At 40.3% G+C, this 72,089-nt stretch overlaps 1 protein-coding gene across 4 annotated transcripts; it reads left to right on the top strand.

Annotated features, from left to right (window-relative positions):
- The first annotated feature begins 29,405 nt into the window (after positions 1-29,405).
- On the top strand, positions 29,406-59,652 carry SNX16 (sorting nexin 16). 4 transcript variants are annotated; one of them, XM_068396535.1, is made up of 10 exons: positions 29,457-29,492; positions 31,640-31,774; positions 32,413-32,498; positions 34,377-34,840; positions 38,632-38,718; positions 44,221-44,369; positions 50,022-50,091; positions 55,375-55,511; positions 57,722-57,838; positions 58,127-59,652. In XM_068396535.1, exons 4-10 carry the CDS (start codon positions 34,469-34,471, stop codon positions 58,233-58,235), a joined length of 1,041 nt encoding a protein of 346 aa, XP_068252636.1. In that variant the 5' UTR covers positions 29,457-29,492; positions 31,640-31,774; positions 32,413-32,498; positions 34,377-34,468; the 3' UTR covers positions 58,236-59,652. The 4 variants fall into 4 exon arrangements, with proteins under 4 accessions (XP_068252637.1, XP_068252636.1, XP_068252635.1 ...); XM_068396534.1 differs by lacking the exon at positions 29,457-29,492 and adding an exon at positions 30,115-30,284; XM_068396536.1 differs by lacking the exon at positions 31,640-31,774 and having other exon boundaries at positions 29,406-29,492.
- Positions 59,653-72,089: the final 12,437 nt, after the last annotated feature.

Below are 72,089 nucleotides of genomic sequence, written 5' to 3'. Positions count from 1 at the left end.
AGCATCAATTTAAAATCAATTGCACAGCACCACAGTCAGACAGTTATCTAAATATACCTCAGATAGGTAAGGCTCAATTACACTGGAGGAGTGAAGAATACATAGAAGAAATTCACCACCAACTCAGATGGGTATCAATAAAAGAGGTAATCAGCAAGGGACTGCATGAAATATAAGAATGTGGATACATTTTGTGGGTTAATTCTCTTATATTTCATTGAAACAACTTTTAATCTTTTCTTCACTTTTTTTCATATTGATGAATTGGATGGAGTGAACAAGACAAGACTTTTTAAGCAGTATAAGCCTGTGCCCAGAGCCCGTGATCTAGCCCATAATAATCAGTGAATGTTTTTGCCTTGCTCTTGGCAGAGTTATTCCAATGACTCTAGGCAACACCCAGAGCACTGGAAAATTTTCTCTTGGCCAGGTGTGCATTTCATTGGTGAACTTCTCTGCATGGATTTCTCTTACCATCCCCCTGGCCCATCAGAGCAGCCACAGCAGCACTGCAGGTCCCAGGCACAGGTCAGCAGATTGCATGGCTGTCACGGCAGACCCAGACCTGGCATACAGCGTCCTGCGGAGCAGACCTCGGCCAAACCACCCAGCAGGTCACCAAGAACAGATTGAGGAGCACCGGACTAAGGAGAGTTGAGTGTGACTGAACAAATGAGGTGGAAAGTCTGATTTTTTTCCCAAGCAAAGTGCTCTGAGAGTTCACTTAGAGATGTTGTGCAACAGACCAGGAATCTTGACTGACTCTTGACAACTCACTAGTTACTAATAGCAGCTCAAGAGCAATGAGAGAAATGTGCTGAAGGAATATTCCTTGTGATGAAGAACAAGCCAATGGAAACAAAAGGAAGACGAATGGGAGAGCCAGGCACAGGAATGGGTAAGGTACCATTATATCCCTTTTCTCTTATTTCAACTTCCTCCCAGGAGAATTTCCTTGGGTTTTAGAAGTGTTCGACATATTTCTTCTCCCTATTTGACAGATGCAAAGACAGCTGGAGTTACAAATTCTTCTTATACTGGAATTTCAGCTTTGTGCCACACACAAATGTAGAAAAGCAAGTAAAAATAAAAGAGGTTTGGGTTATCTATTGTCAGTTAAAGCCTCAAATCTGCTGCATTTGTACAGTGGCTCAGTTTTGGTTTTTTTTTTAATTTAAGAGCAATAAAAAGCTTTTCTTCTAGATTCAATAATATGGAAAGCTTTGCAGCTCTACATCCAAACAAGTTTTTAGCAGTGTAAGCATACATTTATCTTTTATTATTACTATTATTACTACCACTATTACTCTTATGTGCTTTTTTTCCAAAGCTTTGTTACCTGTGTGAGTTCTATCCTTATCTATCACAAAATAATTTATAAGTCCCTTACCCATAGGAAAAGGAGAGGTTTCCTTTTCTTCTTTGTTGAATGCTATCTGCTCCAAGACAAAATATAACACCTGCTGTTTTCTATCAACTACTTATGAACAGAAAAAAATAACACTATATTTGATATTGTATCTCTTTGTGAATAAGTCAGCTAGTTACATTTTTCCATGGAATATACAATTAATACATACACAATAGAATCGAAACAAAATAAGGACCGAGCTAAATCTGCTTTTGTAAGCAAAAGGAGTAGCAACTGTGAAAACAGGCCACTTTACAGAGTCTCCTGGCCCTAGAGATCTGCAGACAGGCTTCGGACAGGTGCTGGAAGCTCTGCTGGGGGTGACAGGCAGAGGCAGGGACCACTGGTGTGACATAGCGCCCAGCCCACCCCATGCTGGGGACCTCAGCCCTGCAGCACCCGCACATGAGCCAGCCTTTGGGCTAACACACCCTCAAGACTGCTCACTGCTTGGGATGCTCCCCCCTTCTATATGGGGATTACATACTGTCCAGCACCCTATGTACCAGGAAGAAGGAGAAACAATTTAACAAACATTTACACGCAAACTGCAGGAAGACCAGAGTCATTCATGGGCTACAAAAGAATTTTGACACGTTCCGCGTCCCATTTTGTCAGAGGAAACGTGCTGTGCCCAGTTGGAGATGTAAGCCTGTGCCTCTGCGTGCATCCCACTTTCTTCAACATGCACAAACACACTCTGGTGTTCTAAAAACAATTGCTGGCACTGAGAGTCCTTGTGACTGACTGAAGTCCTTGCACAGATGCATTTATTCCAGAAAAACTGCACTTTTACAGAGAGAGCTGAAAGCATCCCATAATTTTCCTCTTACAAACTGTACCCTCAGCAAGAGCACTTTGATAGCAGAAATCATCACAACCATACCAGCATATCCATACCAGTGCTATGTCTAGCCTAAGGTCCTGCTGCTTGACCCCTCTTTCCTCTTCAGCTTTTGCCTGTCTGGATCCCAACCTTTCACTGACTCTTACAGCTTTCTACTTCAACCTTGATCATCAATTCCACTGCTGCAAAAAGGATGCTGAGGCAGGGTAACATGCACAAGGATTTATTAGCAGGATCCACTGCTGATGATACGCATTGACTCTAACAGACAAAGTACTTGTGGGGGGAAACAAAAACAAAAGCAGAAGAGAAGCACAGAGAAAGGAGGACAGGAGAGGGGAAAATGTAAAGAAGAGGAGGAAAAACTCCCCAGAGGCCAGTCAGTGAGGGCAGCCATGGGGTCCCAGGTGAGCGTCATCCTCTGGACAGTGTCTCCAGTGGTGATGGAGGAAGGTGGTGATGGTGAAGAGGAAGAGAAGGACTTTTCCCCCTCTTCCTAAACGTTTCACTGAGACCCACTCAAATTCTCTATGGATGGCTCCTGCTTATGATGCTGTTAGCACTGACCAGAGTACATTTAATCAGATGCAAACACTGTACATTGGCTGATTGTTAAGCTTTTGTCCACATATATTATTGGATAATGTTTACTGAGCATTTGGATGACCACTGTCTACTTTGTTGTGCAGTGTTTGGTTTCTCTAATATAGATTAAAATCTACAAAACAGAAGGGTAAGAAAGAGGGGAAAGAGGGGTGATTCTCAAACCCGTTGTAGCTACTTCCATGAAAGCTCACCTTTACAACACTCTCAGGATTTGCAGGTGCAAGTCCATGCGAATGACACAAGAATAACAGCATGAAAACAATAATGAAAAAATGCTGGCACAGAGGCTCCAGCTAACAGCTCAACAGCCTCAGGGTGAGGTTACAGAGCTGCAAGGAGCAGGCTCTTGCTAATGCCAAGGCACTTTGATACCCACAGCACCATGCAACACCCTTGCAGCACAGCACATCTTGAAATCCGTTCCTCCCCCCAAATATTCTTTCTCATGTGGAGTCAAGCCAGACCTATTTCCAGTGTAATCAATATGATAATTTATTCATATTTTAGTGATTATAATTATCTCACAGTCTTTCCTAACGTAGCTCTCAACTCGTACAGAAGTAGTAATGTCAGAACTAGGTGTGGATCTGCAGATTGAAACAGAAATGAGTTTTCTGAATTCCAAAGATTGCAAACAGAATTTGTACCATCCTACCCTTGAATTAAACTAGAAGGCTCACTGCATTTCTGGTTATTAGAGGTAGGGCAGGTTTATGTCAGAAAACAGAATCCAAACCAGCAGGCTAATCTCAGCAAGGAGGGCAAGGACTGATTGCACGTGGTGAGTAAATTATCCTCTCATCTTCCAAACTGCTCCCTCTGGATTGCATTAATGACATGCATTAGTCGTGTGCACCAGCACAGAAAAAAACTGAGCCATGTTTCTGAACGGTAAATGATCTCTTTATCAAGAAGGGATAGGTGGACTATACAGACGGCAGCAGCTAGACCAATAAACTAAGTTGTCAAATAAACAATTTGTGAACTTCATCTTACTTCCAAGGATTAACTCTAAGCTCTCCATTTGGATTCTGTCCTCAGCTTCTGTTACAGGCAAGGCAAAATTACAAGTGTCTGTGATACGTGCAGCCTTGCTGGGCCACTGCCCATGTTTCTCAGAATAAAAACGGGATTTCAATTATTAGCATTCCTGGGTTAACAGGAGAAGAAAGAGGACAGGAAAATATTTGGAAAACTCCAAAAAACCCACTGAATGTCCAAGACAGCAATTCAAGCAGTTACTTTCTAGCATAATCTATGATTAAGTGACTAAGTACATCTATCAACATTGTAGGCTGCTAAATACACTGGGAACCCACCACTGAACCTGAAAGTGAAGAACCGGGGCAAGACAAGATGAGGTGGACAAGCATGAGGACTCCACTTCAGTCCTGAAAAAGTTATGAGTAATTTACTACCATTGGCAGGGAAGACAGGCCCGCTGCTCTGCGTCAGGGGTGGGCCAGCCCGTAGGGCACTATCCCAGGAAGGGTGAGCTGTGGTGCCAGGCAGCGGGATTTCCTAGATGCCCACTCATCACACAGAAGAAGGGAACAGGGGTCAGTGAAGTCCATTCACTGGGAATCACGTCTGTGCTTATCTGGCAATCCAGCCATGCAAAGCACATGTAACTCCCCAGGAGCAGGGGCTTTAATGTCAGTTATCCCCCAGGATGCTCCTTGACTCTTGTGTAGAAGGCAGGTGGCAATGCCCAACACCAGACTGGTGACTAGGACCATCCTGTGTGTCCTATGGGTTTCCTATATTCCCAGCTGAAGGGTCCCAGTGTAACTGAAATCCAGCACACGCTGGAGGTGCTACATTCCCTATGCTGCCAGTGGAGAGAGGAAGACACTCACATTAGGAAGAGTAGATCCTCATGGAAGGCTGGTGGGTTTTCTTTTGCCAGTTTCAAGACATTTCCAGACTGACTTGGAATACTCAATGTTCATTTCCAAAATGGTGATACTTGTAAATACTGGTCTCCTGGGTTTCTTCTAAATAACCCTAATTAAACTTCCTAAAACAGTATTTTAGCAGATGAAAATGTTTACCAGTTGATATATTTTTTTCATGAACAATCCATTAATTTCATTTGGAAAAGGAATGAAAACAAGACAAAAAAACAGGGCAGAAGAGTAATTTCAGAAAGCTGGTAACAAAAAGCAAGTCTTTCAGCTCCCACAAAACCCCATACATACAGAAGCATTAGATAACACACTGTGGCAACTCAATAATTTGCCCTCTCAATATTTACCACTGGTCAATAACTATTTCAGATACTTCTAAAAACTCAGTTTCAACAATTTTAAAAATATAAGACGTTGTTAACTCAGAAGATGACTTGTGTGACATCTTTCATTAAAAAAAGGCATTAATTAGAACAGTAATGTAGAGAATGGGACAACAGATTTATATTCTACGAGTCTGTAGTTGCAGTTACAGACAGGATGACCATCCTGTACGCTGAATTTCACCATTACAAAAGTTTAGTATAAACTAGAAAGTGTCACCCATTTAGAAACTTTTATAAAGGAAGTCTTGAAAAAGAATAAACATAAAACCATTTGCAGCAAGCCTCCAGGTCTTACTTAGATGTGCACTCAACTTTGAAGAATCAATCTACACACAGTCCTTGGCCAAACTGTGCTAGTGCTTAAAACAGACCCTTGCTAAAACTGCGTGATTTAAATTGTCCTGGGTTATCTTAAACTTTTCAGACTATCTCCCACTGCACAGCACCACAGGAGTGAATTCGTTTAAAGCACATGACATCCTCCAAGTACAAAGTTACTACCAGAGCCTTGTTTCTGACCCAGAAAGGAAGAGACTGCCTTTTTGTTACAGAACAGATGGTAGCAGGAAATCAGCCTTAAACTATGCATCTTACAATTGGCATTTAGCACTCTTTCCAGTTTTTAAAAGTGGTTTTCCTCTAAAAAATGCAATCAAAGCATTGTGAGAATTGCATTTTTGTCTTCTCTTATGGATTTGCAGGTTAAATATCCCAATATACCAGTAAAAGGTATATTCCTTTTTCTTCTAAATCTCGGGCCTAGAAATTCACTCTGGGGAACTGGAAGTCAAGCTGGGTTGTTTCCATCTTAAACATTAGTACCAGAAATAAAGGCTTCACAAGCCAAATCTAACTCTCAGTTGTGCTTCTGTAAATTCCCTACTTTTAAATCAAGCTTTTAGTTTTGAACACCACATCAGGTTAATTGTTTTAAAGGTTCTCATGGCAGATATTTAAAGTTGTTGGAGCTCAGATTGGAGGGCTAGAGGTTTAGCTGAGCACAGCTGAGCTGTGCTGATGCACAGACTTGGGACCCTGATGAATATTGTCCTACCAAGGGTCTCTGCCACTGGTTATCCCCCTTCTGCACACTCTTGCTTGAGTCTGAGCAGGAATCGCTGCAATGTTTGCTTAATAGCCTCCAAACTCCTTCGTCTCTCAGACTTCTGACTCAGATACCTCTTCTTCCTCTTCTTTACCTTTTTGCCTGAGGAATAATGCAGATGATAGCTTTAATAAATCAGATTTCCCCTGAAGACAGGTTGCAATTAAGTGGGGAACTGACCTATCTTTTCTGTCCAGAGATGAGTATCTGCTTCTGTCCCTCGTATATCAGTACATACTGGTGGTAAGGCAGCGTAGCAAAGCCCTGCAGCCATGCCTGCCTTGCTAAGTGCCCGCTGAACCAAAGGGTGGGCTAAAGCACAGCGCGTTCCCCGAGCCACGCTCTGCACACTCATACCACTGAGGCCACTTGTGCCATAGTGACCTATTTTCCATAAGGGTATGCTGACCATAATATCGGTCTTTCTGATCCACATGTGGCCATATTACATGACTGCAAGTCATTGTGGCACTTACGGCAGGAGACGGAGGCTAAGCAAAAGCAGGCACTGGCAACACAGTCTAACCGCTGCAGACAGCTGCATAAAGAATGGATTTGTTTCACGGGTAAGCAAGGGAAACTATTGCCACACTTGCCAATCAGCAACACTTCATTAAAACTAATTTCGCCTTTAAGTCCTGTCACTGAGTCTTTTGTAAGCCCAGTATTTTCAGACCAGCTCTAAAACACTGCAGCAGAAATTCCAGATGCCCAGAAATTTCTGCAACATAGCATTTTTACCTGTTTGTGAAACGCTTCCTAGTAAAGCAGACAATGCCTTGACCAAAGGAAGCCCCGGATAAATCTGGTAGAACTCTCTGTTTATTTGGATGCACAAAGCTCCACAGCAATACTGGTACATTTCTGAAACGGCTGATGGCAAGCCCTGATTATTTATTTGTTCAGGTCTACAGGTTCAAATTGCCTCAGCTAACTTACTTGGAACTAATGCCATTATAAATGTTTGTAAATGTCAGAGATTATCCTCTTGGTTGATTTTATATTACTTACTCTTCAGGGCTTTAAAATGATACAGTGCTGTCCTATTTAAAAGTAGACTTTTTCTAAGTACATGTAAATGCACCAAATCCAGGACTCTCCTATTGTTTTGAAGTTTCTCGAATGGCAGAAAAAATCACCATCCCACTTCCAGAAAGGAAGCTTCATTGTACTTCCATTGCATTTACTTAGGAAAAAAAATCTGCCACAAATAATAACTTTAGATTGCAGACCTAGGAATGTTAAAGTTCTTACCTATCTATCAGGGAACTGAAGCCACTGTACAGCAGGAAGGTTATGACGTGGTTGCCATCACAGAAACGTGGTGGGATGACTCTCATGACTGGAGTGCAACTATGGATGGCTATAAGCTCTTTAAGAGGGACAGGCGAAGCAGGAGAGGCGGTGGGGTAGCGCTGTATGTTAGGGAGTGCTTGGGCTGTGTTGAAATTGAGGAAGATGGTGAGGATGACAAGGTTGAATGTTTATGGGTGAAGATCAGGGGGAAGGTCGGCAGGGCGGACATTACGGTGGGAGTCTGTTATAGACCACCCAACCAGGATGAGCAGGCGGACGAGGCGTTTTACAAGCGGCTGTCAGAAGCCGCCCGGTCGCCGGCCCTTGTACTCGTGGGCGACTTCAACTTGCCAGATGTCTGCTGGAAATACAACATGGCAGAGAGGAAGCAATCTAGGAGGTTCCTAGAATGTGTGGAGGACAACTTCCTCATGCAAGTGGTAAATGAGCCCACTAGAGGAGGGGCCCTGCTTGACCTGTTGTTTGTGAACAGAGAAGGACTAGTGGGAGATGTGAGGGTCGGTGGCCGTCTTGGGAGTAGCGACCACAAAATGTTAGAGTTTTCGATAGTGGGGGAAGTAAGGAGGGGCAAGAGTAGAACTTCTGCCTTAGATTTCCGGCGGGCTGACTTTAGCCTGTTTAAGAGGCTGGTGGACTGAGTCCCTTGGGAGTCGGTCCTGGAGGGCAAAGGAGTCCAGGAAGGCTGGACATGCTTCAAAAGGGAATTGCTAAATATTCAGGAGCAGGCTGTCCCAGTCTGTAGGAAGGCAAGCCGTCGGGGAAAAAGACCGGCCTGGTTAAACAGGGAACTTAGGCTAGAACTTAAGGAAAAAAAGAGAGCCTACTTGCTCTGGAAGAAGGGTCAGGTAACTTGGGAGGTCTATAGGGTCGTGGCCAGGTCATGTAGGGAGAAGATTAGAAGGGCCAAAGCTCAATTAGAGCTCGATTTGGCTGCTACAGTCAAAGACAACAAAAAAAGCTTTTACAAATACATCAACAGCAAAAGGAGGGTCAAGGAGAGCCTCCACCACTTGCTGAATGAGGAGGGTAGTGTAGTGTCAGGAGATGAGGAAAAGGCAGAGGTGCTCAATGCCTTCTTTGCCTCGGTCTTTAATGTCAAGACCGGTTGTCCTCAGGAGACTTGGACCCCAGAGCCTGAAGTTAGGGACAGGGGGCTGTGTGAACCTCCCATGATCCAGGAGGAGATGGTTAGTGACCTGCTGTGCCAGTTGGACACCCACAAGGCTATGGGCCCGGATGGGATTCACCCCAGAGTAATGAAGGAACTGGCAAATGAACTTGCCAAACTACTCTCGATTATCTACCGGCAGTCCTGGTTAACTGGAGAAGTTCCAGCTGACTGGAAATTAGCAAATGTAACGCCCATCTACAAGAAGGGTCGGAAGGACGATCCAGGGAACTATAGGCCTGTCAGCCTGACCTTGGTGCCAGGCAAGGTGATTGAACAGATCATCCTGAGTGCCGTTACACGGCACATGCAGGACAATCGGGGCATCGGGGCCAGCCAACATGGATTCATGAAAGGCAGGTCCTGCTCGACCCACCTGGTCTCCTTCTATGACCAGGTGACCCGCTTAGTAGATGAGGGCAGGGCTGTGGATGTAGTCTATCTAGACTTCAGTAAGGCATTTGACACTGTCTCCCACAGCATCCTCCTAGACAAACTGGCTGCCCGGGGCTTGGATGGGTGGACTCTTCAATGGGTTAAAAACTGGCTGGATGGCCGAGCCCAGAGAGTGGTGGTGAATGGGGCAAAGTCCAACTGGTGGCCGGTCGCTAGCGGTGCTCCCCAGGGCTCAGTTCTGGGGCCGGTGCTGTTCAATATCTTTATAGATGATTTAGACGTAGGGATTGAGTGTACCCTCAGCAAATTTGCAGATGATACCAAGCTGAGTGGGAGTGTCAATCTGCTGGAGGGTAGGAAGGCCCTACAGAGGGATTTGGACAGGTTAGATAGATGGGCCGAGACCAACGGCATGAGGTTCAACAAGAACAAGTGCCGGGTCTTACACTTCAGCCACAACAACCCCATGCAGAGTGGTTAGAAAGTGGCCCGGCGGAAAGAGCCCTGGGGGTGCTGATCGACAGACGGCTAAACATGAGCCAGTAGTGTGCCCAGGTGGCCAACAAGGCCAATGGCATCCTGGCCTCTATTAGGAATAGTGTAGCCAGCCGGTCTAGGGAAGTGATCGTCCCTCTGTACTCGGCACTGGTGAGGCCGCATCTTGAGTACTGTGTCCAGTTCTGGCCCTGCACTTCAAGAAAGATGTTGAGGTGTTGGAGCGAGTCCAGAGGAGGGCGACCAAGCTGGTGAAGGGTCTGGAGGGTCTGACCTACGAGGAATGGCTGAGGGAGCTGGGGTTGTTTAGCCTGGAGAAGAGGAGGCTCTGAGGTGACCTTATTGCCGTCTACAACTACCTGAGGGAGGTTGTAGTGAAGTGGGAGTTGGCCTCTTCTCCCAGGCAACTAGCTATAGGACAAGAGGGCACAGCCTCAAGCTTCACCAGGGGAGGTTCAGGTTGGACATCAGGAAGAATTTCTTTACAGGAAGGGTTATTAGACATTGTAACGGGCTGCCCAGGGAGGTGGTGGAGTCACCATCCCTGGATGTGTTTAAGAAAAGACTGGACATGGCACTTAGTGCCATGGTCTAGTTGACGGGGTGGTGTAAGGGCAACGGTTGGACTCGATGATCCCTGAGGTCTCTTCCAACCTGGTTGATTCTGTGATTCTGTGATTCTGTGAATAGGCATAATTAAATATATAATTTATAGTATGCACTGACATTTACTGCAATTTAACCTCTCTTCCCCAGAGTTATCAGGAGATGAAGATAGAGATACCAGTACCACTTCCTAGGACTGAAGGCAGAGAGTTTGCTTTGCTTTGAAAAGAAAACATTCCCCCCACTATTTCACCTCTAAAATCCTTTTTAGAAGAATACTTAGAAAGGGAAAGCTTATGAAAATTAATACAGAAATTATACCAAAAGTAGTCCAGGTCAGGTAATAATACACTCAACTCTTGTCATAAGCCACCCCTGCCATCACATAATGATTCAGACTCAGTGCATATTATGCTCTATTTTTATTTCTGAATTTTAGGTACACCTACATTATGCTTTGCTTGAAATGTAAAGCAAAACCTAAGAAGAAATAGGGGCGAGAACTGTCAAAAGACACAAAACCAAACCTTACTTTAAGCACTAAAAATTACCCAGATCTTCTGTACTTAGAATCAGCATGAGCCTTACTACTTAGAGAATGGGGCTATATCCAAGATATAACAATAGGAATTCATATATTCAAAATTTGTGCATCTTTCTGCATCTCCTTCCTTTTATACTCTTACAAAAAACAATTTGCTTCTCACCCTAATCATCAAGGATGTGTATCACTGTAAATACTCAGTAATTCACCACAGCTCAACAATCCAATTTTTAATCCTAAAATAATGTGAGCAAGAAACTAAACAGCAGCACATGTATTTTTCTGTCAGACCACTTAAAGAAAATTACATTGTACAAAAGCAAAAAGTGGCGCTGGAACAAAGGAGCAAAGAAATTACTTTGAAAGAGCACACATAGAAAAGCACTTCTATCATTTTCAATGGCCAAAAATTTGCATTAATGTTCGGATTTATCAGCTAAGGACTAACGTTGGTGATGACACTAGTTATATTCCAGAAATAGCAGCCTCACTGTTTGGAGAGGGTGGATGAGGTAATAAACAGAGACAAATCAGGGGAACCGACTTTGACGTGATGTATTTGCCAAAAGCATTGAGCATTCCTGCATTTGAGCAAAACATCCTACTAAACCAATCTCACTGCAACACATACTTCTTCCTAACTAGGCACACCTTATGAAAATGTTGAGACTGATATACTTTATTACATTCAGTAAGTCACTACATAGTCCAAAGTAATTTCACATTTATAAAGTTTTCCCATATGGAAATTATGTTTACAATGGCAACACTCCTAATCTAGATAGCCAGCTTCATTCCATTCTAAAATACAGCTTACATTATGATAGCAAAAGAACTCTTTTCCCAGTGTAATATACATCTTCCTTAGAAGATGTGAGGGGTTCACCAGAAAATCTTTTTAAGTGATGACAGAAAGCAATAATTCTGACATCAATGATAAATATGCAAGACACAAAATAAATTCTTTATTGTTGCCTCACGAATGAATGAGAACATAAGTTTTTTTACATGCTGGATGAGTTCATAATATGTCCCTTATGGTTTATTTGGACTTTTCCAGAGACGAATTATTTGCCTGGCCACATTTTATTACTTACAGCACAAATTAGAAGCAATGTTCCTTCCTCCCTGAGACATATTGAAGGTCTCTGCCTATGTCTCCCGAACACCCTTCTTTTGCGGGAGTCTTTCTTCAAAAATGGGAAAGTGACCCCATGTAGATGAGCAATGGGATGCAACAAAAAACCTTAAGCATCATTAGCTATGGAGATCACACTGTTTTAGGCAAGCTACCAAAGATAAGCGAGCAGTCTGTTGGAATGTTCAATGTACTTTCACCAAATCTAAGTTAGGAATATGTCTATGAGAAATGCACACTGCAGGATCAGCACAAATGCATACCATGCATAGCAATTCAAAATGTCTTCCTAAATTCATGGGAAAGCACTTTCCTCATTTATTTCTCTGAACAAAAATTGTTCTATACAGACAATAACTGATATTAAGAACTTTCCTAGGGACCACTAGATTCAACATATTATGTAAATGATGGAATTCAAGACTTTTCTCCATCTAAAATGTAATTATAACTCTTCTCTGTGATATAGCAACAGACAATCCTTCTCTGCAAGGAGACGATCCTAATAAGGTTAACCTCAATTTTGACTTTGATTTGCATAGGAAAAATACTGGGACCCTGATTACTTATGCATAAAACAGTAGTTATCTGCCTCTAAGATATTTCCTACATCACTACTGATCTGTCACCTTGCATGACTCTCCCAGCTTCCAAATTGAGCTTCTGAAGTGGTCTGATTTTCACATCACTGTTCTAAAGTCAGCTGCTATTACCCATAACTAATATAATATGACAACGGTCCTCAATGTCCCACTCTTCAAATGCCCTTAGTAATTGCCATCATTCAATATTTAGAATTACGCATGCTAGGAAAATGTAGTTCATAAGTACAGTGTCTGTTATGCACAGAGGTTCCTCTCAAACCTCTATTCTTGAGCTCTCAGAGGTAATATGAGCTCTGAGAAACTAAGTGCTTCAAAACAAATACATTTCAAAGCAATGTTTTCTTCTACAGAGAACACCCTTGAAAATATAATAGAAGGAAATTTGACCAAACTGTTTGCCTGCTGCCAATAAAGGTAGATCATGCTCAGTTCACATTACTTAACCATTCAGGTATGCCAACATCCCATTAGAGTTACTCCCGAGCTCTGCAGCGAACTTTGCCAACACCGCTCTAGATTACAGAAGAGGAATACTGACAAATAATGACATAAAATCACCGCTTGTTTTCTTCGAGGCGTGTTATCCTGCTGACCTATTCTTTCTTTCCCAGTGTCAAATATTTCTTTTACGACAGCTCTTCTTCTGTAAGAAAGTCATTTAATATCCTATTTACCATCGGGCTTAAATGCAAGCAGCCTGATTTTGCTGCCGTTTCTCACATAAATGGCACTTTGTCACATAAACAGACCCACTGAATCTAGTAGCACTTGTACAGTAAGGTAATTATGTGAAATTGAGTCAGGGTGACAGAACTGAGCCCTTCCTGTTTAAATAGGGCTTAATTCTCAGGTACACACCACTACTGCCTGTTTACACTGCTCTGGCAGCATAAAAGTACCTTGAAATGGGTGCAAATATGAATGTTTGTTAGATCAAAACCATGCCCACCCCACACACATTTCTGTATATGCATACTGCAAAGCCATTAGCAAGGTGCACAGTGTGAATGATGGAGACACAGGTGCTGTTCGCATGCACAGAAGACAGACAATGAGTGACTGAACGGGTATGCATGACCAAATGTCTTCAAGAGTAAAAGCAATATAACAGTCAGTGCTCCGCTTCTCTGTCAGAGGTTCAAATGGTCAGCTACAGAACCTTGCACAGAAAAGGGGGAAAGTAAAATGCCCCACAACAGCAGCAACTGCAGCCCTTAGACCACCAGTGGGAGTCCCTGAGACCGTACGAACTTTCCTAATGCTTTCTATTACAAATTTTATACAAAGTCATATTGGTCTATTATAAATGTTGAGACATGACTGCAGTTCAAAGAACCATGGCTCAAAACTCAGTAAGAGAGAGGCATGCCCAGGGAGGTTGTGGAGTTCTCTGGAGCTATTCAAAACCCGCCTGGACGCAACCCTGTGCAGCATGCTCTAGGTGAACCTGCTTTGGCAGGGGGTTGGACTAGATGATCTCCAGAGGTCCCTTCCAACCCTTAACCATTCTGTGATTCTGTGATCACTAAAAAAAAGAAGCATCACCTGAGAAGTTTGGCTCTGAAGGAAATAAATTCATTTTCTACCCATGATACGCAATGTTATTTTATTTAGATCAAGGCAAGAGAGTTAAACATTAACCAAGACAGAAATGTAGAAGTCTGTGATTCTGTGATTCTAAGTGTCTTCAGACAAGCCTCTCTCCAAAAAGACCAACTTCACCTCACCTGATTTCTCAGTACCTTGAAGTGAGAGAAGCATGAACAAAAGCAATATTTTTGCCTCTCCCCTGAAATCTTGAGACTGTGACTTAGTCATCGGAGTGATCAACTCACCATCTCTCCACCATCAAATATTTGACAGGGTGTTATTTTAGCAGTGCTACAAAGCACTGATGTCTCAGTTCATTGCAGAGTTTCTGAAGGTAGAAGGATTTTCAGTCTGCAGACCACATGAACACGAGTATCTAAAGAAATCTTTAAAAATTATTAAAGAGGAACCAGTCAATTTCCATGTATTTGACAAGAGCTAAGTTTTTACTGTCACTGTCCTTGAAAGCTTCCTCTGTTTGCATGGAGGAAAAAAATAGAGGGTATTTGATTGTATTAAATGCAAAATTGCACGTATCAGTGTCTTTACTCTGCATTAAACAATGTATTTTTTTATATTCTCCAATAGAAATAATTGAATGGACTCAAACATAATGAAGTAAGTGAAATAGAAACAAAGAGAGTTTTGTTAGTACTAACATGGCCCCATTTATTTAAAACAATGCCTCTTCCCTTTTTCGGATGTTAACCTATCTAAAGATCACTTTAATTTTGGTTTGCTTTAGTTTTTAAGGGTTTTTAAAGAAACAGAAAAGAAAGTAGGCAAAAAGAAAAATGTGAATTTGTTTAAATGTCTTGGGAAATGGACAGATTTTCAGGTGATACTTAATTGGAAGCACAGCAAAAAATGATAGAGAATGCAGAAGAGCTTTAAAACTACGCAGTTAAATGGAGACAAATTTAGAATGAGACTGACGGGGGAAAAAAAACAAACCTCAGTATGTAAAACAAACCTTTCTGTTCAACCGAAAAAATAACACTAAGCTAAGAAAATAGGGAGAAAGATTAAAGACACTGTGAGAGCAAATGTGCATTGCTAACAATGAACATGTCCAAACGTTTCTTGTTGCAAAAACGAAAACTTACCTCTGTAAGTGGGACTAGTTAGTCAAGATTCAAATTCTGCTTGCCTACATAAACTTACAGACCACAATAGAAAATTTAGTCTCTGGCCTTTAGGGAAAAAGTTATTCTGAAGAACAGTGGACATACTGCAGATGAGAAAGAAATCCAGAAAGTGTTAAAGTAGAACAGCTATGAAAAGGATCTAAACGTCTTGAAAAATAGCCAAATTTTCCCAGTGTGATTAGATCCAATTAGTGCTAAGCTTTCATTAGAAACCCTTTTTTAAAATAAATGATGGGTAATTTATTACCCACTGTCCCCTTTTTACGATGCCTTTATAGAACAGCTGGGTGCTTTAAATTTATTGTCTTTTATTAAAAAATTCCTATTGAAAATATATGAGCTAGCTTGTTGCACCTTTCAGCACTAACTCAGCTACAGGAAGACAGCAATTTTGTCACCCAGGAGATGTGCTTGAATTACTGCTTTGCTCTCGGTGTGGCTGATCCTGCGTCTAAGTAAATCTCACAGGATTCATCAGCAAATCACACAGCATGCTCTATTCAGTGCCTACCACCAAATTATCTTTTAGGGACCTACACTGAGATTTCATTAGTCCTGTTTCCAAGTTTCAAAAGTTACATTCAGAGATTGCTTCAATCTTTCTTTCCTTTACCGGGAGTCACAAATTCAGACATGAGACTTAAAGGAAACCTCAAGTACATTTGTGGAAAACCTGAGGGGAGATGACAGGTTTTTTAGACCACCCAGAAAGCTGGGATGCTTCATCCTTTTCTTTAACCATACTGACTAAAATCATACATAACAATAGGGAGTTAGCATGGAAAAAGCTAGTCTTCTAATTCAGCACAGCTTTGTGAGAGCATTATTCTTTCACTGTTGGAAAGCAGAGAGAAATGGTACCCACACTGTATTACTCCTGAAGAGGTTGCTGAAATATCTGTAGAGATTCACACAATGAGACTGAAGTTGTAAATTACAAAACAGTACCTCACTGAAAAACAGAGAGACGTATTTCTGGAAGCCAAAGTGAGAACAGAGAGTCGTTCAGTGCATTTATTTAAGCAATCACAATTCAAAATTCAAGGCAACAGGAAGAGTAAAGTAAGTATAATCAAAGAAGCTCACTCACCACTTGTCTAGATACTTTTAATAAATAATGTGGGGGTTTTCTTTCCTGAAGAAAGAGTTCTGATCTGCTGGTCTGTGCCAACATATTTTCTTTCGTAAGTTCTTGTAGTGGAAAGGCTATATAATATCCTTTGCCATACAGAGAACGTGTATGCTCAGCAATACAGAAAATACACACACTTGCTAGGGTTAGAGGCAAAGATGGGCCTTCACTCAGAAATCAATCATGTTATGGTTAGTTACCCTTTTCCTCATTAGCAGAAGTGGCTGTAGAGCAAACATCTGGTCAAGACACACGGATCTTTAACAAAACATGGCAATAATTTGTTTTCCAATTTTCCATAACATCCAAATACATCATCAAGAGCACAGCCTAGAGTAACCCTTCTTCTCTCTATTTTCCCTCTGGGGGGAAAAAAAAAAAAAGAAAAAATATGTATTTTTTTTTTTTAAGGCCACAACCAAAAAGGAAGCACAAGCGAGGGCTCAAAAGTTGCAGCTGAAAAAGTTATGTACAGCTTATAACTGTTTGCTGATTGAAATGCGATAGTTACATATTCAAGTCAAGTCTGTACCATTGACTTCAAAAGATCTTGGTGCTAGTCTGGGCCTTAGCACATACAGCACATACTTACCACTGTTCACCTGTAATTCAACACTGGATTCTTAAGTAACATTTCTAAGGGAGATTGAAAGTCCCCATTTTATTGACTTAGAAACCAAAATAGAGAGCTAAGTAACTAATTTGAGGCCTGAGAAAGAAAAGCTATCAAAGACAATATTACACAGCAGGAATCTGTGGAAAGTCTGTGCTCTGAGTAACAGCAAACACTGCTTTCTACCTTCAGAGTAAGTTTCATCACTAACATTTTCAGTGTGAATATTTAACATCCACTAAAATGTTACGTTCTCCTTCTTCATTTTTTTTCACAGGAAGAGCTTCCCAGAATACATAACATTTTGTCTTCTGCTCATCTCTGCTCTTAATCTTGTAGCCATCAAGGAAAAGTTTAGCCCATATGTCATTTTACTTAGTTTTTACATTAATTTCCTCTCTGGGCATACGAATAAAATCAAAACCCAGCCATTTCTGCAGGAGAGGACAACCTGGAGTTCAACATTTCTGAGCAGTACTACATGGACAACCTGTGCAAAGTCATCCAGAACATCTCCAAAACAGTTACCTCAGAGAAACTGAAGTCCTCTGAAAATGCTTTTGTCTCTATATGGGCTACACCACCTCAAACATAAATTTAGATGGCTAAAAATGGAAGAAGCAGCCTTGTCCACAAGTGGGTATTGAAAACACTCCACTGAAGTGAGTCTAGACCAGATCACACAAGAGTATAGTCAGGAAAAAGGACAATTTTCCTTACCACTGAACATTACTCACTTAACCCATGTTAACTACAATTTTATCTCTGCAATGAATCCCCAACACTAGTTAGTCTCTGGTATCAGTTGGGTAGCATCGATCCTAGCAAACTTCTTTTGTGATGTAAATATCTAACAGGAACAAGAATGAAACAATCAATTCATTTCACATAGACCACTGAACAGTCTTCTGGCAATAATGACTTCAACCCACTATTGACATGGCTGGAAAAGGACTAATGACTTATCTAAGAAAGACATTTTATGACATTGGTAATCTTTTTTGCCCTCTACTCGCCCCTGCTACAATCTTTAAACAGGGAAGGAGGTTAAGGAAAGATGGTTTGTAATGCAGTATCAGATACAGTGCTTCAAAAACTTCAGCTTTTAACCACATTTCATTTTTAATAGTCATATCCCAGATTATTTATTTTTCAGACAGCAGCTTAAGTCATTTGAACAACTTTGTGAGCAATTTCCTTTACCCCATTTCTTCAGACATTTGCAGTAATTTCATAGGTACCAGCTCTTTACATTATTTTCTAGCTCATCACTTTTACTATCATTTTGACGCAGAGCTCATTTCTTTGATGTATAATAATTTGTTGTGAGAACACAGGATACCAAAGGACAGAAATATCTTCATCGTCTAATGTGCAGCACGATCTACATGTCAGAAAGAAATTGTAAGGTTATTATTTATGCTTCCTCTCAACCATCTCTCTTGCACAAAAGTCAGATTGCTACCATTCAAATTACAGCACACAATTCATTTCACACCAAAGAAACTCCTTTTAATACAAGGCAAGGAGAATTCATACACTGAGCTTTGTAGTGTAAAATCCTGTATTTTACATTGTACAGAGTAAGAAAAGTTCAGCTCCCTTTGTCACATGGTTGTTCACCGCTCTTTAGATTAATCTGCAACATCATCCAGAACATAAGATTTGGGTCCTACATGTAACATTTCTTCTATTTCTCTTTTTCTTGCTCTGGCTTATTTTCACTCTTTACTACTTCTCTTTTCCTCTTTGGTGTGAAAGAAGTCTGATATAGCCAACCAAGACAAAACCTCTTTTCACTTCATTGTCAATCCACGACCTGAAAGGTGGCTGATACAGGTTTGCTGGGTCTTGGGCTGGATGCTAATATGGCAGTGTTCCTGTCATTCCAACTCATGAAGCTGTAAGCTAAAAATCAGCACCAACAATAAAAAGTGCAAAGTTAGCTTTTGTTATTTGTTCCCCTTTTGAGTCTATTTGTTTTGTTTTGTTCCCAGCAAAGCCATATGAGAGCATAAACTTAGGAAAAGCAATAGCTTGAATCCACCTCAAATACGTTTTCCTTTTCCAAAAAGACATTGGATAAAGTCTTTAATACCAGCTATAATATAGGAGGAAGAACTTCCTTCTAAAATCTTTTTATCTACAAAGGAAAGCAATTAGGGGATGCTGGTGAAATGAAAACTTTTTACCTTTTAGTGTGTTATGTATTTTTATAGGTACAGGTTTTATTTTGAAATGTATATTTCAAAACCTCACTTAATAAATTACATTTCAAATGCTCTAATTCCTTTTCTTCTTTTTTCTGTACCTCTATTAAAAGAATAAAACAATTTTCAGTTGCAATTGTGGACACAGTGGACATAGTAGGCCACGGTCTTCATGCTGAAACTCCAAGTCCTCAATATCATACAGTGAGAGAGTCAGACTAACATATCAGACCATTTAGGAACACTTACTCCATTGAAGTTAACACCATTAAAATCAAATTGATGGCATTTTTAAATTATGCAGGTAGTATGCACTTGTGGGGATGTGGGTATTCATGCCTGTAGTGACAAAAGGCAATATTGATTTCTTATTAAAAAATTACCATTTTAATATTGACTTTGTTCCATCATATACTATACCTCCTTAGAAATATCTGTGACAGTTCTGACAGCAAAACTCCACAAGATGTTTCCTTGCTTTTCTTATAACCACCCTCGTTTCCCATCTCACCCTACACTTGCAATGCCTGATGTTTCCATTACATCCAGCTACAGCAATCTATTAATTGAAAAGGCATCCTAAAAACTGCCTTCCTCCTCAGTGCATAAAGACATTATTCACTCATCCAACTGTCCAATTTTCCCCTTCATTTAAAATTATTGAGCTTTTGTGAATGCTGCAATATGCTAGTGATCAGTTGTGTCCAGGTTTCTAGGTGAAATGACATCTCGGGTATCTATTACTGCCTGTAAGCTGTGATACCTGGGAGCTCTTCCCCAGTCTTAGATGAGGGTGTGAGATGTGGCTGTGTCCTACCGGCGCACTGGGACCATCCCACCCTCTGCTTCCCTCCCATACTCTCTCATTCCCTGGGAAATAAGATATGTGGGCAGTTCAAAAGGAAGGGATGGACATTCCAGACACTGGGACCATGTCCAGGTGACAGCAAGACAAGTAGTGCAGAACACACTGTGCAGTGGACTTTCCTCTCAGTTTCTGCAGTTTGGGGGTTTCCTACCATGTTCACCCAGCAAAACTTGCTGCAGCTGAGATCGGCTGAGGCATTCCCACTAGAGCTCATCTCTCCTAAGAGAGTCTTTGCTCCATGTAATCATCCATCACCATAAATACTGTTTGATAATAAAAAATTCTACGTCAAGGCCTAAAATGAGTAAGTGATTGATCTTCATGTGATAACCCTTGTTCTCTCTTATCAGCCTCTGCCTGAAATACTTGTTATCATCACTTGTTTCATCCTGTTCAATATAAAGTTACAAATCCATCCGGAAAATAATGATGTTTTTTCTATGTGTCTGCAAACGTGTAGCACGCTTCTGGGCTCTGCAAGATAGCAATAATAATAATCACTGAACAGTAGCCTCCAGCCCTAGAATAGCCTGCAAATGTTAATGCTAAATTAACATGTCAGTGTGTAACATACTCTTGAATTGCAATTCACATGGTGAAGTTGAAATAGAAAAAGACTAGAAAGCAATAGATAAGAATCCTTCCGAAGGACAGAGATTTTTTTCTTCTGCAAAGGCAAAAGTCCAAATTATCTGGTGTTTTTTACCATAAAGAAAATATGTTATTGTATAATATTCATCTAAAAATAACTAACTACATGTTGCTACTTCACAAGAAAAAGGTAAGAAAGAGTATGATTCTATTCAACTTTACATGCAAGGATGTCAAGTATAGCAGTATTTCAAAGTCTACCTCTAACAGAGAAGGAAACACTGCTAGAATTATGGCTAGCTGAACATAAGCTGAGCACAATGCAAAAGCTCAAGTCAGTGTGGCAGCACTGAACACTGCCACCCTGGCACTTACTGAAGCACAGGGTGTGCTCATTTCCATATCAATGCACCACATGTTTCTCCAAGACAAAGCTGTTTCACGCCACTGCTGCTATTTGAACTTTGGAAATAAAGGGAAAGGTTTCTGTATTATTGTTAAAAACAATGAAACTCACATCCTTTGTGCATAGGATACAGTTAATGAACACTGCCCTTTATAGGGCTGTATTAGTGATTGCATGCAGGAGTGTATTGTAACAGAGCTGTGCTGTGCAGGAAAGACAAGCATCACTTTAAATTCATAACACAGGGCTGTGCAAGTAATAGTGATGCCTTCCAGATTTAGAATAAGATTATATTCACTGTAACTTTGTTAGCTTGCTTAATGAGCCTAGAGCAAAACCTGGGCATCGACAGTAAAGTGAAATTGAAGTGATTTGTCCAAGGTCACACAGAAACCCATGAAACAGCTAAGAGAGTCTGTCCCACTTGTGTGACCATTCATGTTTTAATAAGACCAAGTTTCTTCTTTACCCCACAGAGAAAGAAATACTTTTGAGACCTCTCACAAATCAATACTAAAACACATTGTGCTACGCAAAGCAGTAAGCTGTAGAAAATTAGGAGGGGAAACAAAAACCTTCTACAAAGGCCATATCAAAGGACCAGAAGCTTTGCCAGGTCAACTTACAACGCAGGGTACCATCGTGTCCAAAAGGTTATTACTGAGAAAGAAACACCTCTTCCCTGCAAGAAAAGTGAGTGACTGTTTAAATGATGTAAAACAAAGAACATGTAAAACCACTTCTTCTAGCTAAGAGCAAACTAATCATTTCTAAACTTGAAGCTTCAAATGCATGTAATGAAGTCATTACTGCACATGAATATGACTCCTCAATCAAAATGCCTGAAATCTCTGCCATAATAATTTTATTCAGATTGAAAATAAACCATGTAGTCTACTATTCAATTAACAATAATTCTTTATTCTCTACTCCCTGGGTTTTCCTTACAATGTTCTTTTCTTTTCACATTGATTACAGGGAAGAAAAAAAAAGAAAAAAACCACTTTATTCAGGAAAAAAGTATCAGAAAGTACAGTCAAAGACTACCTGTCAACTTGCAACAAGTTGAATTCTATTTCATCACACAACAGCAAATGAGGAGAACAAATTTTGCTCCCATACTCTTGGAAGAGTAGATGCTTTTAGATGCTTTTAAGAAAACATAAATAGAAACAGAGTCTGTTATCTTTTTGTTCTGCAGCAATAGCAGGATGGCAGGCTTCTAAGCTCACAGAATCACAGAAGGGTTGAGGTTACAAGGGACCTCTCAAGATCGTCTAGTCCAGCCCTTGCTTAAAGCAGGGTCAGCTACAACAGGTTGCTCAGGGCTGCGTCCAGTCAGGTTTCAAATATCATCAAACAACTACCTCTCTGTGCAACCTGTTCTAGTGTTTGATCACCCTCACAGTAAAATGTGCTTTCTTACATTCAGATGGAATTTTGCGTATTTCTGTTTGTGTCCTGTCACTGGGCACCACTGAAAAAAGCCTGGCTCCAACATCTTTGCACCCTCTCATCAGGTATTTCTGCACATGGATAAGAGACCCCTGAACCTTCTCTCCTCCAGGCTGAACAATCTCAGGTCTCTCAGCTTCTCCTCATTGTCAGATGCTCCAAGCCCGTAATCATCGCGATGGCCCTTTGCTGCACTTGCTCCAGTATGTCCATATCTTTCTTGTACTGGGAAGCCCAGAACTGGACACAGCACTGCAGAAGTTATTCACCAGTGCAAAGTAGAGGGGAAGAATCACCTCTCTCAACCTGCCAGCAATACTACTCCTAATTCAGCCCAGCATACCATTAGCCTTCTTTGCCGCAGGGCACATTGCTAGTTCATGTTCAGATTGGTGTCCACCAGGACCCTCAGGGCCTCTTCTGCAAAGCTGCTTTCCAGCTGGTTGGTTCCCAGCGTGTACAGGATATCCCATGGGGTTATGCCTTCCCAGGGGCAGGACTTTGCATTTCCCTTTGTTGAACTTCATGAGACTCCTAACAGCACATTTCTCCAGCCTGTCGAGGTCCCTCTGAACAGCAGCACAACTACCTGGTATATCAACCACTCCTCACAGTTTTGTATTGTCCACAAACCTGATGAAGGTGTACTCTGTGCCGTTATCAAGGTCATTAATGAAGATGTTACTTCATTGGTTTATCTGTGAGGATGTTACATGAGACAGTGTCAAAAGCCTTAACTAAGTCAAGATAAACAACTTCTATTGCTCTTCCCTCACTCACCAAGCTAGTCATCTCACCCCAGAAAGTTATATCAGGTTGGTCAGACATGATTTTCCCTTCCTAACTACTACTCTTGATCACCTTTTTGTCCTTCATGTTCAGAAATGGTTTCCTGAATTATTCACTCCATCACCTTCTCAGGGATTAACATCAGTCCTGTAACTCCCCAGATCCACCTTCTTGTCATTCTTGAAATAGAAAGTGACATTTTCTTTCTGCCAGTCCTCAGGAACCTGCCCCAACCTCCACGACCTTTCAAAGATGATTGAGAGTGGCCTTGCAGTGACACTGGCCCACTCCTTCAACATTCATGGGCATATCTCACCAGGTCGCTGGACTTCCATATATCCAGTTTGTTTAAACGTTCCCCAACATAATCCTCTTTCACCAAGGTAAATCAGCCTGGCTCAAAACTTTCCCACTGATCACAGGGGACAGAGTCCCTGAAAGCTGATTTTACCAGTAAAGACCAAGGCAAAGAAGGCAGGGAAAGCAGGACCTATTGTCAAAATTACATACTTTGTTCTTTTTCCAGAGGGTAGCCAGAAGTCAATGAGTGTTTAGTTGTCAATTTCTAGGACAGTTTTGCCCAAGCATCAATACGATAAATTATCAGAATACTTCTGTATATTCTTATTTATTAATGACGCATCATTATTAGCAGTTGGTGATCATAATTACCTGTGTATTTTAAAGCCAAAGCAAGATATACCCAGCTAGGATAAGGGCTGAAAATGCTGATGGTGAGGATAAAAAGGAAGAAAAAAGGAAGGACACAATTTGCTAGGCATCTTAATACCTGCCACAGGACAGAAGGAAATGTTATAACTCATTATTTTAAAATCCACACTTACAGTTCATTCATTTGAAAATTCTGGCCATAACACCTGCGAGCTTCTCTACCCAGAAGCAAGCCCTGAGAGAGAAAAATTCCCTATAACTCAAAGTAGACCTAGCCTCTGGCAGGCAGAGATTTCTTAACTTCTTAGAGGCTGCTGCTTCTGCTTTCTTACTTGAGGACTCCCTTCTAAAAGAGAAGTACAACAAGCATAACTGAATAGAAAGCTGGTAAGTTCCATCTGTAGTTCAGCGAATTGCCAGAACAATACACAGCAGCTGAACTATACCTGTGAAACTGGTGTTCCACAAAAAGTCTACTAAGTCTATTTTCATTCCATTAAAAGTCTATTATCAAGAAACCACCCTGAAAACAATTTAGATGTAAAACCATATTACAAGTAAATTTTGCAGCAAGCATCAGAAGATAACATATAGATGTTACCAGGCTGAGAGTAATCAATCAGGAGACAAAGGGGCAATCAGTATCCCACACCTGAGTGTTTTGGACAAGTGTCAAGTCAGAAATTCAAAACCTGAGCTAGAACAAAGTCTTAGAACCCATGAAGATCTAGAGGTAATAAAGAACTGGACTCTGGGAGAGCCTAGTCCTCAGCATGATACTTCAAACTCTGAACAAGGAGTGCAGGCTTCCAGGAGCCTACACTGCACAAGTGAGATGCCTCATGGTGGTTTCAAAGAAAGCTTGAACAGAGTCAGCCACAGAGAAGTGAATCACACAAAGTCAGACCAAACCTGCAAAGAGCCAGCCAGCAACAGAGTTTAAATCCCATCTCTTACCTTTCCCTCTGTCCTTTTTGACCACTGGATATCTGATGCTGTGTAGTACAACCTCCCAAGGACAGGAGCTCTCAAAGGGTATGTATAAAAGGTCAACTTTTTCAGCCCTTTAAAAGGCAAGGTCCCTCTGAACATGTGCTGAAGTAGCATCTCACAGACATAGGAAGTATTAGACTACAACATACACACACACATGCTGATACAGTATCTATGAAGCCGAGACACATTAGAATGACATGGCAACTGCTTAAAGTATTTCAGGATGACAACTCAGGATCTGGATGCCCACACTTTATGAAATTCCCAGTTTCAATGCTTATGCCTACTTTCAAAATATCCAGCTGTACTTCTTCAAAGTTGTGTAGTTTTTGAACCTGGAAGGAGACCTCATCTGTAGCACTGTGTCCAGCTCTGCGGTTCCCAGCACAAGATAGAAATGGTCCTGTTAAGGCAGGTCCAGAGGATGGTCACAAAAATGATCAGAGGGCTGGAGCACCTCTCCTATGAAGAAAAGATGAGCGTTGGGGTTGTTCAGCCTGGAGAAGAGAAGGCTCCAGGGAGACCTTATAGCAGCCTATCAGTACTTAAAGGGGGCTTATAAGAAAGATGGGGGCAGACTTTCTACCAGGACATGTAGTGACAGGACAAGGGGCAATGGTTTTAAACTGAAAGAGGGTAGGTTTAGATTGGACTTAAAGAAGAAATGTTGTGCGATGAGGGTGGTGAGACACTGGAACAGGTTGCCCAGAGAAGCTGTGGGTGTCCCCTCCCTGGAAGTGTTCAAGGCCAGGTTGGATGGGGCTTTGAACAACCTGATCTAGAGGAAGATGTCCCTGTCCATGGCAGGGGGGTTGGACTAGATGATCTTTGAAGGTCTCTTCCAACCCAAACCATTCTAGAATTCTAGGGTTCTAGAATTACAGAAATAATTGTCTTTAGGAGAAACTCTATCACTTCTAATGCTGAAGACTCTACAGGGGAGAAACAAAATTGGCTTTTTTGTCATAAAACAAATATCCTCCAAGTCACAGATTTCACAGTATCCTGGGAGAGAAAGGCCCAAATCCCATTGAAATATAATGGGACTGAATGCCTGAATTCTTCTAAAATACAGTGGAATTTGAGTGCCTACATCCAATTGAAATGTAACGAGATTTGAGTGCCTAAATCCCATAACCTGATAGAAAATCCACCCTCAGTGTTTCACATGATCACGAGGGCAGGTGGGACTTTGAAAACATATCGCATTATGCCTCAACTAGCACAGCAGAAGCTACATTTAATTCAATAACAGATTATCCCAGAGTTCTCACCTATAGGATTATTTGGTTTTTTGGTTTTGTTTTTGTTTTAGTTTTTGGTTTTTTTTACAACAGAAGATGGAATTGCTGGACCACTAGTGTTACACAATTAGCAGTTCCTGCATTCTTTTTCCCAGCAGAGAAAGTGCTGGGAAGTTCACAGAGGTTGAATAAAGTTCTTCTACATGAAAAGGCTTTCCTGATTCTGCAAGCCCTAGCCCCTAAACAAGGTTAAATTAAGCTAGCTAACCAGCTAGCATTAGCAAAAATCTTGTCTTTGGCACAAAGGGTTATGACAGCCTGACAGATTTTTGATCAGGCCTATAATATATATACACCAGTCCTCTGCGAAACCAAATAACTAGTGGATGGAGGCAGAACATGGGCGGCATCTGGTAGCAATAGGTGCAGAAAAAAAAAACAGCACATACCTTCCGGTGCAGTCCAGCAAGTACTTTCCAGTCTCTTAACACATTTAGTAACTAGTTTTGTTGTCCTTTCGACTCAGTAAAGGCGAAATGCACGGCATTGCCACAGGGTGGCTCAGTCTAGCCTACAATGAAAGCCACAGATTTTTCTGCTTACACAAGCAGCTGAAGCAAGGCAGTCTCAAAGCTTTACGGATCGCTGCAGCCGGAGTACACAGGGAAGAACTACTATAAAGAGAAAACCAGGAAAGGCACAGACCCAATTTTAATTCTCCTTAATCCTGCATAGTTTCTCTCACCCCAGTGAAGCAACAGTCATTCCTGATTACTTTGAGGGTGAATAGTGCCTTGTGACCTGAACACACGAAGCCCACATTCCTCAGCAGCCAAAAATTCCGCTGACTTCCTTGGAATTTCAAAATGACCAAAGAAATGCAGCCTCACACCTTGTTCCTATACCTGCTCACCGTGACAAAAAATGTCCTGTTGTCTTCAAAGGATTTGGGATAGGATTCGTGCTTCATCAACAATGTCATAGTGAAAACTGACCTCACTATCATTGGGGGGGCTGTTAAAAATTTTATGTTAACCTGTGCAACAAATGTCACGTCACAAGCTGTTAGGATAGCTGACTAATAGACTGAAAAACATGCATTTATAACTATCAAATGTTTCTAGGGGTGAAAAAATCTCTTTTGTTTTTAAAAAGTAGCTTGGTATAGGTAGAAAACTTTAAAAATAACTGTTTACAGTAAAAATTAAAAAAACATAGAATATACAACTAAATTATTGTAATGCTCAGACATGTTCAACTACTATAGAAAAAGTGTTCTGAAGAACTGGAAGTTAGGATTCTCTTGTTTCTAGCAGTTTGTTCTCCTCTGCTGCCATATGTTAGAGGACATTGAGTGAGACAAAGTTTAAAGTCACAATAGTCATATGCTCAGCCTATCAGGTTCAGCAGTGCAATTTTCAAAATGCAGTTGATTACATTTCCTCTGATTTAATATATACGTTAATATAATGCATTTCAAATATCCAGTGTATTATCTCTTCTGAGTACTACATATTTAAAACAGAACTGGGAATTTAAAGAGAGAATTAGATCCAAAAAAGTGCCCTGTGGCATAGCTTCTGAACCAGTTATTCACAAATGTTTTTCAAATCTACTAATTCTACGCACAACGAATGCTAGCTACCCTGCCAAATCTGACGAAATTGCTTGAAAGACCAACATCCATAAAAACCACTAAGTTCAAAATTAATTCCAAACAGTCCAATGTACTGCTTAAACAATATGACACAGGAAAAAACAAAGAACAAAATTCTCTAAGACCCTAAGAATACAACTGTAGCAGAAGAAGAATTACACTCCAGTGCTAATAGCAGCCCCAGAGCAGTATACACTGACAAGGGTAATGCAATGGGCCTATACTAGTGTTTGCAATCGCAGATCAGATCACCTTACCAGCATGCTTTTGCGACACTATCTGTGTGCCCATGCCCTGCAGAAAGTATCAGGTTTATTATAAACAAGCAGATCAGTTGCACAGCATTTGAACAAGAGGTGCGATATTTCCTGGAAGCATCTAACAGCTTCCAGACCCATGAACATGAGACAGATGCCAGGCAGCAGTGACAGCTATTGTTCTAACAGGCTGCTGACACCCAAAATCCCAAAGTGTGTCTTCCAGATAAAAGATCCAAAGGGGAGAAAAAGGCAATCCCACAAAACCAGGTGTGTGGTAACCTCCGTATCAAAACTCAACAGAAAGACTTTCTCGGGAACTCTAGGTATCACATTTTTAACGTGATGTATACAGAATATAAAACATATAAAGAAAATGTACTCTTTAACACAAATTGTGCTGTTTTCATTTTCTCCAGAATACCGTATCCCTGTTGACTTACCTAGGTCACTATGAGATAGCAAGATACTGTATTCCCACCACTATTTAAGAACAGCGATCTCCTCCCCTTTCTCCCTCCCCGGCAAATTCACTGATCACTTTTACCCGTACGGATGGATCTATACCCGCCCAGAGCATCCATTTCACATGACGCCCCGCTCCTACACCTGTCACGCTGCCCTGTGAGAACGCCTCGCGCTACAGCAGGACTTTATGCCGGTGTGATGTGACAGCACGTTAACACCCCGCGCGTGACACAGCTCCTGGGGTTTCCGCGCCCGGGAGCCAGGAGGGCGAACACCCGCCGCCCTTCCCGCCCCGCTCCTTCCTCCCCTTCGCGGCGGGGGCGCCGAGGGCCGGCCCGGCCGAGGGGCAGGCTGACCCTGCCGGGGGAGGCAGGAGCTCCCTCCCCGCTCCCCCTGCGCGGCCGCCCGGAGGCTGCCTGGGCTGGCAACCTGCGCGACCCGCAGCGCTTACGGCCGCCGCGGAGACCGCCCCCGCCCACAAGGGGCTCCCGCGCTCCCCTCAGCCACTCCCCGCCCGGCCAGACTACAGGCCCCAGCGGGCACCGCGCCGCCAAAGAACGGCGGCACCCAAAGTGCGCCGCGGGCAGCCCCCGCCCCGAGCGGCCTCGCGCTGCCTGCCGGGAAATGCAGGCTTCCCCGGCGGGCGGGGCTCGCCGGTACTTGTGGTCCCCACACGGACCCGCCCCCCGCCCGCTTCCGCCCCGCCCGCCACGCGCCGCAGGTACCGACCCGCGACCCCGCCCCTCACGCCCCGGGGCGCCGCGCGCCTGCCTTTCGGCGCGCGGAGGGGCGGGGACGTCCGCGGGGGAGGGGTGGCCGCAGCGGTGGCGCGGCAGAGGGAGGCGGGCGCGGCGGCGAGCAGGTGAGTGGGGGCGCTCGCTCGCCCGCCCGGCAGGCAGAAAGGGGCGAGCAGGGCCGGGCGCCGCGGCTAGCCCCGAAGGGAATGAGGGAGGCAGGCGGGGGGCAGCTCAGGCTGGGGGAGCGGCGCCCCGCCACTGCCCGTCCCGTGCTGGGCACAGCCGGCCCCCGCCGCCTCCCCTTCGCGCCGGCCGGTGGCGCAGCTCCCGTGCACCTGTGCGGAGGCGGCCGCGGGCGGTTGCGCGGGCCCCCGCCAGTGGGGGGCGCTGCGGGTGGTTAGGGCCGCCGCGCGGGCTGAGGCGCGGCCGGGGCAGCTCAGGCGGGACGGCGGGGACGGAACCCCCCTTCCCTGGGGCGGGGCGGGGGGGAAGAAGCGGCGCCTCACCTCAGAGGCGGTTCTTCAGCCGCGCTGCTGTGAAACCTGCCGGTTTCGGAAGCCGTGCGAGCGGGGCAGGGTTTGCCAGGCCGTGCAGCTGCGCTAGCCCGGCCCCTCCGGTACCGCTGGCTCGGCGGCCGCTCCTGGAGTTGCATAAAACGGCGTGAGCGGCGTCCTGTGCGCGGGACGGCCCGGAGGCGGCAGCCGCGTCCCGACCGTGGCGGTGCCCCGCACCGGGAGGGCGGGCCCGGGCGGCCGCGGTCAGCGGCGTAACCGCCGCGCTCCGGGCGGCTCTGCGCGCCCCGCGCTTGCGGCGGGTTCCCGGTGCTTTAGGGCCGTGCCGCTCGCTGGTGGCTGACTGAAAGATTCAGTTCTTGCTTGGTTCCCGTCTGTTTCAGAGCCGTTAAATCACAGACAGAGGTAGGCGATGTGAGCGTGTCCTGCTATGGAACTGGGGCGGGGAGTTAACCTTCAGTTGTTTGTAAGTCGGTAACAGAGTCTTTGCGGCAGGAACTGACCCCCTCTGTGTGCCTGCGTGTGTATGCGAGGTGTGATAAGTAGGCCCCAATTTTGAGTTCATAAACAGGTGAAATATGTCGTTAAGTAACTCGGTCGAAGACGGCACAAAATGATTATTTTTAAAAAAATTTATAAAACCTAACCGAGCAAATTATCTTATTAAATATTCCCCTAGTTCTTCAGCTGACATTCCATGGTAGCGCTTAGATCCTAAACAACAGAGGTCAGCCTGACTTCATTGTCCAAACAGAGATGTACTATGTGTAACCAGATCGCAAATGGTATTGCATAGCTAAAAGTCTTCTAAATCCAGTGAGAACTGTTAAATAAGGATTGTTTTGTTCTAACTATTATCCTGAAATCACATGGCTTACGTGTTTCTCACTGGACCTACAAACCATTAGCTTAAAAGGGTTTGGAATTGCAATAGTTGCAAGCTGGAGGCAAACCCTTTTTAAGTGGTTTTATTATAGCCTATTTGCTTCACCCGCAAAAAGGGAGGTGGCTCTTGTAAACACCCAGTAGGATAAGTTGGTGTCGTGCTGTTTTGTAGCATGGGACTGGAGGGTTCCTGGGACTCCGTCCTATCCTGTTTCAGATTTAGCAGTTCAGTACTTCCAGCAGATGTTCTTTTTATTTCGTTCTTAACTTACAGTTGGGAATCAAACTGAACCAAATATGGGTTCTGAACAGGAAACAAATTTCTTATAAAAAGTGAAGTAAGTAAATATCTAGACAAGAAGGCGCAGTGGCTGGATTACCTCTTCGGTGTCGTGAGCGATCTGTTTGTTCTGAAAGTTGGTGTGGTGCAATGACTCTACTGGTTTAGTGCAGTGACATGCAAGACCAGTCTGCAGTGAAGCTTGGGTAGTAGCAGACGGTGCACCTGAATCTTCCCTCCTTGCTGCACTGATGTAAGCAAGGAGTGATGTGGTTTATCAGGTTATTTTCTGTTACTTTTGTTGCATGAATTGGCAGTAGACTTCTATATTTGCAGAAAAGGCTTGAGTCCTAAGGTTGTGACCCTCGTTTGAATGTTGTATTCTTTTTCTAATGTTTAGCCTTGATAAAGTGCAAATTAATGCAATTTTAAACCCTGTTGCATTTCATCGCATGTAAATATTTTAGATACTTGGAAATTTTGATACTTCTACAGTTTAAGATGGATTTACATATATATGTATTTATGAGTCTGGTAAGTTCTAATATAATATCTTTGTATGTTTCTTCTTCTGTTTTCTTGAAAAATATATCAGGTTAAATGACATGGTGTGCCCTTTGCTTGCTTGACCTGAGACTTCAGTTACTCAAAGAACACTCTTGTGTTACTCTTCTGAGTTTCAGGAATCGCTGAGATACTGGTAGAATCAGCCCCATTTATTTATCTATGGGTATGTTTACTGTGTTAGTTTTATTCAAGAATGTCCTTTAGAAGGAAATATTGTGATTGTCACCATTTAGTATGCATTGGCTTACAATTTGGGATGGTCTTGCAGTGTATAAAAGAAACTAAACCACAAAATGCACCCTGGGAGCAGACCTAATGCAGTCCAGCTGCTAATAAGCATTCAGTCAGTGGTACCAAATTATAGCTAGTCTGACATAAAAGCTGCTGAAGCATGTAGAATGTAGATGTTGGATTCTTAACACTGAGTGCTTTGCTCTCCAGGTCTGTTCGTGTTGAACTGTGTTGCTTGCCAATGTAAATACAGCCTTTCAGTAATGCATGTGCATTTAAGAGTAGTAGTATGTAAGTTCGAGATAGTAAGTTCTTGACTGGTGTTTCACTTGAAAGAAAGAAGTTCTTCTATAGAAGACACTGTTCACAAGTACTGTACCTGGTGAAATGTCTCTTCCTTTTTTTTCAAGAAGTGCTGAAAAGCCCAGGCTTTTTCCTTCTTAAGATTCCACCAACTCCTGGGTGAACTTCACCAGGTTCCCTGAGATGTGGGCTTATCTTCCTTTCCTAGTTCAGATTCATAGTCATGCAGCAGAATATAATAACAACCACTTTTTTTTTTATTTACAGATCCTTTGATTTGTTGCAAACCTGGACTCTGTTGGGTTCTTCTGTTCATAGGGATTTCGTCCCACACCTCCCAAGGACATAGCCAGGTGAGGCATTCTTTAAAGGGGTGCTCGCAATTTCTTGTGCTGGTAACATGGAAGAGTCACTTAAGTGGCAAGTGAAAAAGGAGTTCTTTGTTTAGTATTTTGTGCAGACTGGAATTTTGCTAGAGAAAATCTACCAGAGAATACTTCTTGTCTTGATATTTCTACCTCTATTAAAAAAATGTATTGCAAAGTTTATTGTTTGAGGCAGAAAACATATTCACTCATTGAGATACAGGTGGAAAAAGGGATTTAAATCTTAGTCTAGCTCCAGGAGAATGTCTTGTCTCCAAGACAGGTGTGACTTACTTCTTTCAAACTGCATGAGGCTGAAGCAGGTCAGCTGTCTGACACAGAGTTAAGTCACACAAACAAGCAGAGGACTATGCTGCAATAGAAGCTGCTGGATAGTCCAAATCCTGCACCTGACCAGCAAAGTCAATCAACAGGGGTTTATGATGCTGACATTTCTGCTCCCTTGGACGCTGCCAAATGTCCAGCCTCACCCCACAGTGAAGCAGAGGTGCTCTTGTGGAGACACTGCCAGTTTGAACTTGTACTTTTTGATGAAGTTCACTGAGCTTTTTGACATACAAAGTGTTTGAAGATTTCCCTATGTAGCTTAAAGGATGAGGAAGTTTGTTTTTTCCTTCACTCACGGAATTATTTCAAGAGCATTTTTCAGTCTTTCTTGTTGATGCTGGTTCATTTCTTATTTATTTCCTTATTTGTGTTCTCCGAGATCTATTTAGAGCAAGAGAATGAAAGCATCACTTCACCCTTGCAATTAGGAAACTCATTTGGGTTTTACTCCAGTAGATGATTGATTATATATGTGACGTGAATCAGGTTGACTGTTTCCCATTTCACATCCGCCTGCAGCCTCATGGTTGATTGTTGTACTCTTGGGTTAGATGGGTGGGGACTCAAATCCTATTAAACCAAAGAGGTGGCATCTAATTTGCATCTTGTAAGAGCTCTTCTTTGGGTACGTTGTTAAAATGGTGCTTTTTGGCAGTTTGACTGCTGTCTTAATTTTCTTTTGCTTTTTTTTTAGAAACATACACACATGTAAAAAAAAGATTAATTTTAGCTTGAAATCGTGTTCTTGAAGAAAAAATATCAAATCCTTTACCTTTTTTCCCTTAACTTGTTTTTTCCATTTTAATCTGCTGGAATGGAAAACTAGCTGCTATTACAACACTGCTTTTGATGTTCACACTTGTAAAACTTAATTGCTCCAATTCAAGCTACAGAAAATGTGGCCAATTAACATTGTTACAAATGTCTGCAGCATTATATGCAACAGAGTTGTTTTGAAAAAATATTTCGTTTTGAAAACAGGTCCATTATACTTCAGTGAATACGTAATATATGCAAATATATTTTTCACCTAAGCTGTTTACGGTGTTGTCTTTTGATTCATGGCATGCATATTATTGCATGCGTGTTTGGCTCGTGTAGTCTGCTCCGAATATCTTACAGAAGCAATTCTGAGAAAAGCTATTGTACTATACTAAATAGTCACTATAACTACACCAACTTCTGAGATTATGCCTAAAAATTGCTCCATTTTTAAATAAAGCAAAAAAGTATGTAAATCATAAAGGACAAAAAGATTTCTCTCTTTCGTAACTTACTTTAACTTTGTCATTTTTATTTTAATAGCTGTGAAAGACAGAGAACTCCTGTAAAGCTGCCTGTCAAATTGTAGAGATGTAATTTAAAAGCAGCGTTTTATATGAAGCCAAATTCCTTGTAAAAATGTTTAACCATCAATACTGCTATGTACCATCTCAATGCTGATATAGATTCTTCCAAAGCAGTATCTTAATGTTGCTTCGACTTAAAAATTATGATATTTTCTGTCCTTCACTGCAGGTACTGTTCTTGAAAAGAAGAGAGAACATGGCTTATACAGTGAATGAACCTTAAACTCCTGCACCAAAAACTGAGAGTTTTTTCCATGAAGAATGGCAACACCATACGTTCCTGTTCCTATTCCTATTGGAAGTTCATCATCCAGCTTTACAAACAGAAACCAAAGAAGTTCTTCTTTTGGGAGCATCTCGACGAGTTCCAGCTCCTCAAAAGGACAGCTGGAGGACTCTGCAATTGGTAGTTTTAAAAAGATGAGTGTGCCTGACCAGAACGGTTCTACGTCATCTGTGTGTAGTAGTCCACTTGTTAGGACTAAATTTACAGGTATAGATGCATCCATAGAATACTGTACTCAGCCCGTAGAAGAAATAGAGCAGAATACAGATTCCAGGAGCTGGGAAGATCGACCGTCCACTCCTACTATACTGGGTTATGAGGTGATGGAGGAAAGGGCAAAATTCACTGTAAGTTTTGGGGATAGTATAGTTCATCCTGTAATGACAAGGTAACAAATGAATGTACTTTCCATTCTCTTTCAGTAATTAATCTTGGGGTTCAGGGATGTTGGACTACTTTACAAATACTAATTTAGTTTCAGAGTACTGCAATCTGACAGGAAAATATCAGTCCCATTATACAGGTGGGAAAATTGAGACTTTGAAGCAGTCCTTCCTGTACTTGTGTGCTGGAATAGAAGGGATTCATTCTACTTCAGGTATCAGTTTCTGCTGGAAAAGTTAGGAATTCCTTGCAAAGTTACAATTCCTTGTGAAATTGAACTTCCAGAAGTTCTGCGTAGTTAAACATCTTAAAGAAAATGTAGTCTTTTATTTGAAATTAATGGTAAGATACCCTGATATTTGCCTTTTACAGTTATTAGTAACATCAACATTTGAATTAAAGTGCATACATGTAGTTTACAGCTTCTTGCATTGCTAGGTTTAGTTTCTAGTACGGGGAAATCTGTTCTGAAAACATCAGAGTGAGATGTCACATATGCAGAATCTTATGACGGAACACCAGCTTAATTGATTGTATTGATTTTTCTCAATGTACCATAGCTGGCAATTCAGATTTTACATGCTATAAATATATAAAGGCATTTGTGCATTTGTTTTTGTGGATGTGGCTGAAACGTTTATTTGAGATAATTCAGCAATGCTTGTGGGACTGATGAAAATTGTTTGTTACTAATTATTTATTAATTATGTTACTTCAGGAGAGTAACATTAATCACAAATAGGTAGGGAGGAGGTAATAGCAGACAAATTTTTTTCTCCGACTTTCTTTTAGATTAGAAAAATGTGGAAGCTGATGCCCATATGACAGTTCAAATGCTAGTAAAATCATCAAGTTCTTTCTGCAAAGAATTAAATAATGCTGCTTTTTAATTATTTGAGAATGATAGCTTGTCTTGTCATAAGTTTTTCAGTTTCTAACATCTTCATGCATGGTAGCATAAGAGAAGAGCCAACAAAGGTTCCTTTTAAATAATACCTTAAAAACTAAAACAATGGTTAGTATTGTTATATTGACAAGGGTTAGTCTGAAAATATGCAAAGTGTATTCCAGCGTGCATGTTAGATGTTCTTCAACTCTATTTAAAATAAGGAGTCAAAGTTTTCATTTTATGAAATTTTCATTTTAAGTCCAGGTTGCAGTGCATTTTTCATCTTTAAAATGCTTGGTTGCATTTTTGCTCTTTCTGAATTCACTACTTCTGTTGCTGTGTTTGTTTCTGAAAGCACGTAATTAACTGTTTGTTTTCAGTTGCGTGTTGAAGATAAGCTTGCTATTGTGCATTAAAACCAGCATGTAATTAGTGATAGAAATTTTGTTTGCTTCAGCAATGCAAAATCAATGAGATGGAAGACAGTGGAAGAAGTTAAATTGAAATCATCTGTAAAAGAGAGGAAACTTTGTTGCTGAAGTATTTTTACTATTTGTTAGCATCTTGTAGTTCCCAAAAATATGAATCTGAATTACTTAAGCTGGGTGATGTACTAACTTCAGGAGTTAAATGTTAGTGCATGTTGGAGTACGTGGCTGCTGAAGTTTATGGGAGAAAAAACCTAGGCTGAAAAATGTCTCTGTAAGCAATTGGTCTCAATGCATTGGCAGTCCTGAAATATTCAAATAGCACTTTTTTTTTTTTTAAAACAACTAGAAATCATAATGAGATGCTGAATCAGCTAGAGATTGTTACTAAATATTGTCATATTTTCATTGACTATTTTGTATTTGTGGAATAAGGCGATTCAGGAATTACTTGAATTTGTTTAATTCATTTGTAGTTTTTTCCCAAAACCTGGTGTGAAGGAACTGACAGTTGGTTTTGTAATGATCTAATTTTTCTTGTTTATTAATTACAAGTCTTTATTATTAATTAATTTTTTGTAATTATTAATTACAAAAAAAAAAAACCAACTTTTTGCAACTTTGGCAAGAAAACCAAAGATTTTTGTTTCAGGTTGACTTTTTTTTTTTTTTGGACCAGTAATCACAAGCTCATTGCTGCTCTTATGACCATAATTTGTGAAGATTTTTTTTAAGTTGTCTAATATTTACTTGGAAACCATTCAAAGTGAGGGTCAGACTAGCTGGATTTTTTTCACGTGTGCATTTGTAAGCAAAGTCTTTGCAGAACTTTTAGTGGAATAAAAAAATAGAATAGAATACTGATCAGCAAGCGAATCAGTAAATCAGCAAGCATATTCCAAAGCTTCTTGTTCTACGTTTTACTATGTGCTAGCAAAGAGTCTTCACAATTTTCATAAAATAAAACTGTTTATCCTTTTGGTATGACAAAAAAGCTAAAACATTTGGACAAACTTTTATACAGAAGATGCAAGACAAGAATTACATCTTAATGCTGGCTTCACAGGCATGCTTGCAGCATGCATTTTAAAAGCTAATAGCTTTTTGTTAATGATGAAATATTGTTTCTGTCACAGTCCACGACTTCCACAGATGACACTGCTTGAAAGTGGAATTCTGTGTTTAAAAAGTAGATAAGAGAAGTACTTGCTGAAAAATTGCATTTAGTTTTCACTGTAGTTATCTGTAGTTTGTGTAACGGTGTGCAACTTAATATATTATAGAATACAAAAATGCTAAAAACAGTCTCACACATGTACAGAAGTTGGCTAGCCCTGCGTTTATCACGTGTTGGGACGGCAACAAGAAAAATACATTTATCAGCTAAGGCAACCTGCTGTGAAAACATGAAATACTGGGAAAGATTTTACTATGTAACAGATTAGAGAATGTTTTAAATAGATTTAGTTAAATGCCTACAAGGGATTGTTTATCACTATGATTTCAAAAATATCTTTTTCTCCCTTGTATTTTATTTTTTTTAACTAGGGCACACCCAGACTGGGAAAGCTAACCTAGTACAATTGCAAAGCTTCTTTTTCCTTACATTGGAAAAAGTAAGGTTGTGACATGAGAACCCATCTTTCCTAGTCACTGCTTAATATTTTCTAATTGAAATTGTGTGTTGTTAGGTTCATTGTGTTCAGGCATTTGAGTATCAGTCCTTCTAAAAGGTAACTAATTTTTTTTTAATTATTATTACTGTTTTGTTTATCTATCTATTTATTTTTAAATGGGAGAAATGGTACTGCTGTGCTGTTGTCTTGCTAAATCTTGCTTCAAAGGATCCATTACTTCAGTATAATCGTTCTGATGCAGTTATCTAGGGAAGTGGTCATATTCTGCCTGGAAAGACAAAACCTAATGTCCAAGACAAATGGAACCAAAGCAGGATGTTATTTTTACCCTGCATCACTTTTCCTTGTGAATCAAGTCAGATGAGACAGTTTAAAACAACATAACACTCAGTAACTGATTATTACAGTCATCTTAAAAACAGATTGGCCTCAAGGATTGATGAGTAAAACTATAATTCACCAAAGGTTATAGTAGATCACTAAACATACTTCACTTACCTCTTTGATAACTGAGACTTGTGTTTTTCTGGGCAATAAATCTGGATGCAGTTTCACAAACCCTTTTTTACAGACAAGAAAATAGTTAAATATATTTAGGAATTATAGAAACTCCTTCCTTAAATACTGAAATTAATTATCAGTACAAACAGTATAAATTAAGTTTAAAAAAAAAAAAAAATATTTTTTTTTTTTTATCCATGAGTCTTGTTTCATTAAGAAATAAAGGATAATATCAGCCTTCCAGCCAATGCAGCCTGAAGTTCTGCACATTTGTTTGATATTCCTGTTCTTCCACACAGGTATACAAAATACTGGTAAAAAGAAGTCCAGAGGAAAATTGGGTGGTTTTCAGACGGTACACTGACTTCTCCAGGCTTAATGACAAGGTGAGAATTATACACTGGTAAATTTCTCAGCTAACTTGTCTCACTCTTCTTTCATGTTTCATTTTCTGTGTCTTACATTTTTGTCACTTTTTTTCTTTTCTTGCCTTTTTTACAGCATGTAAAACATACTGTATTAATGAAAAATGTATGATTCATCATTTTTTTCAAAAATACATGAAATAACTACAGCTAGTGTAAAGAAGGTATTTCTTAGTCTGAAGCTGTTAGTGTGCTTCATACTTTATATTTTTACCTCATCTATTTCATAAAGGAAATTAACTTTTTAATAGTTGTATCCCTTGCATGGAAATAGAACTAGAGGCCTGCATTCTTTTGCAGGAATGATCCAGTAATTATTCAGTCCTTTTCAGTGCAACAAACTCTGCTTTTTTCATGGTAAAAGTGAAGTTTTATGTGCATAAGTTCTTTGTACATTGGTTAGTCTTCAGTTGTTTTCAGTGTCTTTGAATTTAATTGTGAAATATTATATCAGATCTTTAAAGCTGAAGGCAGAGACGCCTGGTAAATAGGAGTTCTGGGTCAGCAACTTAATATTTTTAGAACATTTGAAAACAAAAAATGTTTGTCTAAAAAACACATTTTTGAACTGGTAAATAGTGTTTGGCTATCCCATTTACCGTTATTTCTATGGAAGCATAGAAGTAGAAAAACAGAATTGCACTTTTCTTTGTCGTGCTGTCCACTCCTAAGAGTAATCTTTTCTTGCAAGTTTAACACATTTTCTTCTATTATGTTCTTTCATGTTCAAACTTGTAACTTTTTAACACTCTATTTTTTTACCCATAGTAAGGGATTTTTGGTATACCTTTTCTTCTCCTTGGATCAACATGCTTAATCAACTGAGAACTTAATTCTGCTGAAGTTTTTGAATATGGACTTGAACTTAGATTTCTCTGGGTTCTTGGTTTGACCTATTCACATATCTTTTAGGCTACCTTTAAAACACCAGTGCAGTCTAAAGCTACCACAAATTGTTGAATATGAATTAGTTTAGACATTTCTTTCTGATGAAATTTCTGTGTTTTGATTCAGTCTATCCTGAATTAAGGAATGCCTTGGTATTGGCAAAAGCCTGGCTTCTTTTGAGGTGATGATGTTCTGGGGATTTCAACTCAAATTTCAGAACTCAAGTCATACAACAGTTTGTATTTTGGTCAGTTATGTGAGATATAGGCCAAGAACTGGCTTACATGCATTGATTTTTAGTGTGGTTATCAGTAGTTTGAAAAGTTAAAATGCCACAGGTATTCATTAATTAGATAAAGAGTAGATAATTAGATTTTACTAGTGAAGTCCTTAGTCTTTGCAGTCAAATCTTTGACAAAAATGTTTGGCTTTTAACACGATTTATAGGTATTAGGATTTCTGTTTAAAAGGAGGAACTTTATTTTTCCCTTGTGTCACTGACTGAAGCTTCTTCATCTTTCAGTATACTTCTGAACTTTTATTTTATTACTATTCTGTAATTCTATAGAAGCTTCAGAATTATGGTACGTTTCAGTCCCTGGAGCTGGCATTTCTGTATTATAAAAAGCATGATCTCTTACGAACTGAAGAGTAAATGGTTATATGCATGCATCAGTGGTTCAAAAGGCATGGTGCAACACCTGCAATTCCTTGTTTTCTAATGACAAATATAGACTTCAAGTTGCATGCATGTATACTTTCAGGATTTTCTGTACCCCATCTCCATGAAATCCAATATAAACAAGAGAAATATACTATCTTATGAATCCTTTTCCTCGACATCCTTCTTGAGATTGGTGGCAAATTATTCATTCTCTAAAATGGTATTAGAAACTTGGCACTAAATGCCAACTAAATTGAATAATCGATCACTATGTGAATCAGTTTGAAGTATTAACAGAGAGGGAATGGCTTTTCAGGAAGACCAAGTAAAGACAAAAGAGCAGTATGTTTTGTATGTGTCAGGTATATACTTATTTGCAAGTCCAAACTGAACTGAGTTGGACTTTCGCAATGGCTAAAAATGGAGAACATGTGAGAATAGGGACAGTGTCACAACAGGGACATAAGTAGATAAAATCGGGACCAGCTGAATGAATGCAGCACAGCTAACTAATAGAAGCAGCTAGTGAACTTAGTAATAGCATTCTTTATTTGCCATGATCTTTCAAAGAAAATAAATAAGGCAAAATTGATAGCAGTAGGATCCCAGAAAGTGTTTTGTACTTCCACTAGTTTCTGAAATATTTTTAGTAAGGAACAGCTAATAAAATAGAAATGAATGGGAGTAAAAGAGCTCAAAACCATGAATTCTCCTCTTATGAACGAAACGAATAAGTGTAGCAGCAGGTTAAGACTTGAACAGAACAGATTTCTAGTGTGAGCAACAAGTTCTTTGAATGTCAAAGCTATTTACTTTCCAGGCAGTGAAAAGGCTATGAAAACTCCCTACCTACTGAAGGAAGACAAATAGAAGATGATGACAAAGTAATCCAATGTAAAGGAAAGATGAGATATTGCCAATATGGGTACACAAGAAGCCACATAGTGATCTCAAAGTCAAAAGTAATTTAAAAAAAAAAAAAGAGATCAGCACAAGGAGAGTGGTACAGACTTCTAAAGACTGAGGCAGAAGTGCTGAGATGCAAGATGGACTGTCGCAGGATGCTAAGAGCAATAGCTAAAGTTCTATAAATCATTACAGACAGAAGTAAGGGAAGGAGGCAGTAAAATAACAGGTCCATTACTTGAGAGCAAACTATGGGAAGCAAACAGAGAATGGTACAGCAAAGACCGAAATACTATCTTTTGCTGTAATATTAACAAAAAATGTAATAGTTGGATGTTGGAACATGACAGAATTTGAGAGGTTAAGAGCAAAGGCTAAAATAGAGACATTTGGCTAGATGCATAGGTTTTGCTTGTTAAGAACACCTAGTGGATTGGAGAAGTACGTGAAGAATACTCTTTGGTCTCCAAAAATGGTGGGAAATATAAAGTTTATTACTACACTGGTAGAGATCACAGAATCACAGAATCGTTTTGGATGGAAAGGACCTTTATGATCATTGAGTCCAACCATTAACCTAACATGACCAAGTCAACCACTAAACAATATCCCTAAGCACCACCTCTACTCATCTTTTAAATACCTCCAGGGATGGTGACTCAAGCACTTCCCTGGGCAGCCTGTTCCAATGCTTGATAACCCTTTCTGTGAAGAAATTTTTCCTGCTATCCAATCTAAACCTCCCCTGGCCCAACTTGAGGCTGTTTCCTCTCATCCTATCACTTGTTACCTGGGAGAAGAGTCTAACACCCTCCTCGCTACAACCTCCTTTCAGGTACTTGTAGACAGCAATAAGGTCTCCCCTGAGCCTCCTTTTCTTCAGGCTAAACAACCCCAGTTCCCTCAGCTGCTTCTCATGAGACTTGTTCTCCAGACTGATGTTGAACAAATAATGAAATGGCCAGTCTTGAGAACCAAGAGGTTAACCATTTCTCTTTGAGGCTGTGCCTCATGTGACATGTATAATCTATCACGTGACGTTGTAGGGAAGAGACGTCTAGAAAAGATGCTGGATCCAAGCAAGCAATCGCAGCCAGCATAACTTGTCTGACCCACAGTTTTTCCTGCTGTCTGAGTAGTGTTCAAGAAAGAATGCCTCAGGACTGTGCTGTTGAAAATTAGTCTGTTGACAGCAGCTAGCTTTCTCATACTCTATTCATCCACAAAAGGAGTAATCTGTGGGTAGGCATACTTATTTCCTTAGAAATAAATTACATTATCTATATAACCAGACGAGTGAAATTACCATTAAGTAGAAATCTGTGTGGTTGAAAAGCTTTCCCAGCAATGGTTATCTCTGGTCCTCTCTACAACTAACACAGGAACTCATTTTGTTCTTTTCTGGGTTCAGTTCTATTCGGTATTTTATTAACTTAAGAGGGGTTATGTAGCATAAAGGATACTTACATATATGGTATTAATGATAACTTGGGAAAAGATGAAGGAACTTTGGATGACCAAAGATAAACTTAAAAATATCAAGAAGAGTCTAATATCAAGATGAGATTCAGTAAGAGCAGAGGAAAACACATACTTAAATAATTAAACACAGAAATAAAGAGCAAGGTTTTGACAAGAAACCATTCTATGGATAAGAAACTAGTAGTTGTCATGGGCTATTTGAATGTACAATGCTTGTGATGTTAAAAAAGCACCCTTCTTGTGCTGTGAAATGGTACTTACATGACCAAGGGTGATCCACTAACATGGTTCTTCCTTTAAACTATGTAGAGAGATTCTAGCTGAAATACAATATCTGTTTTAACTGCTTAAAAACTTAATCTGCTGAAAGAGCTACCCATTAGCATTTTCCAAGAGTCCATAAAGAGTAGTTAAATAAATAAAGCTTATTGTCAGAAGGCTTAAATTTTGCTGTGCAAGGATCAAGACACCCACTGAAGAATTACCTTGCAGCTATGTAAACATTGAGTGTTAAAAGTGTTTTCAAGGCGGATTCTGGGATCCCTGTCACTGGAACATTCATACGCATATATTAGGTGTATGCAATACGTCCCTGACAGAAGTTGGCTTGATCCTGTCTTCAGAAAAAGATTAAGCAATTCTTGTGGCAGTTGGAGGAACATTAGATTTAGTAAAACCTGTTGCTTTTTCCTGTTGGTTGTAAATCCTCTTCAAGATTTTTCTGTGTTAAGCATCCCTTCTAAGAAAAGGCATCTAAAAATTGGTTTTTTATGAAAGCGTTAATTTTTTTTGCTCTTCATGCGTATTAGAAAAATAATTAATTGGCATCCTTGGAAAGGTCCATTGTTATATAATGTTATGCTTCCATTCATTTGCACATTTCATTTCTGAATTCAAAGACAAATTCTAGGTATTTCTACCCCATTACTATATAAGTAACTCAAAAATACAATTTGGCATGTTAGTATTAGGTTTTGAGCCACATCCATGCATATTGAAACTTCAATATTCTGCCTGTACAAGGAGCTGCTCTTTACTAGAAGTATCTCATGCATGTGTGGTAATTCATTCTGCTAGCCCCAAAAAAGATGAGTTGCAGAGTCGTAGGTCTGTAATGGGCTTTTATATATTTTATTTATGAGTACTTTAGAAGAAACACCACTGAAATGCTTACTCATCAGATACTTTTTACTTACATACAATTTTGTTACGTTTACTGACTCAAAGGCATTAAATAGCAGACCCAGAGACATTAAATAACAAAGTTTTTCATTCTGTTTTTACATGGTAAATTTGAGAGGTCATTTGATGGCTTAAGGCAGCACAACATGGGACAGAACTGTGTCCACAATTTATACTATAATTTGGATTGTACTTATGGTCAAGACTTACCTTGTACTTGAACTTAACAGAAGACATAAAGATCCTGTAATTCTGAGTAAAGTCAGTGCCTGTGTGAAATTCAGTATTTCATCGAGACTTTTTTCTTTGTTTTCTTCATTTGGCTTTTATTTCTATTTCAGCTAAAAGACATGTTTCCAGGCTTTCGGTTGGCCCTTCCACCAAAGCGCTGGTTCAAGGATAATTATAATCCTGACTTCTTGGAAGATCGACAGTTGGGACTACAAGCATTCCTCCAGAACCTAGTAGCTCACAAAGATATTGCCAACTGGTACGTGATTAAACTTTGCTTGTGGATTGGGATTTTTTTGTGTTAAAGTCCTCATATAGGCTTCTAGACTCTAGCAGTATATCTTTGAGCAACATAGTAAGGAATTTCATTAGCATTCATGTTGTGCATTTGGTCATTACATGAATTATTTGATGTCCTATTAAATGAATCCCATTTTAACCTAAGCAAAAAAGAGGAATTACAGCTTTTAGTTAGTGGTTAACCATGTATGGTTCAAAATACTGCAGTATTTAAAATGTTAGACTTATCCCATGTTTACTCCTAAAACATTACTTCTTTGTGCCGAATGCAGAATTTATATATCGTTAATTTATATTTAGATTAAATGTTAGGCTTTCATAATGGAAAGTACCTACTCTATTATGTCATTAGTTCTTAAAATGTGTATTAAACTAAAGGTTTTTCATTTACATTACATGATAGTAATAGAACTACCTTTATAAATTGCTTTACTAACTAAATGTAAACCACAAAACAAAAAAGGCTTAAGAAGAGTCTAAAACACATAATGTGTTTAAGCAACAAAATGCAGAAGTCTCTTTGAACAACATATTTTTTCATACAAAGTGTAAGGTTCATCCAGAGCTAGAAGATGAGTAGAGCATAACTCTGGCAAATTAAATGTAAAATCATTTTAGTATAGGCGAAAAGAGAATTTTAGTAAGCAGGTTGCTAGAGGCAGAGCAGTTAGTTTTACAAACCTTTTCCAACACAGGAAATAAAAACGTTACGAGGTTGCTGAACCAGAGATTCTTTGAGAAATTAGTCTGAGGAACTGTCTTCATCTGAAACTTAATTAAAAACAAAGAGTAAGAAATACTCTAGAGCAAACAGCATTCCCTCAAGAATTTAAAGGAACTAAAATGTAAAATTGCGGAGCTGTGGTGTGAGACCATATAATGCTCATATCTACTTTTCAGTAGAATGGCTATTATTACGTTTGGCACATTTTTATAAGGCATTTGACTGTTGAGTCTGGGAACTAGAGATTAGTAAGTAGGTCTGACTTTTGGTACTGCTTGTAACAACTCAAAAGTGGTAAGCAGGTAAATAAAAATAATACTTGGAAAAGCAATAGTATCTTTTGCAGAGGGAAATCTATCTTATACGCAATTATGAGGGAGCTTGTATAAAATGGTTGAAAGGCAAGGGAAAAAGGATTTATGGAAATTTAGGGGTATTACATATGGAATGCTGGATCACAGTTATGGACACTGATGTTCAGAATATCTGGAAATTAGTTGGAAAAGGAAATGAACAATGAGATCATGAAGTAGTGTAGAAGGATCTTGAGGCACCAAGTGACTAACATTAAATTTCATGTCATGAAGTGCAAAATGACAGTAAGTGCATACATACAGAATAATAAACTAAATTGTTTTTTAAAACCTGGAAAATAACTATTGGTATTGACACAGTTGTCTGAATCAGTTCAGTATTCAACAGTAGTCAAAAACTTGCATAAAAATTGTTGAAGAGGAACTTAAAAGGAAAAAAAAAGTTATTGCTGTGGGAATCTGAATTGCACTTCCATAGTCCAGTGCTAAAACACAGCATTCAATTTCAAAAGCGTGTCTGCTAGAAGTACAGAGAAGGCAAGCAAGAACAGATGAAGCTACAGACAAGCTTCCCTGCAAGAAGAGTTCTGTTCTCTTTAGTCTGTCGTCTTGGGAAAGGGCTGGCTAAACAGGGCATATGAAATCATCAAGGGGTTAGGGAAGGTGATGGATGATTCATAGTCATCTCTCCATGTCACACTGACTTGTGAAGTTTTGTTGTGAGATGTCAGAGACAGAAAGCTTGAAAAAGAAATTGGGATCAACCTGTGAGTTTCTCTGTCAGCTGCTATTAAACATGATTACATGGGTGAAATATGTGGCTGAGAAGTTTAAGAACTTCCTGATTATTAAATTACACAATAATAGGGGTGCCAAAGAAAAAAAAAAGGAATTATTCTCTAAATTTCATTTATGTTATGCTGCTGGAGACAGACTAGTGAGCTGTATGAACTTTTAGTCTGCTTGAATAGATCTGAAGGCTTTATGCTTCATGTTGTTGCAGCTAGTTTGGTATTTCAGCTGTCTTGTTTATATCTTGATGATGGTTCATATTGGACAAAATAGTGTTTGTCATAACTTCAGGCAAAAAACCCAAAACATAACTTTTAGACTGCGTCACTCATCAGATACAAAAGAGAATTTAAATGTTTGTGGAATCAGTTTGTATTTTGGTTACTGAACAAATAGTTAACTGAAATGTGGTTTTGAGGAAAACTCTGATCTTGGCTGTATAAGGCTCTGCATGACGATTAAGTTTTTTAATAAACTGTATATTCTATTGGTACGGCTTATGTTCTAGTGTTTGGATCTATGGAAGGTCTGGATTCCTCAGGAAGTGATTAAAACTAGGGAGATTTGATGTGGCTGATTTCTTTTTTTATGCACTTATCAGAGAATAAAAGTTACTATTAATGGAAACTAATATTTGCACCTTACATGAGCAATGGTGAGCATCTGACCCTGCTTCCTCCTTAAAAGCTCACCATTTACTCCTACAGTTTTGCAAATAAGTCAAACTGCTTGGGTCACACCAGAACCAAAGGAGCCTTTTCTCTTTGTAGAGAAGTCTCTTTCATTCCTCTTTATGCACTGTATTATCATCGAGGCATATTGATAGGAGACCTCATTTGGTGTACCTATTTTTTAATAAAACCAGATTCACAAAGTAGCTTAAAGATAAAACGTAGGATGGTGTGCAGGTGACTAAATTTAGAGTCTGTGTTGTGATTTCTTCTCATTTTTTGCCTTGTATTGAAGATTCAGTGAAAGATCAAATTAAAATTACCCACAGAATTTAATGTGTTCAAGAAAATTTCATATAACCCACAAAGTGGGAGAAAGAAGTTTAACCTGCTAAACAGAAGTGTCATCTGGCTTTATACAGATGACGCAGCTCTCATCTGCCTCCGCCCTGTATAAGAAGGCTGAAAGGGAGGAACTCAGCTGTTGAGCTTCCTAAGGGATCCCATGTACCGCACTGCCACTCGCTGCCCTTCTTAATGCTGGTGTACACTGGCATTGCTGCCTCTCTTGAGAAGGGTGTCAGCTAGCGTAGGAGCAAAGAAAGAAGCCACGTACAGCAATCTCTGTTACATGGTGTTGAAGATTTCTATGATACTTTTCAGGCAGAATTTTCTCCTATTTGTTAAATGAAAGGAAGAGGTGTAATACATCGAGGGGAGAGCGGGGTCAAAGCAGACTCTCAGAGTATAGCTAGGCTGCAAAGTTTATGCCATCAGGTGCATATTTTAGTTAAAGAAACAATGTTTTAAGTGACCTGTGGCTTTAAGTTTTTTGCCTTCCTTATGTAAAATAATGAATCTAAAGCTTTCAATTTCAAGACATTTTGAAAATGATAGAAAAAGACACAGTTTTCTGCCAGCAGCTGTAGGGAAAACAAAAAAAAAGTCTGACCTGATGTAAACAGATGCTATATGTAGATTGGATATATTTGCACATTTATTTTTCTGCACATGTCCTTTTTCACTCACAAGCATTACTGCGTGTTATGCCATTTTAATGTTACCCTTTAATAACAAAAAGTTACTAGCAAAATGTAGAAATTAAATACTTTTAAGATATGTTTGAACTGAGATACGTGAATAAGGATGAAGATACTGAAGAAAAGTGAGCAGAAGTGTTTCCACATGATGAATTCTGCATTAGGCATATGTGTGTTCATTCAGCATCTTTATGAAAAGAGCAATTCAACCATTAAAAAATGGACTTGAGCATCGTGTTGGAAAGGGTCACTTCAAACAGATTAAACTGTTTGGAGAACAAGGAAACAAACCCTGCTCTTCTCCTTGAAAATGTACTTTATATGCCTGAATAACTTTTCATTTGGTTTGAGGATATGTTTTCTAATAATTCAACTGATGACTTTTTACTATCTATAATTTTTGTGCTAATTGGAGTGATAGTCTTGGTTTAAGTAGCAGAAATTTTTTATTATTTATTTGAGTACGTGGGAGAAGCTGTATTAATAGTACAGGTTTAGACTATGGCTTGCACAGATCATGGATTGATGAGTGTAAACCAGTGGAGAGGGCTCGGAAGAGGAAGGTTTTATCACGTTTGTCACGTGAATGCAGTGGGGAAAGGAATGATTGTGATTGTAGGAGAATTTTTTTCAGGTTGATGTAAAGGCTGATAAGGTGAAAGTGCATACAAAGACAAGAATTCTCACCAACCATTGGCCAAAAAAAACCCCACCTGTATCTTCATACGTGCAATAAGCACTTTAAAAACAGGCTTACAAAAATCCAGCAACAAAATAAAGGTTCAATGTATTTTAGATAAATATTCTTCAGAGCCTTTCTAAAACCGAAAATGATGGCATAATCAATGATTAGTGTTTGCTGGAAAAAACTTCTTTTCCCATTTTGCTTGCTAAACCTGAAGCTGTTTGATTAGTTTAGTAGCTGAGTAAAAGAAATTTCCTTTCTTGTGTTTGTACCTTGCATCTGTCTCAAATGCAGAGAATGAGCATAAGGCAGAAAACTACTTCCTTTTGTCCTCACCTTCCCTCATGACTTAGGTAGGAGGAAGAGACGGGGAATTAGTTTGGATTCACATCTTGCATTTTTGTGCGTTCATTGCAGGGGGCGATGTTTTAAAGATTTGTAGTAGTGAGTGCAAACACAGAATTGCTAATCAGTTACTACTTGCTAATTAATTGTGAATACAGTATTCTGATTGAAAGTTCTGAATACGACAGAGCAGGGAAGGTGGGTGAAGGGACATGTTTGGAGATGTTGAAGAGTTCTGTGAAAAGTAGTCTAAACTTGGAAGACAGAATGAGCAAGACGCTCAAAATACTCTATAGTAAACCACAGGATTGCACATACTTCCTTCTTCTGGCCTTTGCAAATCAATGCATAGCGGGGGATGACAACTGTTAGAGTTTTACGCAATTTTAAGTTGAATGCATTAGTTCAAAATGTGTGTTTAGAGATGCTATGTAGTATATCCATGGCACATTAACCTTGTCACTTATTCTTTTATAACATCTTATTCTTTTATTTATATATATATATAAATTATATACTTTATATATAAAAATTATATACTGTGTATATGTCAATGGATTATGACATTAGCAAAATGGAGACAGATAAGTGTGTTTCAGTACCCATGCTTAGTTCCACTGCTATTTCCTGAAGGGATCTGAATATGGATTTTAGCAGCATACTTTTTCATTCGTCTTGTAATATTTATTTTTCGCCAGGAGAATTTTTCAGACCTCTTCAATACCAAAAGGATAAACTTGCTTGTCGGTTGTCATGTAGCAACAAATTCTCTGAAGATTTGAAAAATCATGTTCTAAACTGATTTACTCTGAAAACTCTTAACTGTACTTATGCAACTTCTTAAGTCACATTTTAAATACTGTCCCTGGTTAACACATACAACTGAGACTTAATAGTTTGTTAACATTATTTTGAATACTTAGGAGTAAATTTGAGGATAGATGTTTGTGTCCCTTAAAGAAATACTGCCCTTGTATCATCATATTTAAGTATTGTTGCTTTTTTGTGCATCAAGTAATTCACTCTTTTATTTGGTAAAGCCTTGCAGTGAGAGAATTTCTTTGTCTGGATGATCCTCCAGGTCCTTTTGACAGTCTAGAAGAGAGCAGGGTAAGTGCTATGTAGTATGATAAAAAAAAGAATGCAAAAGGTAGTATTTATTGTTAGGATATTGTGAAATCTGCTGCATGGTGTGGAATGAAACATTTTTATTTCTGTTTTTTCACAAAAATTTGCAGATAGATGTATTTCTAAAACTGACACAGTCTGATTATTGGTGCACACTGATAACCTTTGACTGCTGTACTTGATCTGTGTCCCAAGATAAAATCTCTTTTTTTTTGCCTTTTATGACCAGGGGATGAAATTTGTTTTTAAGGCAACTACTGAGTATAAAGAGAGTTTTTGTAGGTTTACATTCACATTGTCACAATGCGTACACCTTAGACTTCATATCTTGCAGTAAAATGTTCTTGCCGAAAGGATTAATTCTGACAACCAAAAATAGTGTTCTTGCAGATAACTGAGCAGTGTCAAGTAGGGTGTAAAACAGCAACCTTTCAATGTGCATATGAGCACATTGAACAAATAATACTGTATGCTGCAGCCTATTTTATTACAAGTATGTTTCACTGGCATGCAAAGCTATGCCAAGTCTGTATAGAACAGCTTGTCTTAGTTTTCTGGCTTTATAGAATAACAGTGTGTTTTAGAATTGCACATACGTTGTTAATGCTATAGAAATTATGAATGTTAAGTGATGCTCCTTCAACTAAATTTATATTTACCAGTGTGTTTTGCATGTAAGTGGGAGTGCCTTGGCTCTTGTTCCATTACTATGTACATCTTAAAGATTTGGTATGTTTTTTGTGTTATGAGCTCATATTTGATTTCTTTACGATCGCTTTTCATCATAGCTATTTAAGTTGATGAAAAGTAATAAAAATTACAGGAATTATTTGTTCAGATAATTAAGAAATTTAAGTGCCATCTTCATAGAAGTTTTGATCATGCATGCCGTGGTAAAGTCTCACGGTTATTCTTCCACCATAGGATTTTAGGTAAATTATTAAAATAGCTGTGCTGTTGTAATTTTGACTATTAACCATTTCTGTAAAGTTGTCAGACACAGCTGTTATAAAATTCTGGTCTCCAGGGGATACCCCACTTTATTACAGAATGGTTAAGGTTGGAAGGGGCCTCTTCACAGAATCACAGAATGTTAGGGATTGGAAGGGACCTCGAAAGATCATCTAGTCCAATCCCCCTGCCGGAGCAGGATTACCTAGATCATGTCACACAGGAACGCGTCCAGGCGGGTTTTGAATGTCTCCAGAGAAGGAGACTCCACAACCTCTCTGGGAAGCCTGTTCCAGTGTTCAGTCACCCTCACCGTAAAGAAGTTTTTCCTCATATTTATGTGGAACCTCCTGTGTTCCAGCTTGCACCCATTGCCCCTTGTCCTGTCAAGGGACGTCACTGAGAAGAGCCTGGCTCTATCCTCATGACACTTGCCCTTTCCATATTTATAAACATCAATGAGGTCACCCCTCAGTCTCCTCTTCTCCAAGCTAAAGAGACCCAGCTCCCTCAGCCTCTCCTCATAAGGGAGATGTTCCACCCCCTTAATCATCTTTGTGGCTCTGCGCTGGACTCTCTCTAGCAGTTCCCTGTCCTTCTTGAACTGAGGAGCCCAGAACTGGACACAATATTCCAGATGCGGCCTCACCAGGGCAGAGTAGAGGGGGAGGAGAACCTCTCTTGACCTGCTAACCACACCCCTTCTAATACACCCCAGGATGCCATTGGCCTTCTTGGCCACAAGGACACATTGCTGGCTCATTGTCATCCTGCTGTCCACTAGGACCCTCAGGTCCCTTTCCCCTACGCTGCTCTCCAACAGGTCTGTCCCCAACTCTTGAGATCATCTAGTCCAACCTTCCTGCTCAAGCAGGGTCAGCTACTGCAGATTGCCTAGGACCGTGTCCAGTCAGGTTTTGAATAATCTGCAGAGGAGACTTCACAACCTCTCTGTGCAACCTGCTCCAGTGTTTGATCACCATCACAGTAAAAGAAAGTGTTTTCATGTGTTCAGATTGAATTTTCTGAGTTTTAATTTGTGCTCATTGTCTCTTGTCCCATCAGTGGGCACCACTGAGAAGAGTCTGGCTCCCTCTTCTTCATTCCCTCCCATCAGGTATTTATACCCATTGATAAGATCACCCCGAGCCTTCTCTTCTCCAAACTGAAGAGTCCCAGCTCAGTCATCCTCTTCTCACATGAAAGATGCTCAAGTCCCTCAATTATCTTTGATTATGATCTTTGAATCATGAGCCCTGGGGTCCTGGTGGACAACAAGCTGGAGATCAGCCAGCTCCCTCAGCACTCATGGGTGCAACCTGTCAGGCCCCACGGACTTACATATGTCCAGTTTGTTTAAGTGCTCCCTGACCTGGTCCTCCTCCACTGAGGGTAAGTCTGTCTTGCCCTTCCTTGTCTTTCCCTCTGGTTGCAGAGGTCTAGGATTCCTGAAGGCCGGTCTTACCAGTCAAGACAGGCAAAGATAGCATGAAATACCTTAATCACACCTTTTCAGTGTGATTTGTTACAAGTTCCCCCACTCCATTCAGCAGTAAGTCCATGGTTTCCCTAGTCTTCATTTTGCTGATTATGTACTTGAAGAATCCTTTGTTGCCTTTCTCGTGCCTTGTCAGATTCGGCTCCAGGTTGGCCTTCACTTTCTTAACCCTGTCCCTGCAAGATGAGACAGCAGCCTTATATTCCTCCTGGGTCACCTCTCCATGCTTCCAGTGCTAGTAAACTTTATGTCTGAGTTCAGTTAGGAGTTCCTTGTTCATCCATGCAGGCCTCCTGCAACCTTTGCTTGATTTCCTGCTTGTTGAGATTGACCTTTATTGAGCTAGGACGTGGCGATCCTTGAGTATCAACTAGCTCTCCTGGGCTGTTCTTCCCTCCAGGGTGGTTTCCCATGGATTCTTTCGTCCAAGCAGATTTTTGAAGAGACTGAAGTCTGCTCACCCGAAATCCATAGCTGTGGTCCTGCTTTTTGCCCTGCTCCTGCCTATTAGGATCCTGAACTCCTACATATCAGAGAGCATCTCTATCCATCCCTCGCTTATTTTTAACAATCCCCAACTACAGGGCAAGTGTTATTGTTCACATACCTTTAAAAATTAACTCCAGGAATAAGTATCTCAAAAATCACTTCTGTTTCACCTTTCTGCTGTTACTGTTGTCATACAAAGCATTACCAAAAAAAAAAAAAAATCTTCTATTACTGTTTTCCTGATAATGGAAAATACCAATATCCTCTATTTGGTTTATATCCATTCTGTTATTCCAGTTCAATACGGACTTGCCAAAACATATTTACCTTTTTTGGGAGGGGTACAGGTACCTCCCGCATTAGAAGTCATTTAGGCCTTACAGAAGCTTAATCACAGCAATGCAGGCAAAATATTCACTAAAGCAATCTTTTCTTGTCATATCCTTGGTAATTCTTTCCACAGGTCCTTTCCCAGCCATCAGTGCTTCAAGATCCACTGAAGAAGGAAGCGAAACTCTCTTTCAGCTGGCCTAGTTCTGTTGCCCTTTCAGAATTTACAGGGAAAATTGGTCCCACCTGGGTATTGGAACTGTACCAGACCCCAGGTGTCCAGCTCTTCAAGGAGCGAGATATCTCATTACACACAATTCCCTGATAGGTCTTTCTCAGCTTTGGTTCACCTTTCTGCTATTACAGCGTCCTTCACTCAGTTGTGAAGAGTGACTTCCTTTCCTTGGGCAGCTGAACACAGATTGCAGCTAGAGATGAGTTTTTCCAAAAGGCTTTTTTCAGTTCTCGTATAGAACAATGAAACAGTTCACAAGGCATGTGGAATATTTTTAGTTATTATGTGAATAGAGAAATTTGCATGTGCATAAATCTAAATGTAGAAATAATATAACTTAATTATATTCTTAAGGAAATAATGGCCAGTTTTCAGCTAGGGCACCAGCAACGCTGAACAGGTTTACAAAATACACTAGAATACACTTAATTGGCTTGGATGAAACAGGATAACTGCTTAACTGGAATGATTGCTACAGCAATCACTAAAAATGCTGTGTGAAGAATGAATTGCATGCCAAGTGTTCTCGGCTCTAGTAGATATGAATAAAGCTGTAGCTTAACTGATGATTGGTCTTCAATGCCTGTCAACCAAGATAGATTTTTCTATCTGAGTCAATAAAATAAATTAAAACTTAGTGCAAAAAAAAAAATCAAAATGGTTGTTAGATTAAAAAACGCTGCATTTGTTTGAATTGTATAATTATAGGAAAACTTGACATTTTAAAGAAGTTGATAAGTCTGCTTCAATTAAAGCAAAGAATAGTATCTTCTTGATGTTTGTAGCCCATTTTAAAGCTTTAGGAAAACAGTGTCTTAACAGCATTGTTCGTAACTGAGCTCATATAAAATGTTTATGTTCAGTGGATTCTATGAATTAGTGGTTAGTTGCATGTAATGTTAAGCCAAGAAAGCCCCCTACGTGGGTTTCTTATTTAGTGAGAACTAGTAAATTATTAAATCAGAATTGCACATTACTGTTGGTAGGCTTGCTCTTTCCAGTAATAGATCAGCAGGCTCTGTGCCAGCACTTCTGTCGCTTCCTGCATTCAGTGGATATTGCATTATACGTTGGCTCTTCACATTAAGTTTTTGAGATAGCTCACTGTCAAATTCATCAGGGTGTACTGTGCGTACACGTCATGCTCAGCAGAGTAACACAACATACTTATCATGGGTGAGTAGTTAGTGTTCTTAGCATTTCATTAAACTTTTTCAGAATGTTTTTGTATTGGTCTTCTGACTCTCATGATTGTCATATTTGTAACAGCTATTTGGTACAGAACTGTGCAACTTTGTCTTTATCCTGGGTAAGGGAAGAACTTTATCCAAATATTCCTAGCATCTTGGGAATAATTAGATACTTCGAAATTGACTTCCGAGTCATGTGAAAGCAAAGCTGTTATGAGGAGGAAAGGGGAGTAGGGAGTTCAGCTGATGTTCCATATAGGCAAAAAGGTTCAAAATGAGGGACTGTGTGTCAAAGGAGAGAAACCTCTTCATGAAGTCTCTCGTGAGACAAACAAATGATGCAATAAAGTATTTGCATTACAGTTTAGCATAAAAAATTCATTGTTCAAAGCAAAGCAGCATTGTTTTATTAAGGACAGAACTTTAAAGAAAAAGTTCATATAGCTCTTCATGGTAAGCGATACAAAGGAAAGCAGGTACAATTCTGTTACAGGTTGATATTTCTAAAAGAAAAATCAGTGAAGGCAGTCCCACTGAAGTTAAATGAAGATGTTCTTAAAATTGTCTTTTAGGCTTTCTGTGAAACTCTGGAGGAAACAAATTACCGTCTACAAAAAGAACTGCTTGAAAAACAAAGGGAGGTTGAATCGCTGAAGAAATTGTTAAGTGAAAAGCAACTTCATATAGATGCTATTGAAAGAAGAATTAGGTATGTAGAAATTCTGTGGGTTTTAGGAGTTTCTTTCCATGAAGGCATTTTCTCTATATAGTCACAAGTACCAGCTTTAAATGTATTCTTGGAAACAATTTTCCCCACATAACCACACACAAAGCAGTATTTTCAGTAGGGTCTTTCTCATATGCTGGCTAACAAGATGTTGTTCAGTACAAATGACTGAGAAAGTGTTGTCCCATCTTTTTCCCTCTAAAGTAACTGGGATTATGTTTCCTAATCCTTTAAGTCCTGTAAAGATAAGGCAAAGATTCTCTTCTGCTTTTGAAATGTTGGATATGTGAAATGCCCTGCTAGAGATGAGAGTGGTGGAAAAATTGCTTTGAGTTATAAAATTCCACCTGTACTCAAAGCTTTGACGGAGCATAGTGATCAGACAACTACATGTCTGTGTTAATGTCTTTAACTTTGTTCTGAATTGCCTGGAATGATGCTGCAGATCATCCATTTAAATCTAAGGAAAAAAATAGTGGAGTTTTATTATAAAACTTTATGGTGTCTGTCTGCTAAATTTTGTAGCAGGCCCAGGGGAGTTGATGTTGGGCTATTCAGTGTCCTGCTAGACCTGCTGAGTCAGTTGTTGTGGGGTTTCCTTAGCAAACGAGTAAATTCCCATGGTCCCTTTAGAAGTTGTTTTAATACTGCTTGGGTGGCTGAATCTAGCATATCCAGGTTGACTAACAAATCACATCTTTGGATGTGATTTAAGTGAACTACATTTGGAAAAGGATTTAAACGGAATTGTTGTGGCCCACTGAAAATTCTGATCTGAATACCATATTCAGTTTGTCACTTATTCCTGAAGGCAATTAATTACATTTGAAAGATGCATTCCCTGTTTGATGAGAAAGTTCTGACTACTGCTGGCTTAAACAGTGAAATAACCAATAAAAATTAAATAACTCATATTTGACTAAAACATCATGATAGGAACTTGTGTGCGACTGAAAATAAAATAAGAAGGCATGAGTAGCAAAAAGGGATTTTATTTCATAGGGCTTTCCCTGAAGATAGTTGTTTTTTTTTTCTTCAAATACACAAACACCCTGCCAGTTTCCCAGACATTTAAAATTATTGAAAGTCAGCCAAGTAGTATCTGAAGTCTTAATGGAAAATAACTCCTGTGATTTTATTTGTAAAAGTTACCAAGTAAACTCATGATCTTGTTTAAGAAATTCAGCTTGTCTGATGGGAATTGAAGCCAAAAGAAACAGGTCTGTCTTTGGCCTTGTTGAAGTGGAATTCTGATCTGATGGCCCAACAAAAATTAAGCATCTTCTGCCTTTACGCTCTAAAGGCCAGGTACCTAAAATATATGTGAGGTAGGAGGGGACAGTTGGACAAGGCATGAGACTTGTAGGCCTTTACATATCATGCTGGATTTGGCCCAAACATAGGCCAATAATCATTTTAGAGAATACTGCTGAGGTATTACTTAAAATGTGTGCATTAAAATAAAACTATAGAAACAATAGTAGAGTAATTTAAAAAGAGTGTGAAATATAGTAGTATCATTTTCAACACAAAATTGTTCTCAAGCTTTTCTTTCCAATTCAAGTGGCAGCTTTCAACACTGCATTGATATGTTTTCCACATAGAGAAATACTTTGGAAACAAGGGGTTTTTTACAATTTTACGTGACCATTTGTAGCCAGGCTAGCCAGACTGCCAACTCATGTTGCTGTTAAGAAAAAATTACTACCTGTCTCTTTATCATTAATGGGAAAATATATTGCTCTGAAACTTAATATGTGACTCTGAAGTTACAATGAGAAACTTGGGAAACTGTCGAAGAAATCTTTTTATCATTCTGCCTGTCTTCCTTCTATGTTTTGGTTATAATCCTGCTGCTGTTTAGGCAAGATGTGTGTGGCTTAGATCATCTGCTTGTAATTTCTTACCTAAAGTCATAATCACTCCTCTGGGACTAGAATTTTTTAAAGCTACTAAATTGTGATGCAACCAGAGGATTGAATTTAGTTTAGGAATAAGCAGCTGGAGCAAATAAACTGTTCAAATAACTATCCAGTGCAGGCTCTGCATCTCTAGTAATAAAAGAAATGGGGCATGTAGAAATGAGATTGATAGGTTCCCAGAAACTGCAAAGTTTAAAATGAAACAAACAGCTCTTCAGTGATGAATGTTTGCTGTATGGATTGGTGGTACTCTGTTCTTATTTGTTGTAGGGATTTATCTTTAGGAAAAATGACTCGTCAAATGTCAGGAGAAGAAAGTGAGTGCAGTGGTGAGGTGGAGTCTTCTGCAGTAGAAGCAGACCAGGGTACCCTGGGTGAGGACAGCTGGTAAATACTATTATTTTACTTATAATATATTCTTGGGTTTTTTTAAAGTATGTTTTTAAATGGTTGGTCTCGCATAAATTCTGAACAGCTGAGGAATTCAGCGTTTTATTGCACCTTTCTGTAGCTATCCCGTGTTTCATAAAGGCCTTCAGGATAGATAATTTTGGATCTGGAATAAGTGGTAAGTTCAACGAGCTTTGTAAATGTTTTGCGGATTGCAGGCATAAAATGACTATGGAAAATCATATTAGTTTCCATTTGACAAAGCTTATTGATCTGTTGTTGCAGCTCAGATAAAGAGAACCATGAGGCATGCTGGAGTGGCTCTTTGGCTGAAAATTCTGTACCGGAAATTGAAGTCGCTGAAGTAGCGTATACCGCTGATGAAGAAGATTAGATCAGTAGCAGCTGCTGTTCCCTGGGAAGGGTTCACATTTGGGACATACCCTGTGCGTAGGGGCATAGAGTAGCTGCGAGGAATTTACGGCAGAGAGCAAGAATGCACATATTGAATGTTTACATAAATCCTTACAAATTATTAATGTAAGAAATACATACAGTGCTGCTTTGATTTCGGTTTTTATCTAGCCTTTATATATTTAATATATTAAAGTCTAATAAGGGCTAAAATCAGCAGAAGTTTAGATAGTGTACATACATAATTTGGCTGATTTTCCTAGCAGAGTGATGAAAACTTCACATTAAACCACCAAACACACCTAACTAGCATGTCATATGTTGCCACTGATGTGACACATTTGATGTGTTCATCTGTTTGGTATTTGTGTTTTCATGTTCTTATAGCCATAAACTAATGCTTGTTGAAGTAAAAATGGACTCATCTTACGTTTAATAAGAGTGTTGGATGTGTTGTTTTTAAATTGTAAGTTGAAGAATATTTCTCTGGAAATTTTAATGCAATGCAATAGGAAAACTTACAGTACCAAGAGAAAAGTACTTACGAAATGGGATTGTTGTTGGACATTTTAAAAAAAAAAAAAAATGGTCATTTTTGCTGAAGGAACTAATATGAGACCCCCAAAACACTGTGTATTTTCATCCCAAGATAGCATGCTGTAATACTTTTTGTTCGGTAATGCTGCTTTTAAAATCTGGGATACCTGTGCTATATACCCATGTAACAATAAAATCGGTGACTTTGCCTTTTACTTGGAACACTACCTCTTGCCATCTTGCTAATACATTCATGTTTGTTTAAAAATCGTCCAGATTATATGGAGATGATTGAGAGACTTGTAAAGAAGCCATATTTTTTCCTGCACAGTTCATAACTAGATTGACTCTAGTTGCGACATATTTTTGTTTCAATATATTGTACACCTGGGGATGTTGCTACATATGTTCTATAGCCTGTTTTTCAAAATGTATTAAGACAGGAGATGCACTTTATAATTAAGACTCCATTGTGCCAAGTTCAGTTGGCTAATTGGTTGAGAAAGGGGAGTTGCAGGGAGAGATTATGTAGTGCCTTTTTCTATTTTACTTGTTCATTACTGCAGAATTTTGTTACAGTGCTCTGGGTCAGCTTTGTGGAATCTTTGATACAGCTTGTTTCTGTTCTTCACTTATTTACTGAAAGTGCCTTGTTTTATTCTGCTTTTCCAATGAAGAATGCTGTTTTGTTTTAATCTTTTTTTCGCCCTGTACCACCCACATCGTTGTTTAATGTTGTCAATATGCAGTGTCTTTGTGCTGGAGTTTTCAAAGGGAGCTTTGTACTTCAGGCTGTGCATACAATGACCTTTATGCAAAACTGTATAAACCTTCCTGGTAAAATAAAACTATGGACAAAACACCTGTCTTCTATTCTCCATTGTAGAAAAAAATGTTCAATGCCTTGTCTAGTAGAAGGATAAAAATACTATTAGAAAGAGACATTTCTTACCTCAGTGACTTCCTACAGTTACTCAACTTCTGGTCTGAGTTCTGTTTGTCTTTGTACCAAAAATTGTCTGCATGAAAACGAATGAGAATGCTGTAATAAGACACCAGAAAACTTATGTACTTCTGTTGAAGATTAAAATAAAAAAGGAACTAATCTTTTTTTATATTCTACATGAATCCTCATAGATGTTGAGTGAATTCAATAAAGTTTTGACACCTTATTGAGAATTCATGTAATCTTTTTCAGATGTCACTTGCATATTTGAAAAGGTTGAACTGTGTATATTAAAATAATGTTAGCTTTACAACTGTAATTTTTTTAAAATCTTGAAAAAGTGGTTGCGTCATAGATGCTAGGAATTTCTAAAGTACTTCACGTATATCTTCAAACCTAGACACTAACGAAAGCATAACAGAAAAAAATTACGATTTAGTCCTGAGAGGGCAAAGGAATGGAAATTTTTTTGTGCTCTGTCTTTAAAGTTTAGAAGATATTTTGCTGACCCAAAATATTTAGTATCCCATGAATAGACATTTTTGTTTCATTAAAAATCAGGGTTCCCCTAAACTGAGCTGAAAAAATGTGAACTTGTTCAGCAGCCATGTGGTATCACTTGGCTTATGTTACTGGTTAATGAATGGTTACCCCCCTAAGGGACACGCAAAATTTGAGGTGTAAACCCACGGTGGCCTTGAACATCCTGATTGAGGTGGTTTCCAAGTCTGTCCCTTATTGAATTTTTTTCTGGTGTGCTTGCTTCCATTCTGGCACTATTTTCCCCCCATTTCCTTCTCATTTCAGTCACTGCTGCAATTTTAGTACAGAAGAAGCCAACTTTCTAGTATTTCATTCATGAGAATTTGACAGTGGAATTCTGTGCCCTTCACAGTGAGCAGACGAGTATTCAAAGTGGAATTGTAGCAGAGTGAACTAATTACAAGGATTGCAACTAGTAATGCTTTGTTCTTTTCTGTTGTAGTTAAATCATTCCAAAGGTAATTGTCTTAATAGTTTAGTCAGTGATTTACAATGGGTTTTTGTTCTTGGTTTTAGATTTCAATACACTGAACCCAACTTAACTTCCTGGGGTTTTGCTTTTTTTTAATACTACATCTTACATTTAATAATCCTGCAGGATTTTTTATCCTCCAAAGCACTTGCAGTCTGCCCACACCACTTCTCTGCTTTTGATTTGTATACTCCTAAATCAATTAAAATGCTGACTAGTCTTGCATCAAGAATGAGTCCCTATAAAACTCCCACTTCATACCTTTCCCACTGTGATGACCATTAGTTACTGTGACTATAATAGTCCCATTGAACCAGCTCAAGGAAGGGAGCAAATCCACTAATTCACGAAACTGCACCTGCCGGTTGTAGGAGTTGCCTACGCAGTGTGTTTTCCAGTAGGCTGCTGTCCTCACCTCTTTGTGTTAAACATCTCTTTGTTGCTCTAGGGGGTCATAGTTGCAGAGAAAAGGGAAAGCTCCCATTCTAGGTGGTATGTCCCAAATTGTTTTTAATCTGTGCATCTCATTAGACCACTAAATAGTTTCATTTTTCTCCCTGTGGTTTCTATTCCTATGAAGCAGTAGCAATTATCCTGCCAGAAATGCAAATTTCTGGTAGAACTGATAACAAATGCAACTTTCTATAAGAATTTTTATGTGGTTTTGTTTGTGGAGGTTGTTTTCCCATGCTACAGCAGGCTCTGATACACACTGGGAGGGGCATTCTGAAGAGTTATGCTCTGAAGTTGCTGCTGCTGCAATCAGTTTAAGAAATGTCAGATAACACAAATAAATAGTCCAAGGTCATCAATCACCAAAGAAGGGAAGAATCCTGTAGGAAACATTCCCTTTATGCACCACCAGGTGTAGGGGTCTTTCTTCCTGTCATTCCTTTCTATATTTCAATTCAATCTTTGTCGCAGAGATCAGTACATTCAGATTTCCAGACAGGTCCAACATTCAAAACTAGATAGATAGGTACTTTTCCTATAAAATACAGGGCTGGGTTTAAGGGATGCTAGGGTAACCAGGTTATATTCTCACATTCGTGTTTCTTTGTTTGAACTTGGAGTACTGGTAATGCAGCTGTCTCCAAAAGGTGTCTCTTAAACAGTCTGTATTCTGGGTGAGCAGTCAATGTACTGACCAGTGGAGTTTTTTGTTCTACATTTTGATTTTTTATCTTCATCACATTTTTACTGCATAGGATCTTAACTTCCTAACTGAAAGAAAAGATGAGAAAGTGGAAAAGGCAGAGTCGATAAGAGGGAATTGCCTTGTCCATAGTTTACACTTGAGGATTTTTCCCCTTTGAAAGTGAAACTTCGTTCAATCATTTGCTAACCTGAATCGCTGCTCCACTAAATGTTAGTTTGTGTTGTGAGTGGTTGAGGTTCTGTGTTACCTTAACCCATTCAGGAAGCTCCTTCTAGGGTTTCTTCTTCAATAACGCTGGCGTTTCTTTGCAATCACTTGTTGTGCTAACCTTTATCCTAGTCTTGTTTCAAAGGGCAACCTTTTGTATTTGGTCTCAAGTTGTGCATTGCAAGGAAAACAAACTGAGCTGGGGCTCTTGTTAAATGTTTTCATTCTTCTTCCAAAGTTTGATGTATCTTGTTATCTGATGCAACTGTACAGATTTGGAAGAGTGAAAAGGCGAGAAAATGCAGTCCTTTATTCTAAACAAAAAAAAGAATAACATATTCTTATCTTGTAATAGATATAAATGACAAACATGTCATCCCCACTTACGAGTAACAGTTGGCCATATCTATCCTGCTGCTGCTTTATAGATTAGTCTCTAGTTGGATAGCTTGAGTGTTATACTGGAATAGGAAACGTTTCTCTCTAAATTTGTCCTTGGGTTAATGAATTTAGAACCATTCTGATGGTTGTTCCAGAGTCAGGAGAAGGCCGACACGAGATTTGTCTAAGCATAACCCCCTATGTCGCATACAGAGCATCTTTTTTCTTCTGGTGGGCACATTTTAAAGCTCCAAACTGCAGTTTTATCCAGCATCATCAAAATAAACTGGTACTAGCATTGAAGGATCCAGTTCAACAAGGGTCAGTCTGAGTTACACTGAGGCTGCCCAGAGCACAGGATGTGCACAGGCAGGGTGTTTCTGAAAGACGGGCGTTTTTCACTATCATTTGGAGGTAACAGGAACACTGAAGGAGCTATGCAAAAGGCCAAAGTTACTGAGCCCTCAAATGTAAATCTGTGTAGCTGGATAAATCAGAAAGCCTGATATGTAGCCCATTTTTACTTAACGGATACTGAAAATTTTTAGCATGAAGTCTTTCTGGAACAGAACAGCACCTGATGCTAAAACTTCAATTCAGGAAAGCAAATGATGTTCTAGCTGAACTGGCAAAGCTTCTCTTTCTCTTTTTATACCTTCAACCTCCAACTGACAGGCACAAAAGTAGTCTGCAACACGTTTGTCTTGTGTGTAACCCATATCCTTACCCTCTGCCTGTCCCCGTTTGTGTGACTTGTGCCTTTTCTGTCTCATCAAGGATATCACAGGGGACCAGGCAGGGACCATCCCAGGCAGGAGTTCTGGTATTGCTTGTAAAGATCCAGCTGACTGGAAATCAGCAAATGTAACGCCCATCTACAAGAAGGGTCGGAAGGATGATCCGGGGAACTATAGGCCTGTCAGCCTGACCTCGGTGCCAGACAAGGTGATGGAACAGATCATCCTGAGTGCCATTACACGGCACATGCAGGACAATGGGGGCATCGGGGCCAGCCAACATGGATTCATGAAAGGCAGGTCCTGCTTGACCAACCTGGTCTCCTTCTATGACCAGGTGACCCGCTTAGTAGATGAGGGCAGGCCTGTGGATGTAGTCTATCTAGACTTCAGTAAGGCATTCGACACTGTCTCCCACAGCATCCTCCTGACAAACTGGCTGCCCGGGGCTTGGATGGGTGGACTCTTCGATGGGTTAAAAACTGGCTGGATGGCCGAGCCCAGAGAGTGGTGGTGAATGGGGCAAAGTCCAACTGGCAGCCGGTCGCTAACGGTGTTCCCCAGGGCTCAGTTCTGGGGACGGTGCTGTTCAATATCTTTATAGATGATCTAGACGTAGGGATTGAGTGCACCCTCAGCAAATTTGCAGATGATACCAAGCTGCGTGGGAGTGTCAATCTGCTGGAGGGTAGGAAGGCCCTACAGAGGGATCTGGACAGGTTAGATAGATGGGCCGAGACCAACAGCATGAGGTTCAACAAGAACAAGTGCCAGGTCTTACACTTGGGCCACAACAACCCCATGCAGCGCTACAGGCTGGGGGAAGAGTGGTTAGAAAGCGGCCCGGCGGAAAGAGACCTGGGGGTGCTGATCGACAGCCAGCTAAACATGAGCCAGCAGTGTGCCCAGGTGGCCAAGAAGGCCAATGGCATCCTGGCCTCTATTAGGAATAGTGTAGCCAGCCGGTCTAGGGAAGTGATCGTCCCTCTGTACTTGGCACTGGTGAGGCCGCACCTTGAATCCTGTGTCCAGTTCTGGGCCCCGCACTTCAAGAAAGATGTTGAGGTGTTGGAGCGAGTCCAGAGGAAGGCGACCAAGCTGGTGAAGGGTCTGGAGGGTCTGACCTACGAGGAACGGCTGAGGGAGCTGGGGTTGTTTAGCCTGGAGAGGCGGAGGCTCAGAGGTGACCTTATTGCAGTCTACAACTACCTGAAGGGAGGTTGTAGTGAGGTGGGAGTCAGCCTCTTCTCCCAGGCAACTAGCAATAGGACAAGAGGACACAGCCTCAAGCTTCGCCAGGGGAGGTTCAGGTTGGACATTAGGAAGAATTTCTTTTCAGAAAGGGTTATTAGACATTGGAATGGGCTGCCCAGGGAGGTGGTGGAGTCACCATCTCTGGATGTGTTTAAGAAAAGACTGGACATGGCACTTAGTGCCATGGTCTAGTTGACAGGGTGTGTCAGGGCAACAGCTGGACTCGATGATCCCTGAGGTCTCTTCCAACCTGGTTGATTCTGTGATTCTGTGATCCCAAACTGCAAGCAGGGCAGCATGGCTCTAGAGAAAGCGGAGACTTGGAAGTGGAAGTGGTAAACTTGAGAAATAATTTCAGTCCAGTCCTCAAAAGCACTGTCACTGCTAGCCAGAGCTGAACCCTTCGGCTTCAGGAGACAGGAACGTGCATCGTCAGAGATCAGCCCGCACAGTGCAGAAACCATCAGTGTGGGTCTTGCCTGCCTGCAGGCATTGTGACTCATCTGGTTAAAGCACTGGCCTAATAAATGGGACTCTGAGCTCAACTGCCAGCGCTGGCTGAGTCTCATCTGTCTTAAGGGAAGTTAGCAGGTTCTGTACAACCCTTTGTTAAGCCTTCAGGAGTAGTACTCTAACCTATGTTTTCATGGTTTTCAACACAATCTTCATGGACACCTTTTCTCCTTTTACCCTTTTGAGCTCTTCATGGAGAACTTAAATGCTTGCTGTTTCGTGCTCGGCAATTCTGTGACTCGAGGATCATCAAGGTGCTCTCCAGATAACGAATTTGTCCCCACTTTGTATCTGAGAGATAAGTATTGTATTTCCCTCTGCTTTGCAAATAGGGAAAAATCAGGAAGAAAGCAATTATGTGATTCACCCTAATTGCACAGTAAGTCAGTTGGTGCAGTCTTAGTGTTACTGCTGATCCCATAGACTTGTCAGCAGGTTAAAATTAGATGATTCACTGATCCGGTGAGACTCCTGCCTGTATAATACAGGAACTGTGTCTTGGGATATCTCGACTGGGTTTCAAGTAGGTCTAAATATCCTTGCTCATGAATCTAGCTGCTTCTAGATTTTATAATATTCTTTTCTTTTGCCAGTTCAAACTGAAAACACTAGGACACTTGCATTAATGTGGTAGAGAAACAAGCCTCTGCTCTCTGAACCCCCTGTGGATTAATGCTTTTCATCTAGAAGAAACCACAGCTGCCACAGCTGTTTTATGGAAATGTTGAGGATGACTATGAAATGCTGCTCATAAGTTTGGCAGTTAATGTGGGTTTGTCAAGCATTGCTCATCTGGCAAGTGCCTAATGGGAGAAGGTTGCACATTGACCTTTCAAGATATCATTACTGCTTTGCATGTTCAAAAAATAAATAAATAGATAGATACATAAATGTAGTTTAGGGAGCAGTTACAGCATGTGGCAAACCTCCTACAGGATCTCTCCTCCCAAATTTCCTGTGGCTCCTTCCTAGGTGTTCTCAGCATTTCTGATAACCGGGTTACGGGGGGGATAGTTTGTGACTTGAAGGGGCCTCCCTTTTTCCCACGTTCTGTAGCATAAATATGCCTGTTACAGGGATAAGCAGAGGCATCGGGCAAGAGATCTACCCTGTTATGGCAGCTGCTTTGTACATTTAGAGAAAGTCTTGCCCTGACAAGTTTGTTGTGTTTTGATATGCAGTGTAAATTAGAAATCTTACAGCATAGCTTGTAGGACAATGTAAACCTAACAAACACATCATGTGATTCCTCTTAGATCTGAGTTGAGCAAGGGGATAATAACTTCCGTGGGAAAAGGCAGATGAGAAAACTGTCTCATTCTATGTAATCTTTTGAAAAACAATAAAATCAGCCATTCAGTAAGATGGTGATGTGCCTATAGAGGTGTTATTTCTGCTTACGTGTACACAAAGAGCCCAGATAAGCCAGCTTCTTGTGGAGATCACTGCTTTTTCATCTCACACCAGTCAGATCTGACTCAATTGTCCCTACTTAAATAGGCAATTAAAAAATAAGTTGAGAGTATTGCAAAATGAATGTGCAAAGTAATGTGTTATGAAGGACTATTAAACAATGAAAAATTAAGCTCAACCTTGCTGTGAGTTAACCTGAGAAACAGACCATGTGCAAATAATTACTTTTATTTATCGTCACTGTCCGTGTGCTGTAGTCAACTACTGGCATCCTCTGTGAGATGTGTTTCAGTTCTGAGTCTAGAAAACCACGGAAAGACCAACAACATCTTTCACTTCTCAAATGACATGAGTTACACAAGATTCATGATTGTCCAAAGGTCAGAGCACGAGATCTCTTTTCTCAACAAAGAGGCTGCTCTGTTCTGCTCTGGTTAAGCAGCTGTTGGCTCAGATTTCAGTTTACTCAGACACAATATGTGCTCTAGACAGATTCTCAGGCTACATAAATTAATGTCTTGCCTACTTACCATTTTCCCACATCATTTTTTTTCTCCTGTTGTCCTCTTTGTGAAATAAACCCCTTTGCATTCAACCACAAGTGTCTGATGATACAACATACAGATAAGATCTGTTGTCAGGTTAATGCTATTACAAACCTCTTCCAGAATTTCTTGGTCCATGCAGGAGGATTTTTTTCCTACCTCAGAAAACTAAATAGATTAGACACATTTTGCTGACAGAGCTTGCAAAGCATTGGGAGCTGAAGGTTTTAACCTGAAAAGTGTGAGGTGGTCTCTGCTACCTACATTCAACTATTAACTTCTGAAACTTTGCATTACAGCCATAGGAAGGTCACTAGTAACATAATCCATTTTACTTGTGCATCCATACGCAGTTTCCACTGTATTTTTGTTTTAGCAGAAATTACCTGAGCCAAAGGCAGCTTTTTACTTGCTCTTGCGACCAGATTTAATGCTTGACACTACCACCATTTCTAGCTTAGCCAAGACACTCTAACAGCCTCTTGTTGCATAAGATCTGAAGGGCTTTTTCCCTCAAGCTCTTGCTTATGCAGTATAAAAAGTATGTCTGCAAAGCATGGTGAAAGCATCAAAGCATTATCTATATAATTTATTCTCCTGGTTCTTGATATTCTGCTATCGCGGTTTCCTCTTTCCAGTCTATTGTCTTCCTTCAGGAGGAACATTCTGTAGTGCCTTACTTCAGGTACTCTTACAGTAGCTGAAGGGGGATACATGAGGTGCTCCAGAGTATAGCAATACTTCAAGCATCGTAACGATTGTTCCAGAGAGTTCAGTAAACCACCCTCGTTACACATAGACACAGCACTACAACTAATGAGGCTGCAGAGTGTTCCTTAGTGGACGAAGTGCCCAAACCCAATGCAGCTCTACTGTATAGCTAGTCCTGAAAATGGGGCCAGTCTGCTGAATGTGTCAGTTCAGACTGAATTTCCTTTGATGAATAAGACCTCTCTTTCTTGCTAAAATTACCTTTTAAGATCCAAATCATCAATAAATCAAAGCGATTATTAATTCTACACTTGAACGTCCTCAACAGCCTCAAAACCAACAGTTGCAATACCTTCCTATAGGCATGTCCCATGCGCTCCCACCTAACCCAATGTAGCACTAACATTACCACACAACTACAGAAGTGCTCTGAACCCTGGCAGGGCTGACACAGAGGTGACTGAGAAATCCCTCTTTGCAGTTCAGTGTCCTCAATGTGTTGCAATAACATACAGCTTGCAGCTGGTCGCTGCAAAGCATAATTCGCTGAACCAGTATTAAAGAGGTCAAGTCCCTTCACCATGCTGGGCTGAACTTCTCTTTGAAAATGGTACTTCTAACTGATTTAATCTTGTTTTAGCTCCAGTTTGCCATGGTGTGAGTGCATAAGGAGGGGGCTGGTAAAATTCTGCATGAAGGTTTGCTTCTGAGATCCTGCTGTCCCCCATGTGTGCAAGTCCAGAGCAGGGAACCAAGCTGGGTGCCAAGGTGGCCATGGACAGGGGCAGGTAAGAGAAGAGGCCAGAAAAGCAGCCAAGAAGGTGATTTGTATTTAAAGGAGCACTTTAGCTTTGAAAAAGTGGGGATTTGTGGGAAGTGAGGAGTGTTCCCCCCTGCTTTTTGAGCAGCACTTCCAAGCAGGCCCTTTTCCCTCCAGTATGAGCAGTAAGAAAGACTGAAAGCTGGTCCGGTGTGAAAATCACAGCCTTCCCAGCCTGTTGGAGTTCCTTGCTGTATGCTGAATCCAGAGCTCCTCCTGGAGGTCTGCAGAGTCAAGCCCTGCTGCCGATGGAGCTCATCACTGCTGCTTGGCACAAACAGCACTGCAATGACCCTGTATACATATAGGGTATATGCAGTAGGTAGGTATAGGGTAATATAGTAACCCTACATATGCCTATACATAGGTAGTCCTTGCTGACTTCAGGTAGTTCAGCTGCTGCACGAAGGTCCCTTTGGCAAGTTGAATCCAATCACAAAAGTAAATTTGAGGGCTGGAGCACCTCTCCTATGAAGACAGGCTGAGAGAGTTGGGGCTGTTCAGCCTGGAGAAGAGAAGGCTCCAGGGAGACCTTAGAGCAACCTTCCAGTACCTGAAGGGGCCTACAGGAAAGCAGGAGAGGGACTTTTAACAAGGACATGTAGTGATAGGATGAGGGGGAATGGTTTTAAACTGGAAGAGGGTAGAATTATATTAGATATTAGGAAGAAATTCTTTCCTGTGAGGGTGGTGAGACACTGGAACAGGTTGCCCAGAGAAGTTGTGGATGCCCCTGCCTCCCTGGCAGTGTTTAAGGCCAGATTGGATGGGGCTTTGAGCAACCTGGCCTAGTGGAAAGGTGTCCCTGCCTGTGGCAGGGGGGTTGGAACTAGATGATCTTTAAGGTCCCTTCCAACCGAAACCATTCTATGATTCTATAATACAACTGAATATATTTACATATTAAATATATCTGAAGACTTACATTCCTCCTAAAATGCACATTTTATTTTTTATGGAAAGGGTGCTAAACTTGGGGTGGATGGGGGTCCACACAAATCCCATCTGAACCCACAAAACCCTCCTTGCCCACTAAGGCAGTACGTCTTTGAATGCTGATGATGTCACACCAATGAGAGGTATCGAGACTCAGCACCTGCATGGGATAAGACCGCTAGCTCAGACCAATTAGCTTTCCACCTGTTTTATTAAATTTAGCTCACGTACAAACCACAGATCCTCAATTTAGACACATGCTGCCATTCAAGTCTAGGAGAATCAGGTGCCTACCCTTTGAGAAAGACAACTGAGTGGGTACCTACACAGCCCTGCTGCCTTAAAAATGGCTTGGGCAACACTGGCTGATAGCACACAGGGTGTAAGGGTGAGTGGAAGCCCAAACTGACTGAGAGGGCATTTGCCCAAAGCTCATCTTGGTGAAGAGGAAGACAATGATCAACTGTATTAAACAGCAACCGGGGAATTACCAAGAGTCACTTAGTTAGAGGGGCGAGGGGGAGGTCAGCTAAGCAGACATCATACAAGCAAAACATGAGGATGTGTCGTGAGCAGGAGCAAAGGGGAGCAGGCAGCAAGAGGCAGCATGACCCCCCCAGATGCAGCCATCCTAGTTATACAAGGATGTTTAGAAATTTCTAGGCACGTATTAACATTTCATAACTATATCGTCTAGCTTTATCTGTGGCACTGCAGATATTGATCCCAAGTGTATAGTTCAGCAATTGTCAGTTAATTACATGTTGATAACAAAACAATAAACCACTTAAACTGTGATCTAAGTCACATGAACCGGGCAGGTTTTCCCTACAATATACATCTGACTGAACAGTGCCATGGTGGTGGGTCTTGCAACAGTCTCTGCAATGGGGACAGATGTGAGAAAATATGACAGCTACTTAAGATTACATTTGTGATATTTGCCATTTCTTAAGATGCTCAAGCTAGTCCCCGCTGTTAAGTCATTTTTGAGACTAAAGCTTCCTCCTTATGTTTCTAAAAAAATTACGTCATTAAAATAATTTAGGCTCTACGTCATGGAAAAACTGTGAGATTTTCTCATCAGAAATATTCCCCATACATGCCCATGCTGTTCTTCCACCCCCCACAGCTGTATACACAGCAGGCACGTGTACATACTGGAACAGTTCCTTGACATTTTGTGATGAAGGATTTAGGCTTTAGGCTCTACAAAGAGGCAAAGACAAGCTGCCCAAGGAACTGAACCCTTTCCACACCAGATAATGAATGATGGTCTTAAATCACCACTCCAACACTTCATACATATTTGTAAGTATACACACGTGTGTGCACATAAAATGCAAGATACTATACACACACACACTTACTTTAAGGAGATTCTAATGAGGTGTATGAAAAAATGCATTATTTTATTTGTTTCAATTCATCCTTGCCTATAGTAATTGTTCTTTTTCATGTTTAAAAGACCTGACCATTCTTCCTCTCAACTAAGGCCTGGAAAGTGAAATACACACATTTCTGAAACAATTAAGAGATCTTTGCGGGGGGGGGGGGGGGGGGGGGGGGCAGTGTTTGGGGGGGAGGTAGGTATTTTGGACACATTAAAATAAAAGCATCTCTTGCAACACAACTGTTAAGTGTGAAGGAATGCAGCCCAAACACCACAGCATACACTGGGGTGTTTTTTTGGTTGGTTGTTTTTTTAAACCTTTGAAGAACTCTTGAATTCTAACCTGATGCTGAAAAATTAATACATCAAAAAATGTTTCAAAATATCCTCACATCCTCTAAAGAGCACTGTATCCTAATAACAGTGTAAGGAGAGTACTTACAGTTTTGCCTGATTGATAGGAAAATAAATTTAATACAATTATATAACACAGATATGACACCAAAATATTTATTTACAGCATATATATATTAATTATTTTTACTTTTTATTAATATATTTTCCTCCTTTTAAAGCTATCCAGATTAAAAATGTCCAAGCCTGTTAAGAGAAGAAAACATTCTCAAAATAAATAGGAAACATGACAGGAAGTCAGCTATAGTGCACCATCTGCTGCCACAGTGCTCTTGTAAAATACGTTCCAGTTAATAGAGAGTACATTTACAATAACACGTTGACACTATTCACTCTCGTCTGCTTACATACCAAACAAATACCATCTTGGCATGAAGGCAGAATATGTTCAAAAAAAGAAAGAGCCATTTGTCCCGGTGTCATCTGAATTTACACAGGAAAAAGCCACCTCCTCAGCTGAGTTAAATCCCTAGAACCCCTTTGCTTTCGAAGAAAAACAGTCATCTACTGTCTTCCAAACAAATACGGCAACAAACACTCCAGTTCTGGAGGTCCATACTCTATTTTGGTTTGCATACATGACTATCGTATCTCAGAGTACAGCTTCACCAACCACGCGTCCTAGCCTGTGAACTGGTATGTGACTCTCTCCTCCAGAATCACCAGCCACTACACACAAGCTTTTAGAGAAGCTCACCCGAATGACCACAGTTTCCTTTCTTCACCCTTCACAAATTTTGTTCCTGAAGTGCCTGGTCTGAAATCAATAAGCTGAAGACACCTGAGGCTTCCCAGAATCAACACTTGGCCAAAACATTGCTGGAGGTCAGCAGTCAGATGCTAGCTTGCAAAA

The sequence above is a fragment of the Nyctibius grandis genome, chromosome 3 (genome assembly GCF_013368605.1).
Source record: "Nyctibius grandis isolate bNycGra1 chromosome 3, bNycGra1.pri, whole genome shotgun sequence".
NCBI lineage: Eukaryota > Metazoa > Chordata > Aves > Nyctibiiformes > Nyctibiidae > Nyctibius > Nyctibius grandis.
This window is presented reverse-complemented; position numbering and strand designations above follow the sequence as displayed.

What these genes read in the sequence shown, in the direction of transcription:
- SNX16 (XM_068396536.1), top strand. Translation starts at nt 34,469, where the DNA reads ATGGCAACACCATACGTTCCTGTTCCTATTCCTATTGGAAGTTCATCA. An exon ending in CACAAAGATATTGCCAACTG is followed by an intron (nt 44,370 to 50,021) that starts GTACGTGATTAA and finishes TATTTGGTAAAG; the next exon opens with CCTTGCAGTGAGAGAATTTC. An exon ending in ACCCTGGGTGAGGACAGCTG is followed by an intron (nt 57,839 to 58,126) that starts GTAAATACTATT and finishes CTGTTGTTGCAG; the next exon opens with CTCAGATAAAGAGAACCATG.